The sequence below is a fragment of the Salmo salar genome, chromosome ssa27, assembly GCF_905237065.1.
Source record: "Salmo salar chromosome ssa27, Ssal_v3.1, whole genome shotgun sequence".
Classification (NCBI taxonomy): domain Eukaryota; kingdom Metazoa; phylum Chordata; class Actinopteri; order Salmoniformes; family Salmonidae; genus Salmo; species Salmo salar.
In genome coordinates, this window is record NC_059468.1 from 6,050,981 (window position 1) to 6,111,928 (window position 60,948).

Genomic DNA, 60,948 nt, shown 5'->3' on the forward strand with positions numbered 1-60,948 from the left:
GAGATCAGAATCAAAAAGATAAGCTCAGCTTCAGCAGCCTAGAACATCAGATTGAAAATGGACGGAGAAAAGGCTACCATGAATTAGAAATCATAGAAGCAGTAATCAGAGCTGTGAGCCACAGGGCTTAAGATGATGAGTTATCTGGAGGGAAAAACAGACATGACACTCTACACACTAAGGCAATTCTTGAGGACACATTATGCAGATAAGGATGCTACTGAACTGTATCACAAGTTGACTAAAGCAACACAAGAGTCGGGAGTCTGCCTTGGACTTCCTAGTCCGAGTCTTTGACCTGAGACAGAAAGTGTTATCAGCCTCAGCTCGTGCCCAATCAGGACTGAAATATGGCACAGTTAGTTAAGAGTCAATGCCTGCAGGCCATTGTTACAAGATTAACAAATGATAATGTCAGGGCAGAGATGAGAGTGCATCTCCAGAATATTAACACCAGTGATGAACTGTTGCTTGAGAAAATGCAAATTGCCCAGGGCAATGAAAGCGAATGCATGCAAAAGGCCAGGATTTCCCGTAAGTTCACACTCACACGAGTGAACACAGAATAGAGTGAGGATAACGGGGATAGAGGAGAGAAATGTGAACAGGCAGAGCCCTCACAGACCACAGTCCAAAAACAAAAGAAATACAATCCTCTCCTGAGTAAAACTGATGCGAGCAATGAAGCAAACAAACAACTGACCTGTCAGGTTGCCTCATTAGTACAGTCAGTGCAGGGCCAGGGTGACAGTTCAGTTAGGAATCGCTCCAACAGAAAACCAAGTCCAACCAACAGGGAGAAAAGACAATGCAAAAGTTGTTATGAGACTGGTCAACAGACTTGCCATCATTGCTACAAATGTGGCAGTGATAGCCATTGGGCAGCAGGATGTAGGATCAGGGGCAACGCACATCCATCAGGAAACGCCTGGGGGTCACAACCATGGAACGGGGAGTGACCTCAGATACATCTAGTTCCATCCAGTGTTGTAGTGAAAAGGTAGAGAGAATCTCAGAGTTGAAGTTGTGTTCATTGGAGAAACCTGGAAAAACTGGAGAAACCAATCATTGGGTTTAATGTAATTGAAGAAATAGTTCAAACAAAAAGTAACAAGGAGCCCTCAGAGCTGATGTATACAGTAAAGATGCATAGAAATGCACTTAAGCTAGGACAGGGAAAGGCAAAGACTCTACTCAATCTGCTTCAGCACTCAGAGTACACGGAGGAATGCTTGCTTACAGCAGGCAGACGTGACGTTGTCATTCCAGGTGGACAAACAAAATGGATTCATCCCTGTATTCCAAGAGGGGCTCCCTTCAATGATGAAATTGTGTTATTTGAACCAGACGTGAGAGTGATCTGGGGCCTGGACCTACAAAGTCAGGTTGTGAAAACATATAAACGGCCACCTTGAAAAGTTGACATTGCAGTAGTGAATACTACCAAACATGACATTACCTTACCAAGACAAACAGTGATAGGGACATTACAGAGAGTAGTAGCGTGTCACCTGGTTCCTGTGCCCAGATGAGAAAAGGTTACTGTAGCACAGGTTCAGGACAGATCCCCACCAGAACCTGGCCCTGACAACGGTCAAATAGAGTGGCGGGACCCACCTGTAGAGGTTCAGCACTTGAGCCAAGAACAACAAGAATTTGTCAAACGGATGCTCAGAGAGGAATGAGCTGTTTTCGCCAAAGATGACATGGACATAGGGTGTATTGAAAATCTCAGAATAGAGATAACATTGACTGATAACATACCAGTGGCAAAGAGATACAACGGTGTGCCACGCCCCTTGTATGCTGAGGTGAAGAGCCACCTTCAGGGGCTCCTGAACAAAACTTAATCAGGAAGTCAACTTCATCATACGCATCACCTTTGGTCTGCGTACGGAAAAAGGATGGGAGTTTAAGACTTTGTGTTGATTACAGGGGATTGAACAAGAAGACTGTTCTGGACAGGCATCCTGTTAGTTTTGAGGCCAGTGAAATGTTTGGGACAACATTTCGTTTTTGCAGGGGGGTGTTGTAAGGGGCTTAATACACTTGTATTCCAGCCACTAGGGGGTACTCTGGTGAAGCCCATGGGAAATAAAGAAATATTGTTTAAGTGAATTGGGAAGAGTAAGAATGAAAAACTAAAGAAAGACTAAACGGCTGTTACCTGTGCTGACATGATTAAAAGTGAAGTAAACCGTACTTTTCGCGTTGTAGTTTATATGATAAGCTCATTGGAAGGGTAACGTATACAGGATGTACATAAATGGGCATAAACACGTGACACAGAAAATAAAAATATTGACATTTAGGAATTCAAAATGCATCTAAATAGATTTCCTTCTGTCTAAGGAACAAAAAAAAATTATATATATATATTTATGTGTATAAAATATACTTGTCTGTACAGTAAGTAAATGTAGGAAATCCAAAATGTTTTTCTAATGTCTAAAATAAAGTGTGTATAATATATACTTGTCTGTAACGTAAAGCAATGCAGAAGCAATAAGCATTGTAAATGATGACCAGTCACTGCACATTTACTGCATAATATGGTTCAATCAAGCCAGACGTCAACACAGTTTTTTCCCTTGTCAGCGCATTTTTGCAACAAATTGGACAAAACAATTGCATATTGCTATGCAAAATGTCATAATTGTCGCTGCAAAATCTAGCATATTTATCAGCTAATATCAAAAAAATCCATGTGAAATCCTGGAGAGATTCACCGGAGTATGTAAATGTATACACTCACTACTGTAAGTCGCTCTGGATAAGAGCGTCTGCTAAATGACTAAAATGTAAAAGTAAAATGGAGCTAAACCTGTTGTATGTAGAAAATGCATGAAAGTATTAAAATCAGCTATATACTCACATGAGCCGTACATTTAATCTATCACAACTTATTCTCACGCTATCACAATGGTAATTTCTTTACAAATTAGGTAAGGTTAAGTGAATTTGTAAGTCGCTCTGGATAAGAGCGTCTGCTAAATGACTTAAATGTAAATGTAAGTGACCTCTTCTCTTGGAATAGAAATCCACAGGTGGAGTACACGCTCCACCATCCCATTTCCACAGTGGTGCTACCATGGGGATGATGGGAGGTGGTTGTGGATGATTATTTCCATTCTTCACAGGGACACTGGTTGTGAGGAAGATCTCCTCCCTCTCTGCAGGGACACTAGCCTTTGGGACGATCCACTCCCTGTGCGCAGGGACGCTGGCCTTTGGGAAGATTCCTTTCCTCTGCGCAGTGACACTGGCCATCAGGATGATCAACTCCCTTTGTGCAGGGGTGAGGTGTGATGCTCTGAGGATCTTCTTCTTCCGAGCAGTGATAGAAGCTGCTGGAAGAATCCCCTCCCTCTGTGCAGGGATGAGGCCTGATGCTCGGAGAATCCCCTCCCTCTGTGCAGGGACACTGGCTGTTTGGAGAAACCCCTCCCTCTGTGCAGGGACACTGGCTGATTGGAGAAACTCCTCCCTCTGTGCAGGGACACTGGCTGTTTGGAGAAACTCCTCCCTCTGTGCAGGGACACTGGCTGTTTGGAGAAACCCCTCCCTCTGTGCAGGGACACTGGCTGATTGGAGAATCTCCTCCCTCTGTGCAGGGATGAGGCCTGATGATCGGAGGATCCCCTCCCTCTGCACAGTGATGCTAGCTGCTGAGAGAATCCCCTCCCTCTGTGCAGGGACACTGGCTGTTTGGAGGATTCCCTCCCTCTGTGCAGGGACACTGGCTGTTTGGAGGATACCCATCCCTCTGTGACGGGATGAGGCCTGATGCTTGGACGATCTCCTCCCTCTGCACAGCAACTTCGGCTGCTGTGATGATCTGCAGGTATGATATAGCGCATATAGTCATTCCCTAAAACGCAATAGGAAGGTTTTCTTAATGTTTTGTTCACTCAGTGTAGATCAATCCCTAGCATATACATTCATTTGTATGTGTACTGATGATGTAAATACCCAAATTATATTAATGTTATCTACAATATATTATAATACCGTAAGCCTCCCTGCTGCAAAGGCATTTCCTCCTACAATTTTGAGCTGATTTTCTTCACTTTACCAATATTTTGTATCTTTGTTAATTTTCACATTTATTGTGTTTGGAATGGCACTGTTACTACAGCATTTGATGTAAGTATGTCGGACAATTACCTATAATGCTCACTGACTGAACATTCAAAATTACCATGGCAATTATTGACGCATTCACATGCCATCGGAAACTTGGAACCTCAGAGTTAAAATGAATGTAAGTTATTAGTGTAGAGCTTCCTACTGGTTGATTCTCATACTTCAGAAGTGGGAAACTTGAAATCATCATTCCATAACGACTTAGCGAGTCAGAAATGTCAGAATTTCCTAGTTCCGACTTGAAGGGCCTTCAATGATGTAGGGCAGGTCAGTAATCAAATTATTTTACTGTGCCCAGTCGCACACAGACTTTTATGATCACACAAGTTGCCACCGGTGGATTCAAAATGAGTAGCCTAACAATTATTTACATGGCCCCAGGTACATTCGGAAACAAATTATTTTTCTGTGAGAAATCAATAATAGTTGCACACATAGGGTAACAGTCAGCAATTGACAGTGAGCAATGAGCAAGATAACCATAGACGGGAAGTTGACAATAGCTTATTATTAGTATAAATACATTGTATTTCTATGGTTGCAGTCCTCTACGATTGCATTGAATTGAATAAATCAGATCCAATGATTTACCGCCCGTAGGGTGGGGTACCGCTAGTCATCAATATTATAATCACCATCTCAATCATTATCACCATACCATCATAGACTTATTCTTCTGTATCTGAGACTCATCTGACACTACCTTAGATATGGCAGTCTGCAACTCAATACACTGCCGCTGCATGGTGTTCAGCGTCCCCTGCATGTGGTTAATCGACTGCTTAACATCGTTCAGCAGGATCTGAATCTCAAGCCTGCAAGAAATCAGGTGGTTCAACATACTGAGATGACAAGAGGTTTCAGACCATACCCATTGGACCATCTTTAGTATTCTTTCTCACTTAACACCAATCTTATTAGGAATGTCACTTTGTGCAGAAGATGTTACTATAGTGGTATTTAGAAGAAAAAAAGTATACTTTGTCAGGCGCCAAAAGGATGACGGGATGTCTCCCTGCTCCAGTGAGCTCTGCTGGCAGGTCTTGCTCACTGTTGGAGGAACGGGAGCCAAATTAAAGGAAAAATATCTACGGTTGTTCAGCAATGAAACATTCATGGCATAATGGGGATTGTCTTCCCTGTGAAAAGAATAACAGCTGGGGTTTACTTTCGCACTTTTAGATAATGTAATACAATCTTTAAACCCATCAGAAGTGTAGTGCTTACCGCCATGAAAATATTGGCCCCTGTTATTTTGGGCTGCATTGTCCCAATTTTGACCACTAGTTCCAACTTGTGATGAGAAGGTCTTGATGAAATGATCAGGTCAACATTTTGTTAGACATTTCAGAGATAGCATTAACAATTGTACATGAGACAATGCTTCCAGATATTGAGGTATCTTCCTTTTACATTTACATTTACGTCATTTAGCAGACGCTCTTATCCAGATCGACTTACAAATTGGTGCATTCACCTTATGATATCCAGTGGAACAACCACTTTACAAAGTACATCTATATATTTTTTTTGAGGGGGGGGTTAGAAGGATTACTATACCCTATCCCAGGTATTCCTTAAAGAGGTGGGGATTCAGGTGTCTACGGAAGGTGGTGATTGACTCCGCTGTCGTGAGGGAGCTTGTTCCACCATTGGGGTGCCAGAGCAGCGAACAGTTTTGACTGGGCTGAGCGGGAACTGTGCTTCCACAGAGGTAGGGGGGCCAGCAGGCCAGAGGTGGATGAACGCAGTGCCCTTGTTTGGGTGTAGGGCCTGATCAGAGCCTGATCACCATTGCAAATGCAGTTAAGATCAAGATGAAAATGGATGGAAGAGGGAGAGAAAAATACAAAATATTTCTTTAATTTAGAAAAAAGGGCAGGCGAAAAGACTTCCATATGTAAATGAATGATTAATAATACTCCCAATGAAAATCCAAAATAAATCTCTCAGCATGTTGCCCAGTTTTATCAGAATCTGTATACATCAGCCCAGCCAACTTCCAATATGGATCTTTTCTTAGACAATGTAGCAAACATTTCTAAGAAGATAGATAATGATTTCAGGGATTTTTGTGATGATGAGTTATCTGAAATTGAGATTAAAGACTGTATTAAAAGCCTTAAGGACAATAGGTCCCCTGGAAATGATGGTTTAATAAGCGAGTTTTATAAAGCATTCAATGATAAATTGATTCCTTTCATTCTTGCTATGTTTCAAGAATTAATAGAAAAAGGGGAGTTACCGGCTTCCTTAAAGCAAGGTGTAATTACTTTGATTCCCAAACCTAATAAGGATACTCTTAATATAGACAACTGGAGACCCATTAGCCTGTTGAATAATGATGGGAAATTATTTGCCCTTCTATTTGCTAAGAGGTTGAAACAAGGCTTGCATCATATAATTGATGAAGAACAATCTGGTTTTATGCATGCTCGACACATTAGTAATAACATCAGGTTGATCTTAGATATGATTGACTATAATGACCTCATCCTTGATGATAGTTTTCTTGTGTTTGTTGATTTTTATAAAGCTTTTGACAATGTAGAACATGAGTTTATGTTCAAAGCAATACGTTTTTTGGGGTTTGGTGACTTTTTTGAAAGCAGTCCAAACTTTATATAGTGGTTGTACTAGCTCTGTAAAATTAGCTCGCGGGACATCCCAAAGATTTGATATTGGCCGTGGCATTAGGCAGGGCTGCCCAATTAGTCCATTTGTATTTTTATTGGTTACTCAAATTATGGCCTTTCATATCAAGAAAGGGAATTTAAGGTGTTTCAGCACTTGGCAAGGAATTTAAACTATGTCAACTGGCTGATGATACCACCATATTTTTAAGAGACAGGAATGAGGTTTCTAAAGCAGTTTCCTGTACTGAAGACTTTTCCCTAGTTTCGGGTTTGAAAATTAATATCAATAAGTCAGTCTTATTTCCACTCAAGGATTGTGTTTTACAGGAAGTATATGGTATCCCAATTAAAGATAAGGTTACTTATCTTGAAATTGTTATATCCAGGTATGAAAAACAAAGGAGTGAATTGAACTTTAACCCCATTATTGAGAAAACAAAGAAGAAATTCAACCTCTGGATGATGAAAGATATTTCGTTATACGGTCGGGATTTATTATCCAAAGCTGAAGGGTTATCCAGATCGGTTTATGTCTCGTTATCACTTGACTGTAACGGCGGTCGTCAGGAATGCACCAAGGCGCAGCGGGTTGAGTGCTCATAATTAACTTTAATGAAAACACTACTACAAACAAAACAAAACGATGGACGACGAAGACAGACTTGAAGGCACAAGACAGCAATTCAAGTGACAACCTCCCACAAATACAAATACAAACACACCCTAATATATAGGACTCTCAATCAAAGGCAACTAGACAACACCTGCCTTCAATTGAGAGTCCACACCCCAATTAACTAAACATAGAAACAGACTAACTAGAAAGAACATAGACTAACAGAGCAGTGACCAAAAAACCCCGGAATACATAAATCAACTACCCTCTACATAATACACACACCCCGAACCACATAAACCAAATACCCTCTGCCACGTCCTGACCAGCCTACACTAACAAAATAACCCTCATACTGGTCAGAACGTGACATCCCCCCAAAGGTGCAGACCCCGGATGCACCTCACACACAAAAAAAACAACAACAACAAATAACCCCCAAAACACTAACAAATCCCCAAAAGTACATGGGAGGGAAGGGAGGGTGGCCACCGACGGTGCTCCTGCAACACCCCCCCCCAACCCCAATACTCCCCCCTCAGGAGGTGGCTCAGGAGCCGGATGCAGACCCCACTCCACCCCTGGCTCACTCCCCTCATAAACTGTCTTTACAGTGATGTCCCTCTCGGTCGACCCCGGACTGTAGGGTGACTCTAGGAGCTCTGGACTGTAGGAAGACTCTAGGAGCTCTGGACTGTAGGAAGACTCTAGGAGCTCTGGACTGTAGGAAGACTCTAGGAGCTCTGGACTGTAGGAAGACTCTAGGAGCTCTGGACTGTAGGAAGACTCTAGGAGCTCTGGACTGTAGGAAGACTCTAGGAGCTCTGGACTGTAGGAAGACTCACTCGGCTCTGAACAGTGGGCCGTCTCACCTGGTTCCGAACAGTGGGCCGTCTCTCTCCGGGGCACTGTCGCCGGAAGCTCTGGACGAGGCACTGTTGCCGGAAGTTCTGGACGAGGCACTGTTGCCGGAAGTTCTGGACGAGGCACTGTTGCCGGAAGTTCTGGACGAGGCACTGTTGCCGGAAGTTCTGGACGAGGCACTGTTGCCGGAAGGCCTGGACGAGGCACTGTTGCCGGAAGGCCTGGTGCGTGGGGCTGGCTTAGGACGTGCCAGACTAAGGACACGCACCACATGGCTAGTACGAGGAACATGGACAGGACGTGCTGGACTGGGCTGACGCACTGAAGCCTGGTGCGTGGTGCTGGTAATGGAGGTACCATACTGGAGACACGCACCTTAGGGCTAGTGCGTGGAGCGGGAACAGGACGTACTAGACTGGGCTGACGCACTGGAAGCCTGATGCGTGGTGCTGGTACTGGATATGCCAGACTGGAAACACACACCTTAGGGCTAGTGCGTGGAGCGGGAACAGGACATACTGGACTGGGCTGACGCACTGGAAGCCTGGTGCGTGGTGCTGGACGCACTGGAAGCCTGTTCCTAGCCACCGTGCTTCTTTCACATGCTTTGCTTGCTGTTTGGGGTTTTTAGGCTGGGTTTCTGTACAGCACTTTGAGAATATCAGCTGATGTACGAAGGGCTATATATAAAAAAATATATATAAAAATAAAAATAAAAAAATACATTTGATTAATACTAGGCTGCCCCCAATAAGCACGGGGATTTGGCTTGCGGCTCAATCCTGGCCCTGCCAAACTACCCGTGTGCCCCCCTCAAAAAAAATTATTGGGGCTGCCTCTCCGGTTTAATAGCCAGTCGTGTTCCCCTGTAGCGTTCCCGGTCTTCGCTCCATTTTTTCCATGGGCCCTCTCCGGCCATAATCTTTTCCCATGTCCATTTCTCCCATTGGTCACACTCAAATTCCCTTTTCTCCTCAACGTCCACCTTTTGCTCCTTCCTTCGCTGCTTGGTCCGGATTTGGTGGGAGGTTCTGTAACGGCGGTCGTCAGGAATGGACCAAGGCGCAGCTACAAACAAAACAAAACGATGGACGCCGAAGACAGACTTGACGGCACAAGACAGCAATTCAAGTGACAACCTCCCACAAATACAAATACAAACACACCCTAATATATAGGACTCTCAATCAAAGGCAACTAGACAACACCTGCCTTCAATTGAGAGTCCACACCCCAATTAACTAAACATAGAAACAGACTAACTAGAAAGAACATAGTCTAACAGAGCAGTGACCAAAAAAACCCGGAATACATAAATCAACTACCCTCTACATAATACACACACCCCGAACCACATAAACCAAATACCCTCTGCCACGTCCTGACCAGCCTACACTAACAAAATAACCCTCATACTGGTCAGAACGTGACATTGACTTACCCCCTAAAATTGTAAAGGACTTAGATAAGATTCTTTATAATTTTATTTGGAGGAACAAGCCTCACTATCTACGATAAGATATTTTCACTAATACCCAAGAACAAGGAGTTCTTGAGGTTTTGGATTTCAATACTCTAAATAATACTTTTAAAAGAAATTGGATTCTGAAGTATGTTAAGGACCAGAACTGTCACGGAATTCTAGGACCAGTGGAGATGCGGAATCAGGCGCAGGAGACAGAGGCCCGGAGCAACAGTGTTTTAATGCCACGGTAAACAAAACACAATAGCCGAAAGGCACAGGGCGCTTAAATAGGTCCGCCCGGGAAACACATTCCCAAAAGAAAACACGAAGAAAAGCGCACGGGGCGCATCCCGGCAATAACTCGTACACAGGCCAGCGAAACAGGCCAAACACACAACTGTCCTGAGTGGACAATAAACAATACCGCACGAGAACCCAAACTGAAAATACACACTAAATAACCCCCCACTAATGACAGACAGGTGCGGGATAGACAGACAAAACCAAAAGACACAGAAACATAGATCGGTGGGAGCTAATAGGCCGGGGACGACGACCGCCGAGCGCCGCCCGACCTAGGAGGGGCGCCACCTTCGTTGGATACTGTGACAAGAACAGTATTTAGAATGTCTTCCCTAAGTATTTATTTGACTCGGTTGTTGGTTTAGAATTTTTGCTTTGATGTAATTTTGATATTGATAAAATCCCAGTAAAGTTGGCCAAATTCCATAAGCAGGCAATTTTAGCTTGGATGTTAGCGTATAAACACAATTTTTACCCGCAGATACTTTTTATGGAATAAAGATATACGGTTTAAAAACAAGTCTTTTTCATAATTGGTTTGAGAATACAATTATTTTGGTTGGTCAGTTACTGAATAAGGATGGATATCTACTCTCATATGGGGAATTTCTTGCTAAGTTTAAAATTCCAATAACCCCGAAAGAATATGCAATTGTTTTTGATGCGATTCCAAGGGGGGGGGGGGGGGTTGTCTCTTAAATTCCTCTGTGGTTGATGTAAATAACATAGATTTACATAAATATATTCATTGGCAATATTAACATCAAAGATAAATGATGTAAGAAACAGATCAGGAATATTGTTTGTGATACTACAATTCCCTCAGCAAGATTCTTTTGGGCAGATATCTATGGTAATATACAATGGCGGAAAGCATGGAAAATTGCTAAAAAAATATTGTAAGGCTTGAGATAATTGAGACATGGATTGTGAATGTGTGCCATTCAGAGGGTGAATGGGCAAGACAAAATATTTACATGCCTTTCAACGGGGCATGGTAGTAGGTGCCAGGGGTACCAGTTTGTTTCAAGAACTGCAACGCTGCTGTTTTTTTTACGCTTCAAAGTCTCCCGTGTGTATCAAGAATGGTCCACCACTCAAAAGACAATTTGACACAACTGTGGGACTGTCCTCATATACACATTATGACATAATAAAGAGCTTAATCTTTCACGAAATAAAGACATAGAAGCATACCCAATTATACAGGTTCTACACATTCCATTTCTCCATGGCAATAGAATGTAAACGTTCTATTTTGCACCAAACATCGCCTACAACTCAATTCTAAGTGCAGCATATTGGACGACAACACACTCATTGATCATTTGCAACTTTAAGTCATTCCTGTTATCTCTAGAGCATCCCGTATATCTATAGCGCTGCATTTCTTCCCCATCTTTCCATGGATAGGGTTTGGTGCATTCCGGAGTTCACTTATGGTCCCACAAAGGTAATCTTAGGAGAAATTAATTTTAGCGTAGTGTAAATGCCTGTGCATAATGTGCATAACAAAGCATAATTATTTTCATTATCTTCAAAGGAATTCTGTAGAAGCAGCCTTTATTTTCAGACTCTGCAGGCCTGCTGGGAGGAAACATATTACAATAAACAGGTAAGATTCATCCCACAAAAACATAAACAACAGAAAGAGAGTTGTATTTCAAGACAGTTTATAGAAGTTGGTCATAAGAGTTCTTAATATCACTTGCAAATTATCAGGCATGAGTAGTTGTGAAATGTTGCGAGAGGCCCTTCTGAAAGCACATGATATGGTATTTCGTGGCATGGTCTCACACCTTACCTCATCTTGCAGAAGAAGGTCATGGTCACTTATCTGCTGCTCCAGAGTCAAGGCCAGGTCCCGCCCCATGTCACCACGGAGCACATGAGCAACTGGCTGGTGTCTCAGGGCCAAAAATCCCTTAGGGAGAGGTGAGCACCACGTCAGCACTCACCTTCACTGCTATTCCCTGCCACCAGCAGCACTGCAGGTTTGGGTAAAATAAACTACAGAAAAATCAGAAACCAGGAAAGTTGAATTGCTCTGTGTTTTATTTGAAGGGTGTGGAAGGAAACCCTGGAGGAGGGAAACGACCTCGCTCGGCTGGTAAGAGAATGATAGTTAGAGACATACTACAAGTTAGTGAGCTCTTTACTAGCCTTTCAACAACGAGTTAGCACAGCAGGATAGATCTGTTGTGAAATTACACTAATGGGACTTCCTGTTTCATACTGCAGGCCTGGGAAGTAAACACTTGCCTAAAAATGATGGACATAGAGCACGAGGCTTTCTGCAAGCTCCGCCGCTCCATGCACTCCACCTCGCCAGCTGACATGTGAGTTACATGTACTGCCCTGCATGACTTGATCCATTTATCTACACATCTGGAACTACGCAGAAACAGACTAAGACAGTGTTCTCTATGAGGACATTGCACATCGTTTAGCTTTGTCTTCTCCTTTTTGTTGATTTCAGCGATCCTAAAGTCCACAGCATCGTGGAGAGAGCTGTGAGGAGCATTCTGGGCGTGCAGTCCAATGAGCCCCTGCTCAGCCCATCTCAGGTGGTGGTGGAGGTGGTGCCCAGGCTCCTCCTGGCCCTGTGGCTTCAACCAGAGGAAGGCCATTCAGAGCACCCAATCCTAATAAGCGGGATGGCCGTGGGCATGGTGGCGGCCGTAGTGGAGAAGCTCTCCTGCATGTTAAAGGACCCTTCCCCTCACATCCCTTTCTCTCGGGCTGCTGCTTTTGACTCTGTGCGGTCGATCCTCGGGAGAATCAGTCAGTCCTTCTCCACCGATGACCTCCAGAGCCCTTTTTATATGAGCTCTGTCTGTGCCTTTGTGGCGAACGAGGTTCAGAGCCGCTTCCAGCCCCCTGCATCCACCCTACCAGTCCCCCCTGTCCTCCCGGTGGCTGTCTCCACTACACGACCAGCTGACATCCAAGCAGGTGAGTAGCAATGATAGAGAGCACTCTGACAGATGCCTGTTCTGATGACATCTTGGTGTAGTAGTAGTAGAGCTCATCAGGATTGTTGTTGTCACCCATGACACAGACCCAGCGTCTTCCCACCTGAATGTTGTGGACATCACCACTAACACAGAGGCAGATCCGGCTTCTTTCCACCTGGAGATTGTGAAAGTCACCCCTAACACAGAGGCAGACCCGGCTTGTTCCCACCTGGAGGTTGTGGACATCACCCCAAAAACAGACGCAGACCCGGCTTGTTCCCACCTGGAGGTTGTGGACATCACCCCAAAAACAGACGCAGACCCGGCTTGTTCCCACCGGGAGGTTCAAGACATCACCCCAAAAACAGAGGCAGACCCGGCATCTTCCCACCTGGAGGTTGTGAACATCACCCCTAACACAGAGGAAGACCCGGCTTCTCTCCACCTGAATGTTGTGGACATAACCCTTAATACAGAGGCAGATCCGGCTTCTCTCCACCTGAATGTTGTGGACATAACCCTTAATACAGAGGCAGATCCGGCTTCTTCCCACCTGAATGTTGTGGACATCACCCCTAATACAGAGGCAGATCCGGGTTCTTCCCACCTGGAGGTTCAAGACATCACCCCAAAAACAGAGGCAGGCCCGGCTTCTTTCCACCTGGAGGTTGTGGACATCACCCCTAACACAGAGGCAGATCCGGCTTCTCTCCACCTGAATGTTGTGGACATAACCCTTAATACAGAGGCAGATCCGGCTTCTCTCCACCTGAATGTTGTGGACATAACCCTTAATACAGAGGCAGATCCGGCTTCTTCCCACCTGAATGTTGTGGACATAACCCCTAACACAGAGGCAGAGCCGGCTTCTTTCCACCTGAATAATGTGGACATCACCCCTAACACAGAGGCAGAGCCGGCTTCTTTCCACCTAAATATTGTGGACATCACCCCTAATACAGAGGCAGAGCACAACCTCCCTCTTGGAGGTTGTGGACGTCACACCTGAAGAAAGGACTCTCACGATGGCCGTCTTCACCACTCTGCCAGCTGACATCCAAGCAGGTGAGTAACACTTAGAGAGCACTCTGACAGGTGCTGTTTGTCATGACATCTTAGTAGAACCTTTCAACTGGCCAGTGTTTAGAACCTACGGTTTGCATTTGTTTACATTCTGTTCCTCTTTTTTCCCTTTCCAGAGGATGTTGCTGTGGTCATCCCGGATGTCACCCCACACGTAACCAAGGACGTGACACTGGATGTTCCATGTAGAGCTAGGAAAGGGGCAGTCCGGCGATTATTTTGCAGGCTTTGGAGGGCAGTGTGCTGCTGCGCCTGCTACAAGGAAGAGGAGGAACAATATTAATTATTTATCAGACATTCAGAAGTGGGATTGAACCATAGACCATTAAATTATTCGCATTATAATTGGACTCAATTCTGCTTTTCTTCTGTTTACTACTTAATTTCAGAACTTTTCTATAAACTTTCACTATGCAAGTGTGGAGTAGGTTTTATAAATAAGTGGGAAACATCCCAATTTTAATGCTTTTAATAATTTACTTTGTACATTTAAAAAAAAAATACGTTGAGTTTCGGTGCAACCAAAAATTTGAATCATCATTGAAAAGGAAAAAGCACTACTCTTGCTCACTATAAAAAAATGCATTGTTTTATTCAGGCAAGGTTAAAAGATTAACGTTTCGGCCTAGTCTATGACGATATCGAAGTTGTGTTTGCCCAGTAAAAGGGTTACCCAGACTCACCCTGGTTCTTGAGGTTGAAGACAGTGAAAAATTATCATTAAGTAAATGGGACTTTTTAATTCTTGAATAAAAATCTTTAATGAACATGAATTTAAATACAATTGACTTGAGGTTCAGAGCAGGCAGGCTGACTGGCTAGCCCTGAAGGCCCTCTGCCTCTACCTCTGTGTGGTTCATCTCAACCAAGAGGTTGTGTGGGTTGTCTTTCTCTCTGGGGGTGTGAATCACTATGACCTCTCCATCTGCCTGCCATTTGGCTGATCAGAAGCCTTCTGCTCTTTCTTGCTCACATGAACAGGAGGAATGGCCTCTGGGGTAACCTCCTCCTCTATCTAATGCCTCTTCCACCTCCTCTTTCTGACTGTGTTCAACTGAGGTCACTCGTTCTCTCTCTCTGGGTGTTGGATAGTTCCTCCTCCTCTGTGTCTTTGTGAACGGAACGGCGTCAGACTGATAGAAACTTCACTGTGAAGGAGTGCCAGCCAGTCCTCAGAGAGAGCCCGGCGAGGACAGGGGTAAATATGAAAACAGCTGAGGGCTCAGAGACTCAATCATCTCATGATGAAGTGGACACTGATTCATTGGGGTCACCCATGACCTTGCCCCGCCGTTCACACCGGCAGAGGAGGCCCAGAGACATTCTAACCTATAACACTTTAGGGCTGCCAAGCTCTTATCAGGATACCAACTAGAGATGTTCTGATGTGTATATATTTTCTTGTTTACCTTTACTAATCACAGTGTGATAATGTTTAGTGGGGGTTGCGTTTTCGCCCATAAGGCAGACTGGACATGTCTAGATAGTTATATGGCTGTTAGGCCAGTTTCTCCGTTGTTCTCATGACCAGTACTTACATCTTCTGTTTGTTTTGAGGCCAGTGAAATGTTTGGGACAACATTTCGTTTTTGCAGGGGGGTGTTGTAAGGGGCTTAATACAGTTGTATTCCAGCCACTAGGGGGTACTCTGGTGAAGCCCATGGGAAATAAAGAAATATTGTTTAAGTAAATTGGGAAGAGTAAGAATGATAAACTAAAGAAAGACTGTAAACGGCTGTTACCTGATTAAAAGTGAAGTAAACCGTACTTTTCGTGTTGAAAGTTAATATGATAAGCTCATTGGAAGGCTAACATTAACAGATACATGTCCTGCCTTTCCAACTGATGTAAAGTTCCAACACAAATTTTCATTTGAAAAAGCAATAGACTTTCACATTGTAGGCCTGTTGTTTAAACAATGTAATCATAATATATGCCGTTTAGCAGATCTTTTCATCCAAAGCGACTTACAGTCATTTGCACATACATTCTACGTATGGGTTGCCTCGGGAATCGAACCCACAACCCTGGTGGTGGGATCGGCATGCTCTACACAGGATCATCATTTATAATGTAACATGTGTTAATGAATGACATTGATAATAAAAGTCTATAGCAGTGTAATACGTGTTTATAACAATGTACAGCAGCACATCTACCAACACACCGATGCGTTTCAAGAGCCTAAACTATTTTGTTTCAGAATCCTCAGACCCTGACAGGGAGTGGCATAGGGGATAGTGCCATCTAGTGGAATGGAAATTAAACTATTATTCCAAATATTATTTAGTGAAGAATATTGAAAACCTAAATTACTTTTCAGAGATCAGAGAAACGAAACAGAACGCTTCTTGAAACAGGGAAATACACTACAATTTGTGATGTGTTCAAGTAAACGATGGACTTTTAATTTAAAGCTTTTTGCTCGATTTGGACCCGTTAATGTCACTGATTTCATGGAGTTCTCCTGCGCATCATTTACTTCACAAAATCTCGCAAACGTGAAAGCGCCAGAAATAAACATCGCGAGATTGTAAATATGTATCAGCGTCAGAGATTTGAAAGCAGATGCTTTCATCCAAAACGATGTACAGTAATGCGTACATACATTTTACTTTTGGGTGGCCCAGGGAAATGAGACTTTTTCGAGCTTTTCGAAGCAATTTTTGTGTCTCTTTCCTTGTAATACTGTATGTATTCAATCATTTCGAATTGATCACTTCCCACTGGGCACATACATCAATTCACATACGTTGGAAATTACATGGATGTTATGTCACAGTAAATTTTATAATCTGCCCTCAATTTAATGATGTTTTCATGTGCCATGATTCTGATATTTGACCAGGGGCGGAAATCCCGGGGGGGACGGGGGGGACATGACCCCCCCCCATCCTGGGAAAAATATGATTTGTCCCCCCCCCAATATATCACTGAAACATAACTATGTAATTTAAAAATATTAATAATACGCAATGAAAGCAATTGTGCTGATTATAGACACTTAATAAGCGCGTTTTTAAGTTTCAAAAGATTGCGACCCCCCCGCCCTTTGCCTCACAACGGTTTGATCCACTGCCAGTTCCTTAGCTTGCTACGTAACTGCCGTGAGGTTCATCCAGTCCATCGCGCACACACACTAGCTGAATATGCAGAGCTAGCGCAAATATGAACTATTAAGCTAGCTAGTACCTATTCCATTTATGTGGCGTCGTCAAAGATGGAATCAGCATGCAGATGATGTAAGTTAGTGCTTCAAAGTCCCTGTGATAAGGTTAGCGATAAACTGAAGTCCAAACTGAACAGAACTACACTCTCATCTACCATTGTCTTAAATATATTTAATGGTCTCGTTGCAAAAGCTAAATTGTCGCAAGGGAACTTTTATTTATTTAATTTCACCTTTATTTAACCCGGGTAGCAAAGATTATAGCAAACACCACTGAAACTGAATTGGTGCTCGCTAGCTTTGCAAATTCAGCTATTGTTGGAAGCCAGCCAATATGAAACAAACTATTAAAATTACAGAAAGTTGCAGCATATGTTGTGTAAATGGTGAACTCATACAGCTGTCAACTCTTGTCATTTTAATCCGTTTCACATTTGCTAGCTACCTTTTAGATCGAAGCCCATATAGAATGATTGAAGATGATAGAAGCCCATCTCCTACTGTAAATAACCTACACACTGTGTGTGTAGCCAGCCAGGTAGAAAAATGGCAGAAAAATAAAAGACAGACATCAGAGTATTTTTCAATACACCAAAACGCATAGTAAGAACCCTAGTAGCCTAATATCTCAAAGACTAGTTGATGAAATGTTCATAAGAAAGAAATGAAATTCTAATGGAAATGTTTCACAATGATGTCATTAGGCAGAGCAGGCAACAGATGGCACACAGACAGCAGAGTTGGGGACAGATATGCAGGTACAGACTGGCAGAGACAGGGAGTCTCAGGTAAGTTTGTTGAGTCTTTGTTTGGCAACATTATGAAAGGTTCTCCATTTTTTTGACTTGTAAAATAGGAACATAATTGGAAAATGCCATGGATACCCCCACTCTCAACTTAAACTGGTGACTGAACTAAGATTTGTTAAAGGCAATGGTATTGCTGTTGTGATTAGTTGTGTAGTTTTGGGTACCGGTAGTTAGGAGTACGGCAAACACCTTATTTCTTTGGTTCCTCAATATACATTTACCATATTACAATGTAGGCTGTGTGTTACAGCACTACTTTTGGTGTCCCCCTCAGGAATTGCTCTTGAGAAAATTTCATGTAATTGTCCCCTCCAAAGTGGATATCAGATTTTTGCCCCTGCATTTGACATATGATCCTCATAGGATTAGGCTTCATAATTACAGTGGTGCAGTAAATGTAATCTCAATTCAATACGATGTGCATATACTGTACATATAGCCAATATAGCTATTAAACCCATGTTCAGTGACTATAATCTGTGACGCAAGTGGCCTAATATGTTTGTGACGTTTCATGGAACCCACGGTATTGTTTAAAACTAGATCCTGATTGGCTTGCAGGTCATTCTACAGTGTCAATTATAAATGAAAACGTGCTTTTATATCAGTGTTACAGATTCACATTACCGAGCGTGTCTCAACCCGTACCGCGCTTTTATCTGCCTAAAGGTATCTTCACGCACGACTGGATAGGCCTTTTGGATACGCTTGTCCAAGGTAAGGATATGCGTCAAGCTATAGCCTACTTTTAATGTTTTAGTTCCGAACTCAAGTTACTCCAGTCAAGTGATTAAATCGTAAAAGTTAGTTGTTTTGACTGAGCAGTCCAATGGCCAATGCGGTTTTTGGACTATGAGATCCTCTGATATATACTATGATGAGCCAATAACATGCATAGATTATGCATTAGGCATTGCACAAGTCAGTGTCTAGGTCAGAATATAAAGTTGCTACTTCCGTCAACTCAAGTTACTCAAGTCAAGTGATTAATCGTAAGAGTTAGTTGTTTTGACCGTCAAAACAAATAACTTTGATGGAATATTCCAAATTACAATGGCAATTATGCATCACAAATTCACAATATTACTTGTATTTCAATGATTCATCCAGGCCCAAGACATAAAGCCGCCTGAAAGCTGTGTAGCAATCATTCCATTGCTGACCCATAGGATGGTAATCACATACATGATTGGCTTAATCTAGAATCATGGATACCTTTCATGTGAGTACTCACACACCAGATTTTTTTTTACATACCTCAGAAGGAAGATACCTCAATATCTGGAAGCACTGTCTCATGTACAATTGTTAATGCTATCTCTGAAATGTCTAACAAAATGTTGACCTGATCATTTCAAGACCTTCTCATCACAAGTTGGAACTAGTGGTCAACATTGGGGCAATGCAGCACCAAAATAACAGGGGCCAATATTTTCATTGAGGAAAGCACTGCACTTCTGATGGGTTTAAAGATTGTATTACATTATCTAAAAGTGAGAAAGTAAACCCCAGCTGTTATTCTTTTCACAGGGAAGGACAATCCCCATTATGCCATGAATGTTTCATTGCTGAACAACCATAGATATTTTTCCTCTAATTTGGCTCCCGTTCCTCCAACAGTGAGCAAGACCTGCCAGCAGAGCTCACTGGAGCAGGGAGACATCCCGTCATCATTTTGGCAACTGACAAAGTATACCTTTTTCCTTCTAAATAACACTATAGTAACATCTTCTGCACAAAGTGTCATTCCTAATAAGATTGGTGTTAAGTGAGAAAGAATCCTAAAGATGGTCCAATGGGCATGGTCTGAAGCCTCTCGTCATCTCAGTATGTTGAACCACCTGATTTCTTGCAGGCTTGAGATTCAGATCCTGCTGAACGATGTTAAGCAGTCGATTAACCACATGCAGGGGACGCTGAACACCATGCAGGGGCAGTGTATTGAGTTGCAGACTGCCATATCTAAGGTAGTGTCAGATGAGTCTCAGATACAGAAGAATAAGTCTATGATGGTATGGTGATAATGATTGAGATGGTGATTATAATAATGATGACTAGCGGTACCCCACCCTACGGGTGGTAAATCATTGGATCTGATTCATTAAATTCAATGCAATTCAATCGTAGAGGACTGCAACCATAGAAATACAATGTATTTACACTAATAATAAGCTATTGTCAACTTCCCGTCTATGGTTATCTTGCTCATTGCTCACTGTCAATTGCTGACTGTTACCCTATGTGTGCAACTATTATTGATTTCTCACAGAAAAAAAAATTGTTTGCAAATGTACCTGGGGCCATGTAAATAATTGTTAGGCTACTCATTTTGAATCCACCGGTGGCAACTTGTGTGATCATAAAAGTCTGTGTGCGACTGGGCACAGTAAAATAATTTGGTTACTGACCTGCCCTACATCATTGAAGGCCCTTCAAGTCAGAAATAGGAAATTCTGACAATTCTGACTCACTAACTCATTATGGAATGATGATTTCAAGTTTCCCACATGTGAAGTATGAGAATCAACCAGTTGGAAGCTCTACACTAATAACTTACATTCATTTTAACTCTGAGGTTCCAAGTTTCCGATGGCATGTGAATGCGTCAATAATTGCCATGGTAATTTTGAATGTTCAGTCAGTGAGCATTATAGGTAATTGTCCTACAAACTTACATCAAATGCTGTAGTAACAGTGCCATTCCAAACACAATAAATGTGAAAATTAACAAAGTTACAAAATATTGGTAAAGGGAAGAAAATCAGCTCAAAATTGTAGGAGGAAATGCCCATGCAGCAGGGAGGCTTACGGTATTATAATATATTGTAGATAATGTAAATACACAAATTATATTAATGTTTTCAGTACACACAAATGAATGTATATGCTAGGGATTGATCTACACTGAGTGAACAAAACATTAAGAAAACCTTCCTATTGCGTTTTAGGGAATGACTATATGCTCTATATTATACCTGCAGATCATCACAGCAGCCGAAGTTGCTGTGCAGAGGGAGGAGATCGTCCAAGCATCAGGCCTCATCCCGTCACAGAGGGAGGGAATCCTCCAAACAGCCAGTGTCCCTGCACAGAGGGAGGGAATCCTACAAACAGCCAGTGTCCCTGCACAGAGGGAGGGAATCCTCCAAACAGCCAGTGTCCCTGCACAGAGGGAGGGAATCCTCCAAACAGCCAGTGTCCCTGCACAGAGGGAGGGAATCCTACAAACAGCCAGTGTCCCTGCACAGAGGGAGGGAATCCTCCAAACAGCCAGTGTCCCTGCACAGAGGGAGGGAATCCTACAAACAGCCAGTGTCCCTGCACAGAGGGAGGGTATCCTCCAAACAGCCAGTGTCCCTGCACAGAGGGAGGGAATCCTCCAAACAGCCAGTGTCCCTGCACAGAGGGAGGGAATCCTCCAAACAGCCAGTGTCCCTGCACAGAGGGAGGGGATTCTCTCAGCAGCTAGCATCACTGTGCAGAGGGAGGAGATCCGAGCATCAGGCCTCATCCCTGCACAGAGGGAGGGAATCCTCCAAACAGCCAGTGTCCCTGCACAGAGGGAGGGGATTCTCTCAGCAGCTAGCATCACTGTGCAGAGGGAGGAGATCCGAGCATCAGGCCTCATCCCTGCACAGAGGGAAGGGAATGTCCGAACAGCAAGTGTCCCGGCGCAGAGGGAGGGGATTCTCTCAGCAGCTAGCATCACTGCGCAGAGGGAGAAGATCTTCCGATCATCAGGCCTCATCCCTGCACATAGGGAGGTGATCCTCCAAACAGCCAGTGTCACTGCGCAAAGGGAGGGGATTGTCCCAAAGGCTAGTGTCCCTGCTGAGAGGGAGGAGATCCTCCGAGCATCAGGCCTCATCCCTGCACAGAGGGAGGAGATTCTCCAATCAGCCAGTGTCCCTGCACAGAGGGAGGGGTTTCTCCAAACAGCCAGTGTCCCTGCACAGAGGGAGGGGTTTCTCCAATCAGCCAGTGTCCCTGCACAGAGGGAGGGGTTTCTCCAAACAGCCAGTGTCCCTGCACAGAGGGAGGGGTTTCTCCAAACAGCCAGTGTCCCTGCACAGAGGGAGGGGTTTCTCCAATCAGCCAGTGTCCCTGCACAGAGGGAGGGGTTTCTCCAAACAGCCAGTGTCCCTGCACAGAGGGAGGAGATTCTCCAATCAGCCAGTGTCCCTGCACAGAGGGAGGGGTTTCTCCAAACAGCCAGTGTCCCTGCACAGAGGGAGGGGTTTCTCCAAACAGCCAGTGTCCCTGCACAGAGGGAGGGGATTCTCCGAGCATCAGGCCTCATCCCTGCACAGAGGGAGGGGTTTCTCCAAACAGCCAGTGTCCCTGCACAGAGGGAGGAGATCCTCCGAGCATCAGGCCTCATCCCTGCACAGAGGGAGAGGGTCCTCCGAGCATCAGGCCTCATCCCTGCACAGAGGGAGGGGATTCTTCCGGCAGCTTCTATCACTGCGCGGAAGAAGAAGATCCTCAGAGCATCACACCTCACCCCTGCACAAAGGGAGTTGATCCTCCTGATGGCCAGTGTCACTGCGCAGAGGAAAGGAATCTTCCCAAAGGCCAGCGTCCCTGCGCACAGGGAGTGGATCGTCCCAAAGGCTAGTGTCCCTGCAGAGAGGGAGGAGATCTTCCTCACAACCAGTGTCCCTGTGAAGAATGGAAACAATCATCCACAACCACCTCCCATCATCCCCATGGTGGCACCACTGTGGAAATGGGATGGTGGAGCGTGTACTCCACCTGTGGATTTCTATTCCAAGAGAAGAGGTCACTTAACCTTATCTAATTAGTAAAGAAATTACCATTGTGATAGCGTGAAAATAAGTTGTGATAGATTAAATCTATGGCTCATGTGAGTATATAGCTGTAATATTTTCATGCATTTTCTACATACAACAGGTTTAGCTCCATTTTACTTTTACATTTTAGTCATTTAGCAGACGCTCTTATCCAGAGCGACTTACAGTAGTGAGTGTATACATTTACATACTCTGGTGAATCTCTCCAGGATTTCGCATGGATTTTTTCGATATTAGCTGATAAATATGCTAGATTTTGCAACGACAATTATGACATTTTGCATAGCAATATGCAATTGTTTTGTCCAATTTGTTGCAAAAATGCGCTGACATGGGAAAAAACTGTGTTGACGTCTGGCTTGATTGAACCATATTATGCAGTAAATGTGCGGTGATTGGTTGAAATTGCGAGCCCTCTTTTTGTACTGTGGTAATGGGTCAGTTCTATGCGATAATATTGTGATGACGTGACTATTTTATGCAGAAATAGTTTGATGATTGGTCAAATTTGTAAGCCCTCACATAATATACAGGGAATTGTTGATTTTGCAACCAAAACAATGCGATCGCAGAGTCCTGGAGTAACCTCCTAGTAATCCCTGTGACTGCGTGTAGGTTAAGATTGGGTTGTAACAGTATCAGAGCGAGACGTTTCTATCTGTCAGCTTGTAATTGTTCTGTGTGGTGACATGAGCAGAGTGGCCTGACTTCTCCCACTTATTACAGATGTCCGACTTAGATATGTTGAGCATCCTGCTATGATGTCCATCACCAAGCCGGAACACTCCGATGCCAACCCTCAGAGCCAGACTGGCAGCCGGCTGGTGGCTGAGCCCGAGACCCCTGCTGTTCACAATAACAGTGGAGGCTGGCTCAGCTGGGTCTTTGGGAGTGGAAGAGTTAATAAGAAGGAGGTTCATCTACCTGAGGACAAAGACAGATCTGTAAGGAACTGGTTATTAACACTTTATTCTATGTAGAGACAATTGAGTGGATTAAAAAAAAACAGTGAACAACCATTGTATTTCAACTGTGAAAATATTACTAACAATTTGGAAAATGTGTTGATGTGTTTTACAGAACAAGTGTGTACCACCACCTCCACCGATGGGGACATATGGATATCAGGGGAACACTGGCAGTGTCCCCAAAGGAGTCAATCCTTACTCTATGAAAGCAGGTGAATATTGCTTTAGAATACATGTGGTTTAACCAAGACTGTGTCAGCCAATCATAGATGGCCCTGGTGGTCTCCTGCTAACACCTTTCCCACTACCAGCAGGTCTATGGGGCAGCAGATACCCTACAATGCATTACAATGATGGAACCAACTCAAAGCCTCCAAGCCATGGGCCTGGACTGCTTCCTAGACAGCTCTCTGGCTTGCTCCCTCCTTCACACTTTGACCTCATGGCACGAATGATTGTGCCACCTGACACTCTACCCTACTGAGGTATGACTCTGGAAAATCCTTCCAAATTGTATCCATTCATCATTAACTGAGATTTTACTTTAACATAGCAAATGGCTGAAGTAGCAAGGATGTTAACTATTTTTTATTTTTGTCCAACAGGCCATTTGCCCAGAGTGGATTTGCCATACATAGATTTTTTTCAGCATTAAAAAACTTCAGCATTAAAAATGTATTAAAAGATGATCTTTTAGTTAAATCTCTCGTTTGTGTCCTCATGTTCACATTAATTTGATGTGTTCTATCATCATTTACAATGCTTATTGCTTCTGCATTGCTTTATGTTACAGACAAGTATGTATTATACACATATTTTATTTTAGACATTAGAAAAACATATTTTTGTGCATTTTGGATTTCCTACATTTACTTACTGTACAGACAAGTATATTTTATACACTTAATTTTTTTAAATATATATATATATACATAATTATTCCATTTTTTTTAATGTATTCCATAGACAACGAAATATATTTAGATGCATTTTCAATTCCTAAATGTCAATATTTTTTATTTTCTGTGTCACGTGTTTATGCCCATTTATGTACATCCTGTATATATGTTACCCTTCCAATGAGCTTATCATATAAACTACAACGCGAAAAGTACGGTTTACTTCACTTTTAATCATGTTAGCACAGGTAACAGCCGTTTAGTCTTTCTTTAGTTTTTCATTCTTACCTGGTTCAAACAAGGGTATTACACTTACATGTAGGTTGGTGCTGTGTCCAATGATCCTGTTGGCACACTTTGGAACAATAGGCAGCTTTATGACACAATGAACACAACTTCAACTCTGAGATTCTCTCTACCTTTTCACTACAACACTGGATGGAACTAGATGTATCTGAGGTCACTCCCCGTTCCATGGTTGTGACCCCCAGGCGTTTCCTGATGGATGTGCGTTGCCCCTGATCCTCTACTGCCCAATGGCTATCACTGCCACATTTGTAGCAATGATGGCAAGTCTGTTGACCAGTCTCATAACAACTTTTGCATTGTCTTTTCTCCCTGTTGGTTGGACTTGGTTTTCTGTTGGAGCGATTCCTAACTGAACTGTCACCCTGGCCCTGCACTGACTGTACTAATGAGGCAACCTGACAGGTCAGTTGTTTGATTGCTTCATTGCTCGCATCAGTTTTACTCAGGAGAGGATTGTATTTCTTTTGTTTTTGGACTGTGGTCTGTGAGGGCTCTGCCTGTTCACATTTCTCTCCTCTATCCCCGTTATCCTCATTCTATTCTGTGTGCACTTGTGTGAGTGTGAACTTACAGGAAATCCTGGCCTTTTGCATGCATTCGCATTCATTGCCCTGGGCAATTTGCATTTTCTCAAGCAACAGTTCATCACTGGTGTTAATATTCTGGAGATGCACTCTCATCTCTGCCCTGACATTATCATTTGTTAATCCTGTAACAATGGCCTGCAGGCATTGACTCTTGACTAACTCTGTGCCATATTTCAGTCCTGATTGGGCACGAGCTGAGGCTGATAACACTTTCTGTCTCAGGTCAAAGACTCGGACTAGGAAGTCCAAGGCAGACTCCCGACTCTTGTGTTGCTTTAGTCAACTTGTGATACAGTTCAGTAGCATCCTTATCTGCATAATGTGTCCTCAAGAATTGCCTTAGTGTGTAGAGTGTCATGTCTGTTTTTCCCTCCAGATAACTCATCATCTTAAGCCCTGTGGCTCACAGCTCTGATTACTGCTTCTATGATTTCTATTTCATGGTAGCCTTTTCTCCGTCCATTTTCAATCTGATGTTCTAGGCTGCTGAAGCTGAGCTTATCTTTTTGATTCTGATCTCCGATCTGTCCATGAACTTTAAAGTCTTTATAACTGGACATACTCACTCCATTCTCTCTCTGTGGTGGGTGCCTTTCTGGAGCTGAGACCACTTCTCTGCTGGGCTGAGGAGACCCTCCCTCTTCTTTTCGTTCTGCCTCAGCTCCCGTCTCTCCGCTGGGTTCACTGTATGGAACGCCGTTTGGGTCTTTGAGTGTCAAAAAGATACACGTTAAATAACAATATGTAAACTATATGCAAATGTTGGCCAATCACTATATGAAAAACTTCTCATTCATCATCACCAACAAACGACTAAGTCATGTCAGACCTTGAAAACATGAGAGACCGCTTTTTAAGTTTTGCCAGCCAAGTGCAACCACCTTTACAACCCCCCAGGAGGATCGGGTGGTTCAAAGGTAGGATTCATTCTGGTAGGTTAGGTATACCTGGCAAAAGCCAACATTAACCGGCACAACTACCTAGTAACGTTAGCTTGCTAATGATTGCAACAGCTACCGTGGGGTGCGCGAGTATGGGAGGCGTAGATTATGCTGAGTGTCATTATTGTAACTTATAACGTTTGCACATTTCAGATTTCAATTGTTCAGGAGACAGAATAATGCTGGAGTCCAAAGGCGGCAAACCGGGAGAAGCAGGTTGATAACTATGAGGGTTTGCCTGATCGCTGACCCTACCATCCGGCAGCTGAACAGGATAGGTACATTTTCCCTATATCCATGTAGTACATGAGGACACAGTGCTTGCTTTGTAAGTAAGCTAGGTGTGAATCTTGTGATTAAACAGACTTATTGTAGGTTCTTTTACTGATTTAAAGATCATGGACTATTTCCCTGTTTTATATTAGGATACGTTTTATTACACTTATTTTAAATATACATACAGTCTTTAAACCATAACAGGTTCAAATATGGTCTCAACTCTCTTGGGCTGCTTGAAGCATTGGGGAACCATAGGGCAGCTTCCGAGCACTTTTTGTGGACTCCATAAAGCCTTCCACTGCCAGGGACCTGTTTAAAGTAACCTATTCCATACCTGGATGCAACCGGTGGTGTTTGGAGAACGACACCATCTGCCACTGGTTCAACTGGCTGGCTGAGGTGCAAGGTAAAATAGTCAATTGTTCCAGTTTATCGGTAACTGCATATTATTCCATTTTGTGATTTAAATATGTACTTTAATGGTTTTACTGTGTACTCCTCAGATGGAGAATGTCCTCCTCTAACAGCGGCGCTGGTGTTGGAGGTTGCTACTGGGGCAACGGTGGTGCCACCCCTTGGGTTTGAGGACACCCCGACCATCGAATTCCCCCACACAGCACGAGGGCGTCTCGCTGGGCAGCAGAAGAAAAAGTACCCAGAGGCAAACACGTGTGCTGTGACACTAAGGCTCCCTCTTCATAGCACCTACAATGCCTTTAGGGAATTCATGACCTCCGGTATTGTGAATTCTCCAGATTTCGGTGTTGCATAAAAACGCTCTTATCCACAGCGACTTACAGTAGTGAATGCATACATTTCTTTCCCTGTACTGGTCCCCCGTGGGAATCGAACCCACAACCCTGGCGTTGCAAACACCATGCTCTACCAACTGAGCCACACGGGACCAGTACAGTGCATTCGGAACGTATTCAGACCCCTTGACTTTTTCCACATTTTATTACCTTACAGCCTTCTTCAAAAATGGATACAATCATTTTTTCACCTCATCAATCTACACTCCCCATAATGACAAAGCAAAAACAGGTTGACTCTACATTATTTATTTAATACCTTTTAGAATAAGGCTCTAATGTAACAAAATGTGGGAAAAGTCAAGGGGTCTGAATACTTTCCAAATGCACTGTATTTCCATATTGGAAGTTATTAACTTAATGCTCATTAATATTAAATTAAACAGTCCATATTGGCTGTTAATGTTATCTTATGATCATTAATATTAAATTAAGAGATTGGCCCTCTGCATTGCCAGGGAACCCGAGACGAACAACTGCAGAGGTGACTGCCGTTGTTCAGTCCTCAGCCCATGGTGGTTCCACTGACTGGCAAACACAGCAAGATCTCTGTTCACCCGTGGCAGGAACACAAAGTGCAGTGTCCACAGGTGCACCTCATTGTTGATGTCGATGATCTGCTCCGTCCAAGAAGGTGAACAGGTCATGGTAAACGTTGGAGACTCCATGCCAGACGTCCCCCACAGCCACTCTATCCTCTGGTTGTGAGTGCTCCTTCCTCTGAGGGCACTTCCCCTCTCACCACCCCTGAACTGCTCCATGAAGGCACAGATGCGGTTGTTTTCACCACCCGGTCACATCTCACCCGGGATGGTACTCCGTAGCTGGTGATGGCTGCTTCGAATGACTCCATGACTGTGGCAGTCCTGTTGTCAGAGGCCTTCAGAAACACAAGTCTGCTGTAACCATCCACAGCACCATGGATAACAATCATCCACCTAAAAAACAAGATGCATTTGTTTTACAAAACCATTTTTTTCTCTTATAGTGACACCATTCTGTTTTTATTGATATCAGCTCTTCGATCCTCTCATCCAGCTGAGCATCTCACAACAGTGAGTAGGACCTGAAAAGCTGAAAATGACTAAATACAAAAATAAAACACAAAAAGATACATCAATCAGGAATGTGATCAAATCAAAAGTGGATGTAGAGATCTCCCTCTTGTGTTACAATTGCTTTATTCAATTACGATAACTTACCTCATGCGCCGCTAGACCACAGAGTGCTACACATTGAGAACATCTGCCATTTGTCTGATGGTCATATGTAACGGTTGCCTTTAGAGAGAGCGGACCAAAACGCAGCGGAGTTAGTGTTCGTCATATTTAATTGAGAAAACGGACACTATACAATACAAAACAATAAACAGACAACCAAAACAGTCCTGTCACGTTAAACACAGTAACACGAACAGAAACAATTACCCACAAAACCCCAACGGAAAAACATGCACTTATGTGTGACTCCCAATCAACAGCAACGAACTTCAGCTGTGCCTGATTTGGGAGCCACACACAGCCCAAAACAAAGAAATACAAACACATAGAAACAGAACATAGAACGCCCACCCAATGTAACACCCTGGCCTAACCAAAATAAAGAACAAAAAACCCCTCTCTATGGCCAGGGCGTTACATCATATGACAATCTATGAGGAACTCAAGCTGCTCCTTGGTGATGTGATACCGCCTTCCCTCCAAAGGCGCTTGATAGGATACTGAAATAAAAAATACAATAGATAATAACAAAATACACTCCTAAAAACTTTAGGTTAAAAGACTATAAGATCACCATATAGAATTTAAAAACAGCATTATAGGCCAACCAAATGTTTTTTTCATTGATTGACTTGACACAGGAGACTTAACACAGGACATGTAAAATGATACAATCTCCGCCTTTGCCACACATGCTGTACAAAAGAAATGATACAATATAATATAATATAACAACTTGCCATTTTCGTAAGGTTCCCGTTGTTGGATGTCATTTGCCTCTTGTAGGAACTCCTCTGCAACAGCAATTAGATTGCTGGTCATCTCTTCATCAATCAAATGACCGCTTGTCCACCGAAGGCTCCACAACATGGTCTCTAGCCTGAAAAATAGACCGCAGACCCGATGGGTCCAGTGACATTTTATCTGTATGTAGTTAACAACCCCTAAAGTGTTCTCTTGTCTAAACTGTACCAACTCTGAGCCTCCGACCTATGAAGACAACCGTGCATTGACAGGCGATGCAGTTTTAACTAACGTACTTTAGCTACAAACTAGCTTAAAAAAAGTAGCTTCATTCAACATCGCTAGCTAGCTAACGTTACTGTACAGCAGTAACTAGTTAACGTTTTATAGATGCCATAATTAACGTTAGATTATGAACAATTAACTTTAGCTAGCTATCTTGAGTTGAGTTAAATATCAATGGCAGGCAGATCTAACGTTAGCTAGCTAACGCCGTTGGTAGTTAGGTAACGTTAGTGTTATATTATGTAGTTCCTTTTTTAGCAGCCGTTACACCACTCACTCTCAACACCGACGTTAGATAGCTAGCTAACATTAAGTTAACGTTACCTGGCTATTGATGGTTGAAGTCCATCTCTTCTGTCCGTGAGCAGCAGTCTGGTGCAATCAGAGATGGTACATTTACAATTTTAGAGACATTGGGCTGCCCTTGTTAACTTGCTAGCTCATTTTACCTCGGAACAACAGAAGTTTTTATTCTATTTATTTATTTATTAAAAAACATTTATACATTTTTATTATGAACACAACAAATACAAAAAACTGAAATATACAAACAAGAGTAAATGAACCTAACAGACAGGGGTATTACATATCAAGATTCATTTTCAATTTGTTAAATACTTTTATGGTGCGTATTGCTTTTTTGGTTTTAAATTTACTGATAATTTGAAAATAATATTTCAATTCTATCTTAAATAATGTGAAAAGGGGTTTGTTCTCTGCCCACTTCATTTTATGGATAAAGAATCTTCCATGAAAGATAAACAAATGAACAATAAAAGTTAAATCAGGGGCCATATAATTTGGTTAAAAAAAAACATAATATCAGAGTCTTTCAAATTAACATTAATAGTTGTTTCTTTTAAAATAAAATATTCTAACTCACACCAAAATCTTCTGACATAAGAGCAGTCCCAAAATAAATCGTCAAGAGTATCTTCAATCACAAAATACACATTTGTTATCAATAGCTATTTTGAATCTATGTATAATAAAGGTCTTTACAGGGTAGATTCTATGAATGAGTTTGTATGATACTTCTTTCACCTTATTAGATATACAATATTTACCAGATAACAACAAAACTTTGTTCCAGTTCACTTATCCTAGGGCTGCAGTCCAGTACATTTTAGCAGAGGGAATAGTAACATATTGACATAGTTTCCTTATATACATGTTATTACATTATTAGTTTAAAATGCCAATTCCTTCTAATTGTATTGAGGCTACAAAATCCTCAACAGTTGCACTTGGAGTATTGTTATATTCTCCTAAAATAAGAATAGCACCTTTAGGGACAGCTCTAACAACAATTTGATACTCCTCAGGAGTGAATGTAACATTGTGTGTTCTAATAAATTCTGGATAACCATATAGTTGTCCATCATTGTTCAGTAATTGTTTAACCCAAATATTGTTGTTGTCAAACCAGTTCTGGAAAAACAAAGACTATTCCAGATTGTATACCTATGAGGGGAGAAATTGTGTTTGTACATGAGGTTCCAAGTTAGAAGTACTTGTTTATGAAAGTTTGCAAGGTTAATAGGGTTTTTACCAACATCAAAGTTGCATTTGAGTAAGAATTCTAGACCACCAATTTGTTGGAATATTAAATCTCACTCAGTTCGACACAATTGCCAAAACAAGACCTTTCCTAACGTGATAATACCTTGACAAAGTTGTTAAATAGCATGTTTTTACATATTGTGTATATATTTGAACGCTTGGAAGTTCTGTTACATACCTGTAAAAAGAACAGACCCAGTTTAGCTCAGTAAAGTTCTGATCCTTATTCTGCAGAATGGTGAGCGCTTGGCCAGAACTTGCTATTTCTCCTGCTACAACAGTGCAACAGCGCCATCTATTGGCCTGATGGACTGCTAACGCTAAAGTATGTAGAAAACACAATTTAGATTAATTAAGACAAATACATAAACAAATTGGGGGGTGGTGGGGGGGTATAATAAATGTGTGTCTGTTTTTAGTGACTTTGTTTTCAACCCATTACACATGCACAATCGTACATGTGCATTTTAAAGCATTATTAAGAACATTGAGTGTGGAACTGCAGGGCGTTTGGTAGCCTGCTTGTCAGGGACATACAGTTCCTGTTGGCTGGTCAGCTTCGCTCTGTCCTCTGCTGAATCACCCATCCTATCCAGTCAGATACGCAAAACACACATACATTTCACATGTGAACACGGGAAGTGTTCCAAAAACATGTTTTCATGTAATCTTATGTGAAGATAATGTGATAACATGTAGAGCAACATGTGATTACATTAAACTACACATGTGAAAATGTGATCACGTTGTGTTCCAAAACATGTTTTCACATGATTTCACATAAAATGTAAGTTGAAATCATGTGGTTTTTCTGTAAGGGCAGGAATATAAGATGCATTTTGATGTTATGTTTGATGTTACATGATCTTGAAAATGCAATGTTCTTTGAGGTTCTTCCATGTTCCTTTCCATGTATTTTCCATTTTACTTTCCCTCAGTCCTTTTCACTTTCCTTGGCAAAACAAGCTCTGTCTCCGTCAAGACTTATTCAGAGCCACCATGAATTGAAAGCAGCTTCTGACGGATTTTAAACCATTCAACAAATAGTTTTATAATGAAGAGTAGACCCTACTAAACACCCTTGATACTTTACACACACATTGAAAGCCAAAAATCTCAAATTTGGACTCATCAGACCAAAGGACAGATTTCCACCAGTCTAAGGTCCATTGCTCGTGTTTCTTGGCCCAAGCAAGTCTCTTCTTATTATTGGTGTCCGTCCATAAGTAGTGGTTTCAATGGAGCAATTCGACCATGAAGAACTTCATGGCTACTTCGAAGAATCTCAAATATAAAATATATTTTGATTTGTTTAATACTTTTTTGCTTATTACATGATTCCAATTGTGCTATTTCATAGTTTTGATGTCTTCACTATTATTCTAAAATGTATACAATTGTAAAAATAAAGAAAAACCCTTAAATGAGTAGGTGTGTCCAGACGTTTGACTGGTACTGTATGTATATATTGTGATATTGCAAATATGGTACAATCCAGGGGTGCAAAGCTCTTGGAGACTTACCCAGAAAGACTCACAGCTTTAATCGCTGCCAAAGGTGATTCTAACATGTATTGTGAAAACTTATGTAAATGAGATATTTATGTTTTTCATTTTCTTTACATTTGAAAAAAATGTTAAAAATGTTTTCACCTTGTCATTATGGGGTACTGTCTGTAGCTGGGTGAGATGATAAAAAAAACTATAATTTAATCCATTTGGAATTCAGGCTGTAAGAAAACAAAATGAGGAATAAGTTAAGGGGTATGAACACTTTCTGAAGGCACCATATATCTGCAAGAAAGTGATAAATGAGAGACTCTTTGAAAGGGGGTCATATAAACATTGCCTTATTAAAAAAAAAAAAGTGCATCAACCATGATGTTGACCTTGTTTATGAAAACAGTTTATTTCTGTATTTTGGAACTTGCTGAAAAGTGTCCACAGTGTTCCTATCATCTACTTTAAACAGCACTGCAAAACTTTTACTTACAGAGTGCATCAAACATGATTTGGACCTTGTTTATGAAAACTGTTTATTTCTGTAGGTTGGAACTTGCTGAAAAGTGTCCACAGTGTTCCTGTCATCTAGTTTAAACAGTACTGCATCAAAAAATACTTACTAAGTGCATCAAACATGATTTAGACCTTGTTTATGAAAACTGTTTATTTCTGTAGATTGGAACTTGCTGAAAAGTGTCCACAGTATTCCTATCATCTAGTTTAAACAACTGCAAACATGTTACTTACAGAGTGCATCAAACATGATGTTGGCCTTGTTTATGAAAACTGTTTATTTCTGTAGGTTGGAACTTGCTGAAAAGTGTCCACAGTGTTCCTATCATCTAGTTTAAACAGTACTGCAAAAAATGTTACTTACAGAGTGCATCAAACATGATTTAGACCTTGTTTATGAAAACTGTTCTTTTCTCTAGGTTGGAAATTGCTGAAAAGTATCCACAGTGTTCCTATTATCTAGTTTAAACAGTCCTGCAAAAAATGTTACTTACTAAGTGCATCAAACATGATTTAGACCTTTTTAATGAAAACTGTTTATTTCTGTAGGTTGGAACTTGCTGAAAAGTATCCAAAGTGTTCCTATCATCTAGTTTGAACAGTACTGCAAAGATTTTACTTACAGAGTGCATCTAACATGATTTAGGCCTTGTTTATGAAAACTGTTCATTTCTATAGGTTGGAACTCGGTGAAAAGTGTCCACAGTATTCCTATCATCTAACTTAAACAGTACTGAAAAAAATGTACTTACAGAGTGCATCAAACATGATTTAGGCCTTGTTTATGAAAACTGTTTATTTCTGTAGGTTGGAACTTGCTGAAAAGTATCCACAGTGTTCCTATCATCAAGTTTATACACTGCAAAAATGTTACAGAGTGCATCAAACATGATTTAGGCCTTGTTTATGAAAACTGTTTATTTCTATAGGTTGGAACTTGCTGAAAAGTGTCCACAGTGTTCCTATCATCTAGTTTAAACAGTACTGCAACAGATTTTACTTACAGAGATCATTAAACATGATTTAGACCTTGTTTATGAAAGCTGTTTATTTCTGTAGGTTGGAACTTGCTGAAGAGTGTCAACAGTATTCCAATCATCTAGTTTAAACAGTACTGCAACACATTTTACTTACTAACTGCATCAAACATGATTTAGACCTTGTTTATGTAAGGGAACTTCTAGGGATGTGTGTACAAGAATGCACCTTACTTTATCTAATAGCCTTTACAGTACCTGATCCTGTTGTGACATGCTGTGACTTCTTGGGTGGGAGGGGGACGTCTTCGACATCATCCTGAAATATATTGGAGAGGGGGGAGGGGTTTAAGTCTTTAAACATTGGTTTAAGACTATACCACTCATCATGTGAGAGGGGGGGTTTAAGTCTTTAAACATTGGTTTATAACTATACCACTCATCATATGACACCTCCTACCTGTAGTGCGTTTTGTTTTTGCTACCTTTTTCAATCTTTCAACCTCTCTTCTTCAGACCTTAGTGAGTGAATGACATACATTCAATATGAAAATATATTCAGGTCAGTCTCGCTACAGTGAAACAGGTGATTTTAAGGATGCAAATTAAACGTTTTTATAATGTTCAAGACTTATGGCATGGGAAAATTATGCAAGAGAACTAGGCACCACCATCGCCTAATTTCCTGCATGTTTTCCTTTGAAAAAGAAAATCACACAATCAGATGGGTATTCCAAAAAACATTATATCCACTAGTGATGAGAATTTCATACATACCTCAGTGAAATCACACTGTGCTTCCATTGCAATGTACAGAGCTTACTGTAAGTTAAGTTTGATAGTTATGATAACAACAATAATGATAATAGTAAATAATAATAACACCATCTCCCCCAGGAATATATTTCAGGATGTGGAAGACATCCAACCCAAGAAGTCACAGCATGTCACATCAGCATCCAGCTCTGCTGGAGTTTGATGTATGAATTGTGTATGTAGTGTAAAGCCTGTAGGAAATATGTCCCAAAAAGTGTCAAGAATAATAAACAAGAAAAAGTATGAGCAATAACAATAGTGTGCTTTGCATGCTGCAAGCACAGAAATAATAATCCTGGAAAGATATTGACCTCATTCTGTCAGTAGAGGATGCCTGGTTATTCTTTAAAAGTGCTTTCCTCATCATCTTAAATACACATGCTCCATTCAAAAAATGTAGAACCAGGAACAGATATAGCTCTTGGTTCACTCCAGACCTGACTGCCCTTGACCAGCACAAAAACATCCTGAGGCATACTGCATTACCATCGAATAGCCCCCACGATATGCAACTTTTCAGGGAAGTTAGGAACCAATATACACAGGCAGTTACGAAAGCAAAGGCTAGCTTTTCAAACAGAAATTTGCATCCTGTAGCACAAACTCCAAAACATTCTGGGACACTGTAAAGTTCATGGAGAATAAGAGCACCTCCTCCCAGCTGGCCACTGCAATGAGGCTAGGAAACACTTTCACCACCAATAAATCTACGATAGGTGAGAATTTCAATAAGCAGTTTTATACGGCTGGCCATGCTTTCCACGTGGCTACCCCTACCCCGATCAACAGCTCTGTACCCCCCCACAGCAACTTGCCCAAGCCACCCCCATTTCTCCTTCACCCAAATCCAGATAGCTGATGTTCTGAAAGAGTGGCAAAATCTGGACCCTTACAAATCAGCTGGGCTAGACAATCTGGACCCTCTCTTTCTAAAAGGATCCGCCGCAATTGTTGCAACCCCTATTACTAGCCTGTTCAACCTCTCTTTTGTATCGTCTGAGATCCCCAAAGATTGGAAAGCTGCCGCGGTCATCCCCCTCTTCAAAGGGGGAGACACTCTAGACCCAAACTGTTACAGACCTATCCTGCCTTTCTAAGGTATTCGAAAGCTAAGTTAACAAACAGATCACCGACCATTTTGAACCCCACCGTACCTTCTCCGCTACGCAATGCTCAAGGTCCTAAATGATATCATAACCGCCATGGACAAAAGACAATACTGTGCAGCCGTATTCATCGACGTGGCCAAGGCTTTCGACTCTGTCAATCACTGCATTCTTATCAGCAGACTCAACAGCCTTGGTTTCTCAAATGACTGCCTCGCCTGGTTCACCAACTACTTCTCAGACAGAGTTCAGTGTGTCAAATCGGAGGGCCTGTTGTCCGGACCTCTGGTAGTCTCTATGGGGGTGCCTCAGGGTTCAATTCTCAGGTCGACTCTTTTCTCTGTATACATCAATGATGTAACTCTTGCTGCTGGTGATTCTCTGATCCACCTCTATGCAGACGACACCATTCTGTATACTTCTGGCCCTTTTTTGGACACTGTGTAAACTAACCTCCAGACGAGCTTCAATGCATACAACTCTCCTTCCGTGGCATCCAACTGCTCTTAAATGCAAGTAAAACTAAATTCATGCTCTTCAACCAATCGCTGCCCGCAGCTGCCCGCCTGACTAGCGTCACTACTCTGGACGGTTCTGACTTAGAATATGTGGATAACTACAAGTACCTAGGTGTCTGGTTAGACTGTAAACACTCCTTCCAGACTCATATTAAGCATCTCCAATCCAAAATTAAATCTAAAATCTGCCTCCTATTTTGCAACTGTCACGTCTTTCGTAGGTGGACGACTCTCTTGGTTCCGGACTGTAGGACGACTCTCTTGGTTCCGGACTGTAGGACGACTCTCTTGGTTCCGGACTGTATGACGACTCTCTTGGTTCCGGACAGTGGGCCGTCTCTCCTGGTTCCGGACAGTGGGCCGTCTCTCCAGGTTCCGGACAGTGGGCCGTCTCTCCTGGTTCCGGACACTCTGGACGAGGCACTGTCGCCGGACACTCTGGACGAGGCACTGTCGCCGGACACTCTGGACGAGGCACTGTCGCCGGACACTCTGGACGAGGCACTGTCGCCGGACACTCTGGACGAGGCACTGACGCCGGAAGTTCTGGACGAGGCACTGTCGCCGGAGTTCTGGACGAGGCACTGTCGCCGGAAGTTCTGGACGAGGCACTGTCGTCGGAAGTTCTGGACGAGGCACTGTCGCCGGACGTTCTGGACGAGGCACTGTCGTCGGAAGCTCGGGACTGGGCTGACGCACTGGAATACTGATGCGTGGGGCTGGTAGTGGAGGTACCAGACTGGGGACACGCACCTCAGGGCTAGTGCGGGGAGCAGGAACAGGACGTACTGGACTGGGCTGATGCACTGGAAGCCTAGTGCGTGGGGCTGGTACTGGAGGTATCAGACTAGGGACACGCACCCCAAGGCTAGTGCGAGGAGCGGGAACAGGACGGACTGGGCTGACGCACTGGAAGCCTAGTGCGTGGTGCTGGTACTGGAGGTATCAGACTGGAGACACGCACTTCAAGGCTAGTGCGAGGAGCAGGAACAGGACATACTGGATTGGGCTGATGCACTGGAAGCCTGGTGCGTGGTGCTGGCTTGGGATGTGCCAGACTGGAGACACGCACCTCACGGCTAGTGCGAGGAGCGGGAACAGGATACACTGGACCGTGAAGACGCACTGGCGGTCTCGAGCGTAGCACTGGCTCCACCCTTACTGGCTGGATGCCCGCTTCCCCCTGGCAAATGCGGGGCGCTGGCACCGCGCACACCGGCCTGAAAATACTTGGCCTCGCAACAGTACGCATTACCCCGAAGCACGGGACCTGTCCAATCATAGGTTGCCTCAAAAAAAGCACAGGGATTTGGCTTGGGGCTTAATCCTCGCCCAGCCAAACTACCCGTGTGCCCCCCCAAATTTTTGTATTGGGGCTGCCTCTCAGGTTTGAACGCCAACCGTGTATCCCTGTAACATTCCCGGTCCTCTTTCACCTTCCTCCATGGGCCCACTCCGGCTTTAATCTCCTCCCAGGTCCACGACTCCCGATAGTCCACCTGTTGCTCCTTCCTCCGCTGCTTGGTCCGTGGTTGGTGGGAGATTCTGTCACGTCTTTCGTAGGTGTTGGACCAAGGCGCAGCGGGTTGAGTGCTCATATTTAGTTTTATTGAACACTACACAAAACAAGAAAAAAAACGAACGACAGCTAGACAGTTTGCAGGCAAACCACAGCAGTGCAAAAACAATCTCCCACAAACCCCAAAACAAACATACTCCTAATTATAGGACCTTCAATCAGAGGCAACGATAGACAGCTGCCTCCAACTGAAGGCCCCAACACCAATTAGCAAAACATAGAAATACAAACGACTAGACAGAACATAGAAATAAACTAACATAGAACAATAACCAAAAACCCCGGAATACATAAATCTAACACCCCTCCACATATACAACCACCCCGAACCATATAAAACAAATACCCCCTGCCACGTCCTGACCAAACACAAATAACCCCTTTACTGGTCAGGACGTGACAGCAACAAAGCATCCTTCACTCATGCTGCCAAACATATCCTCGTAAAACTGACTATCCTACCGATCCTTGACTTCGGCGATGTCCTTTACAAAATAGCCTCCAACACTCTACTCAGCGAATTGGATGCAGTCTATCACAGTGCCATCAAAGCCCCATATACTACCCCCCACTGCAACCTGTATGCTCTCATTGGCTGGCCCTCGCTTCATATTCGTCGTCAAACCCACTGTCTCCAGGTCATCTACAAGTCTTTGCTAGGTAAAGCACTGCCTTATCTCAGCTCACTGGTCACCATAGCAGCACCCACCCGTAGCATGCGCTCCAGCAGGTATATTTCACTGGTCACTCCCACAGCCAACCCCTACTTTGACCGCCTTTCCTTACAGTTTTCTGCTGCCAATGACTGGAACGAACTGCAAAAAAATCACTGAAGCTGGAGACTCATATCTCCCTCACTAACTTTAAGCATCAGTTATCAAAGCAGCTTACATATCATTGCACCTGTACATAGCCCATCTGTAAATTGCCCATCCAACTACCTCATCCCCATATTGCTATTTATTTATATATATTTTTTGCTCCTTTGCACCCCAGTATCTCTACTTCCACATTCATCTTCTGCACATCTATCACTCCTGCGTTTATTTGCTAAATTGTAATTATTTCGCCACTACGGCCTATTAATTGCCTTAACTCCCTAATCTTACTTAATTTGCACACACTGTATATAGACTTTTCTATTGTGTTTTTCACTGTGCGTTTGCTTATTCCATGTATAACTCTGTGTTGTTGTTTGTGTCGCACTGCTTTGCTTTATTTACATTTACATTTAAGTCATTTAGCAGACGCTCTTATCCAGAGCGACTTACAAAATGGTGCATTCACCTTATGATATCCATCTTGGCCAGGTCGCAGTTGTAAATGAGAACTTGTTCTCAACTGGCTTACCTGGTTAAATAAAGGTTAAATAAAAAAAATTGACTAATATAATATACTGAATAGCTAGCATCTTACCATCAAAACAAACACCTCAAAGTTGTTTGAGGTTTTGCTTTGGTAGGCCCTGTGGTGTTAATAAGGTAAATTCTTCAATAAAGGAATGACAATCAAATGGTACAGTTCAGTGGAATAATTTAAAGGAATATCTAACCTGAACATCATCCACACCAAAAGTCCTCCAGGTCCAGGGGACAAGATCCGAGCAATGTTTCTGTGAAGAGTGTATGTGAAAGTAAAGAAAAAGTAAAATTCAACAGCTTTTTATACTCCAGCATGCATAACAGTTTTGAACACAGTTGGAACTGAATTAGCCCAAGTATTTTTCACAAAATGTATGGGTATCGCTGGACCAGAAAATGTATTTTTGACTGCAAACACACAATTTTTCACATCAATGCACTCACATGCCAAAACTCTTTCCTTCGACACTGTTTCAAAGCAATGTGTATGCTTTCTTTGTAAATGTGTTTTGAAGTTTTTCTTATTTAACTTCAGTTTACAGCGTGGACAAGTTACAATTACTTTTCTTGACTTGCCATGTATGTTGGGACCAGGTGATTTCATTATTGTATATACTATGTGTAGGCTGTGTAGACTCTCTGTGTGTAACTAAGGAAATGGCATCAACGATACACATTTAGAGCCAGCCAAACACAAGGCATACATTGAAGAAACACAGAAAATCAACGATCAAATCGATTACATACTTGTACATGTAAACCTAGGGTAGTAGGCAAATTTGTCCAAATAAGATTCCCTCATTGTGAGCAATTAGCTAGCTCACGTGCAAATGGGTGCTAATTGACGCTATGCTAACATCGGTTCGGTAGTTGGTCATATAAAAATATACCACTGTACTGGTATAACATGAATATTATAAACCATGGAAGTAAGTGAGACTGTCATTATGCATAATATACTTTGGCTTGTATTTTTATTCATGTAGGTTAGGTTAATTAAGATTCGCTTTCGCTGACATTGAGACCTTCGACGTTTACCTCAACTTGAAGGAGATGGGAAGGGTTCAGGTTAAATGCGTTTGACTCCGCCCACATTGAACCTGGCCCGACGTTTGACTCCGCCCACATTGAGCCCGGCCCTGAACTGCACACTGCAGTCAGGGGCTTCTCGCCGAACCTGCTGCTGGCAAACGCCCTTCACTCATCAACCCTGGACTTGTCTCATCATCATTATACACACCTGGTTCCAATCCCCACTCTATCACTGTATATATACTCCCTCTGTCATTTGTCTTTGTCGGTCATTGCTTGTTTTCCTGAAAGTAATCTCTCCTACTATTTCCTGAGTGCTTTATTATGTTGCACTTCGGGTTTAGTCCCGCTGTTCCTGTATTTGTATTTACATAAATTGTATTATTTGTTTCCATTGTTTTATGGGTATCCAATACTTGCACTAATCGTTTCCCCCACATTTTTCCTAAGTGCAGATGGACTTCATGAGACCAATCTCATTATGATGGTGGCACACTGAATGCTGTGGAGATCATCTTTGGAACCAGAAATGCAGCATTTCACGTTTGTCCTCTTGCTTTTAGCAGGTACATTTATGCTACCAGATTTGATCCTGTTTAATTTCAAACACTGTGTTTTAATTGAAAAGTTGAGAAAGGTTCAAATGAACATCACAATAACCGGATTAAAAGAGCATGTAGTACATGAAGTAGTAGTGCGAGTGGTGAGGCTGGCATAATTGGTCATGTAAATGTTATGGAAAATGTTAACAATCAAATAAAATATCCTACTTTACACCAGACCAAATTGTATAATATTAAGTATAATAATTATACATGTTGCTATAATTATTATTAATGTTACAATATGAATTTATATGAATTAACATGAATTAGTAATTACAGTATATTATTATGACATACAAAATGAGTTACCCTCTGTGTCCTCTCTCTGTAGCTCATCTCTCACCAATACTCTGTCACATTGCTGTTGCGGTCTTTGACAGCAACAACAGAACGTGGTCTTCAGCTCAGCATTACTGCAGGAAGAAATACACTGACTTAGCCTTCACTGAGAATCCTTCGGATATTGATGCGTCTCTTATGGGGAACTCCAGTTTCTCTGGTCCTGTCTGGTTTGGGTTGAGGCGTAACGTTAGCTGTGGTGAAAACTGGCAATGGTCAAATGGGGAGAAGTTCCATTTGAAAAGTGTCCAGTTCTTGTCCAGTTTGAAAAGTGGACATAAGGGGAGTTCGAGAACATAGATAAGCAGGGATACTGGACAAGGGCTTCCTGCTCAGAAAAAATGTGTTTATCTGACAAAGTTAGTAACTTTATCCACTCTTACATTGTCCACTCCCTTACATTGTTTCATGCTTCTTTAAACGTCAGTTATAACACAAATCATGTTGTAAAATTGCTATACAGGAAGTCAAAAGTTATGCATTTAATAAAAGGGTAATATCAGACAATATACACATATTCGTGAGATGTAAAGGTGTGTATTCAGTGTTGGAGGAGATAATGTTTGCCTGAACCCTTGTCTATGTGTAAACTTTTATGTCACAGGTAGCTTTGATTTACCCAATCGGTCATTGGGGGATACTTTGTCTACTTGGTCTGAAGCCCAAAGTCATTGTAGGGCTAAATATTCCAATCTGGTGGAGATTGAAAGCTTTGCAGAACTCAAATCACTAAAATGTACAAGGAAAGGGCGATCTGTTTGGATTGAACACTTCCGTGACACCTGGGAATGGGCTGATGGGAAACCTTGGGATTCCGGTATTGGAATGATCTGGAGCTGAAGTTTATCTGAATAGATCGCATTACCCTGAAAAGAGATGGAATGACAGAAGCTGCATGTCACCAACTTATTTCATTTGTGTTGCTGGTAAATAACTTTTGAAAGTGATCTTTTAAAATGATTACCTACCTTTCATTTCAGGTCATATTTTACAAATATAATGCTTCAGACGCCTCAATTGATAATAGACAGTACCAAAAAGTTGTGCATTTATATAATATACATAATATACAGACAAGTCCAAAATGATTGGTACCCTTTATAAAGATAATAAATAATATTATATATTGTATACAATTTAGCTCAGTATTTTTATTTAATATTTTACATATTTTATTTTGCTCATCTTTATTGAGGGTGTCAATCATTTTGGACCTGACAGTAACCATGTGTTACGTGAATACTACAGTATCATAGACCACTGCCCCAAAAAATCTTATTTCTGTTTTTCAGCAGATGGCTGTTACAATCTCAGTAGTATTACAAAGACATGGAACGAAGCCAAAGACTTATGCACTTTAGTCACTATAAACAACAGATCTCACATGGATGACATTTACAACAAGGTAAAAGGCTCTAGTAAGGAATCAGCTTGGATTGGCTTGAGGAATGGGACTCAGGGTAAGAGTGAAGCGCGCTCAAGGAAATGGACAGGTGGGCCTGTGTGTGTCAGCATGGACCGCAATGGAACATGGGAAGAGAGAGACTGTGGGGACAATCGAATCTTCATATGTTATAACAAAGGTAACAAACGCTGAGATAATTCCATTTGTACTGTATGTGTTTGTAATTTGGTGAAACATTTAAGTGAATCCTCCTGAGAGAGGGGGAGGGGGGACAAAAAGGAATGGAAAAGTTTATATTTTTGTAACAGTGTTGCTTCCATCCAGTGCAGTCTATAGATTTTAACCTTCAAATATAAACAACAGCCATTGCAGATCTCCACAACCTTTCATTGGTTGAAGCGAAGAAGAACTGGACAGAGGCTTTGAAGCACTGTTATCTCAGCCACAAAGACCTAGCCAGCGTGATGAGTGATGCATACAATGACAAGATACTGGAGAAGCTGAGTCCCGCTGTATTCACCAGTGAAGTTGCAGTGTGGATCGGCCTTCACCATCAACCATGGAGACGGTCAAATCTCCAGCCACTGTTCTCCAACCTGACTCGAGAGCTACTGACCACTGAAAGTGAGTTACTGAACAAAATGGGGCAGTCGATTCAACAAGGGTGTCATTCCGGTTCACCCTTGATTGTTTTATTCAATGCCTCAATAATGAACTAATATGATTCATGTGATGTGAATTATATTTTTCTTTCCTTTTTTAAATGTATAGCAAAGGAGGACTGTGTTGAAGCTGAATTGAGTAATGGTCAACTGCTGCTGCCCTTGAAATGGACCCCAGTTGACTGAAAAGTCAAGAAACCATTCCACTGCTATTTTGGTATGTAAACAACTTCCCTATTCATGGAAATTATACCAAAACCCCCTCCACCATTGCTCGAACCTTGCTAGCTAACTTGCTAGATGAAAACCATCAGTTGTTAACAATGTTCCTGGCTTTTTCTGTAGTTTCTTCTCATCTCTGCTTTCTCAATTCTCTCATCACCCCTTCTCCCATGCTCCCTTGTCCCCTACTTCTCCTCTCCAGTCACTCGGAAACTGACTCTGGTTCTGAAGCAGATGACATGGACTAATGCACTAAAGCACTGTGTCACTATTGGGCATCCACACTCTCACCTGGCCTCCTTTCACTCTGACGCTGAGGCCTTCTATGCCATGGAGAAAGTCCAGAACAGCTCCTCGGACTGGGTGTGGGTCGGGCTGAGGCAGAGCCAGCTGTGGGGGTTCTGGCTGTGAGGAAATGAAGAGGCACTGGACTACCAGAACTGGAGAAAAAGTGAGTGGAGGAGAGAGGTTGAGAGAGAGAGATGAAAGTAGAAAGTAATACAGGTGACGTGTATTCATTTGTGCTTGTTAGGTAAACACACTAGTATTGCAAAAAATCTGTGGTGGAAAAAGTACCCATTTGTCATACTTGAGTAAAAGTAAAGATACCTTAATAGAAAATGACTCAAGTAAAAGTCACCCAGTAAAATACTAAGTCTAAAAGTATTTGGTTTTAAATATACTTAAGTATCAAAAGTACATTTTAATTGCTAAAATATACTTAAGTATCAAAAGTACAAGTAAAAGTATAATCATTTCAAATTCCTTATATTAAGCAAACCAGATGACATCATTTAATTTTTTATTTTATTTATGGGTGCCAGGGAAACACTCCAACACTCATTGCAAATGAAGCATGTGTGTTTAGTGAGTCTGCCAGATCAGAGGCAGTAGGGATGACCAGGGATGTTCTAATAAGTGCGTGAATTGGACCATTTCCCTGTCCTGCTAAGTATTCAAAATGTAAGGAGTACTTTTGGGTGTCAGGGAAAATGTATGGATGTTGTGAAGTAAAAGTTGTAAAAAAAAAGAAATAGTAAAGATACCCCCCAAAAAACTACTTAAGTAGTACTTTCAAGTATTTTTACTTAAGTACTTTACACCACTGCAAAAAATAGCTCTGTAATTCACCACATTCTTAAGTCTGAGATTGCCATTATTGAAGTCGTTTATGGTGACAAGGGGCATAAGTGGCGTTGTACAAAACAAAGTCAGCAGTGATTGGATTGTCTCTAACAAATCAGTGTCAAAGCCAATGACACATTTTCTAACTGCCGCTTTACCCAAGTGTGTTCTGGCTCTGGCCCAACCCATTATTTTCTGGACCAATCAGACAGCCCCGAATGGGTTCGCATTCGGTGAAGGGTCGGGGAGGTACTCAGAGCCAGACTCATTGGGGAGAAGAAACTAACATAAGTGGGCGTAGCGTTTGGCCGTAGCAAGGAGCCTGGGTAGCCAGGCAAGGTCTATGCACTATATATGAATGTAGTTTGATGTGGGTTACTTTAGGCCAGTGTGATATGACAGACATTAGACACACAACTAAGTACTACTACAACTCTATCTTTGTGTACAGGTTCAGCTCCCGAGCCTCCTCTATCTCACATCTGTGAAGCCATGAACAAGAGAACAGGGAAATGGGCCGACAATAACTGTGCGGAAAAACTAAACTTCCTCTGCTATACAGGTACTGTACGGTGACCTACTGTGTTCCAATAATCCCTCAGGCAAAATGTTTTGCATGTATGCTAAATTAATTTTCTTCCCATTTCATTAGACTCCCACACTTAACCATCATCTTCTACTAAGGCTATATGAATGCATGTGTAATTTACAGTGTGTTTTACTGTTTCTTTAAGGTCTGATTTGTGGTAAATGATTGATGCAATCATGGTAGTGTCAGGGTCAGGTAGTGCCGCCCAGGACTACATACTGGAGGGAGCGGTTCACATCCCCATTCTTCCACCCACTTTCTGTGCTATATCCTTCTCATCTCCCCATCTGTCGATTCAACGTCAGAAAATACAATGCAATCAAGGTGACAATAATTTCCCGTTCAGTGTGGTTAATTTTCAAAGAACTTGTTTCATGTCTATGAATGCATTTGAAGCACTGCCAATTTTATTTAGCATCTTCAATAATTTGAATTTTGTTCCTTCCCCATTATAATTTGGCTTTAATGCCGAACACATAATACAATTTAGAAGACACACTTTGTGATTGTACTATAAGATTCTGGCAACATTGTCATAAAGAAAAATATTTGTTAGATTACTTCTATGAGTGTGACAAACAAAATAGCTGTTACAAGGATATTTGCATTATTCTCTTTTCTAACGTTCTCTTACAGCTACATCTGACATTTTGTCTTACAGTGTACAGATTTCTTTGTTCCAAAAGCTCCATTTGAAGCTAGTGTTCACCCACACAGCATTAAACAGGTCTTGGCTAACCACAAAAAATATTTCACATTTATACTTTTCAGGGAAGTACAGAATACTTTACATTATATACAGACCCAGGGGATATCACAAAACATTACAAGAGGCTTGGAACGATTTTAACAGTACGCTTCCACACACACTGTGGTTCAATTGCTGTTTTTAAAGAAGCTAAGTTCTGATCTTTTCCCACTAATTGTACAGTATCTAAAAGTACATGCATAATATTATATTAGTACTCAGACACACATCACACTCACACCTCCTTAACACTACCAGAAAAACATACCTGAAACATTAAAACCACATCAACATAGGAAGCCCTTCTATTAAATGTACACACTTTCAGGAAAGGGAGGATAATAAAAGGTTGTTAGATAATTAGCAGAATATATGCTTAATCTAATACAAAATCAAGTGCACTCACATTGACCATAACATTGGCAATTCAACTAGACACGTGTTCACATGCAGCCGGATTCCTCAATACAAGGCAACGGTTTCTAATCAAAATAATTTTCAAATAAATGACCAATCAAACCCTTATGTGCAATTAACCAGATGCAGTGTCTTACCACTAAACAAGGAATCTATTTCATATCAGTATGTCAGCTTCACAGATAGGTTCGGCATGGTGAGCTGAGGGAAACAACTACATCTGCTGTGGAGTGCGCTAGCTAGATGAGACTGATCAAATCTGCTACAGAAACACTGAGTCGAAGAATTTGTGACACAATCACAGTTGATAATTAAACTTTCAACTGATAGCACAAAATGGGTGAATGAAATTACAGATCCCTGGCGCCATGCCTCGTAAAAACATCAAGTTGATGGTATTCAAACTATGCGTATCCTATTCATCTGAGATATTGTAGTGGACACAAGTCAATCATTTTACAGTCCATTCACTCACATTAAACAGTCTCATCATACAAACATCTCTCACGTCAAAAGTTGGCAAGAACCCCACCCTTCAAAAAAGGAAAACTTAAACATGCCTTGACATTCTGAAAGTGCAACCATTCTGTTATGGACTGGGAGGCAGAGGGCTGGGAGCTACATTTACTAGGCATTAAAATGTCTCTCTAAATCTGTATTTTTACCTTTTTTTTGCCATATGGAAACATCACAGTTGCAATTCTTTCCCAATATTTTTATGGCTTGGTGACACAACCCTCTAAATATTTTCCTTCCACCCATCTCTTTTATTTTGTGATGTGGGGGGGGGTCTCAGCTATAGGAGCCTCAACAGAAAGGAAGCGTAGCTACACCAACATCCCACCAATCATTACAGACTATCATAGCTTCAGTAAAGGACAGGACACCTGTGCTTGGGCCATACTAATAACATGTATATTAGGCACCAAATGGAGGAAAACAGACTAAAACAGGGAGGGACAAGCTGAACTTTCCATTTCCTGTCGCAGAATGTTTTGCTACATTTTGCTGCGGTGTGCTCTAATGAATACAACCCTGATGTATTTAAAAGCCCCCCTTAGGATAAAGTGGCATACAACTGTCATTATTGGTACAATAAAACAGGAGTAGTTTGTATGTCTCCCTCCACCTATCAAAACAAAGTGGTGCTGCAAAGTCCCATGAATCCTCCGTCCTGAGAGTATCTTCAGCATCCTCTTCCCTTTCCCTCCCCAGCTGGAGGTAGAACCTGCTCCTAACCACAGATCTTGGATAAAAATCCCCACTTTTAAAGAGGATAAAAATATCTGGGCCTGTATTCAAAATGTGTCTGAGTAAAAGTGCTGATTTAGGATCAGGTCCCCATCTATATAATCTAATTCATTATGATCTAAAAAGGCAAAACTGATGCAGTTCAGCACTCTGAGACACTTTGAGAACACGGATCCTGACCCTGGACCAGTGGTTAGAGGCAGACTCTACCTAGTCGTCACCCCCCCCCCCCAGCCTTATTCTACTACCATCCACCGTAGAGGTGGATCTTGGCGAAGGAGATGGTCTCATCGTAGTCTTTGTGGCCTTTCTCGTAGATGACAAAGATGAACTTCCTGTCCTCAGCGTTGCTGCTCGGAAGTGACGTCATGCAGGAGTAGCCGCTTGGGCCCGCCCAGATCTGGACAGCGTTCTTCTCCCACGACGTGCCATTGGTTAGAGACCAGCGCAGGGTTAGATTGATCCCTGGCAGAAGGAGAGAAAGAAAGCGAGAGGGACAGAAAGGTTGAGGGTAGAAGTTAAGATAAAAAAAAAGGTTTTAAGAATTATATATTTTTTTAAATAGCTCACCACTAACCCCCTGTCCAACCCACTCTGTCCACCAGAGGGCCCCATCCCCACCCCTTTCCCATAGTCCTTACTGTGGGTACTGTCAGCTGGGTTGGTGAAGTACATCACGCCCTCCTTCTGCAGCGCCCCTGCTGCTACCGTTGGGTCTATCAGGATGGAGTCAAACACCAGCTGCTCCACAGGTAGAGTCTCGCACCCGTCCAGGCTGCGCACCACCATGCGGCAGTGGCAGTGGTAGTTGTTCTGGTTGCGCACGTTGATGACGATGCTACCGTCCTCCATCTCTACAGGCTACAGAGGGGAGAAAGAGGCAGAGAGGAGTTTGATTGAGGAACTGAGGTCAGCCTGATTATTGGCTTTTAACAGATAAAGCCAATAGGTGTTTCTCAAGCACTTCTCATCAAGGGATACTAATAGTTGTTAGTCAAATGAATCAATTTAAGTGGTCCTACAAGGATTAGCTACTGTATCTTTCCAATCTCTGATACAAAAAAAAGTAGAGGAACTGCATTGTAATCAGTATACATCACTATTGAACAAAACCAGAACAAAAGCGTCGGACTATAAAACTATTACCAGACTAGTAAAACTACAGACTAGTAAAACTCAAGGGTTGCCTAATAACTATATGGGTATTGTACTGTGTGGCATCGTTTCCAGTCCTTCCTACCTATTCTCTCCCTGGATAGCTTTACCTGGCACTCGTCTGGGTTGAAGTCCAGGGCTTGTTTGGGCTGGTTATAGGGGATGCTCTTCAGCGCGGCGCCATTCTTCCAGCTTCGCCCGTGGTCGTCACTCAGAATGCAGAAGACCCCGTCACCCTCCAGTGTGCCATGTCCACACACCACCAGACGCCCCTTGGCAGGAGGGTAGTGCTTCTGCGAGGGGACATGGAGAGACAGTCAAAAATAGTGTACTCTATCAAAGCACAACAGTTCAATCGAAACAACTGACCTCAGTGCATTGACCCTAAGATTTATTACTAAGGTTTATTACACACAATATAAGGGTTAGGGATGATAGAAATTGGGCTCATAAAAGGAACGAACATTTAGAATGACTAGCTAAATACTGCTGTGTCCAAATACACAGGCAGGTTAACAACACTAAGAACTGCAGAGGTATTGAAAAAGAGAGCAGCTCATCATGGGAGACATGACTCAAACTTACTGACAACACAAAAGTAGGCTACGTCAGCAATGGTATCACGAGGAAGGAAATATAAGGAGCTCTCTTCTCATATAAGGGTAGAGATGACAAACAAAGCGGGGGGAATTATATGAATTAAATAGTGGAGGTACGCCATTCCGGTAAAACATGAGCTTATCACAATAGTTAAAACATAGATTTTAAGAAAACTGTAGGTTATTTCACCATTTATCATTACCGCATTTCAGTCGCATGAAAAATGAGAAAAGAGACTTAAACTTGTGGAATACAAGTTTTTTTGTTCTGTTTTAAGTTAGTCACATGCACAGTGAAATTAATTTCTTGCAAGCTCTAACCACAACAATCCAGTAATCAATAACAATGTAATACTAAAAATAAAGTACAACGGAAAAAACCCCACAATAAATAAAAGAACATGATAAAGTAACTAAGCATACGATATACAGGTTCAGTACCATATTTACAATGTGCAGGGATACTGTATCAATAGAGGTAGATATGTATAGGGGTAAGGTGACTAGGCATCAGGATATGATGATTGTATGTGGGTGTAGAGTCAGTATAAATGTGCATATTATGTGTGTCTGAGCAAAAATGTATGTTATTGTTGAACCACACTGCATTTTGGAGCATATTGTTTAAATCTTTAAAGACTAAAACCACCCAAGGTGTTCTCTCACCCAAGGGGTCCGTGAAAAGAACATCAAATTGCTCAGTTGTGCACCGGGGCCTCCCACTTTCTATTCTGGTTAGAGACAGTTTGCACTGTCCTGTGAAGGGAGTAGTACACAGCGTTGTACGAGATCTTCAGTTTCTTGGCAATTTCTCACATGGAACAGCCTTCATTTCTCAGAACAAGAATAGTCTACACTGTATTTCTGCACAATTTGCTGTTTTTTAAAAAAATGGACAAATGTGCTTTCCTTTCAAAAACAAGGACATTTCTAATTAACCCGAAACTTTTGAACGGTAGTGTACGTGTGTTGGAGTATCAATGTGCGTAGTGTGTAGGGCCCTGTGAGTGTGCATAGAGACAGTGTAAAGATAAGAATAAAATACAAAGGTCAACTCAGATACTCTGTTTTGCCATTTTGCTAATTCTTTAGTTAGCTATTCAGCAGTCTTATGGCATGGGGATAGAAGCTGTTCTGGAGCCTGTTGGTGTCAGACTTGATGTACCGGTACCGCTTGCCATGCAGAAGCAGAGAAAACAGCTTGGGTGGTTGGAGTCTAAAGATTTAACCAATACGCTCCAAAATGCAGTGTGGTTCAACAATAAACATTTTTCGAAGGCAGAGATTAGTGGCCGAGATCGAGACTTGTGCAGGCCTAATGAATGACATATCACTTACAGAACACCAAAAAGTGTTGTCTCTTTGCCTTATCAAATGGCACTGTATGGATGCCAGAATTATTCAAATTGTTATCGGAGTAGCCTAATGGTTGGAATAGTAACTGAAGTCTGGAAACGGTCTGTAAGCCTATTATAAATTGTTAACTCCTGCACTATTTAGGTGTTCCTCACATTAAAATGATGGTCCAAAATATAATAAACATTTGGTCTAGGGAACAGGAGTGGAAAAATATGCTTAATTGTTTCAGCATCTTGAGAGAATGGGATTGCGCGCTTATGGACCTGTTGTGTAGCCTAAACGTGCAATTTCTTTCAGCGACATAAAAGCTGACAGTATTTCATTTTCAACCACAAAATATGCATCCAAGATGAACTGAAATACTATCAAAATCATGTTGGCTCTTTTTCACAGCTTTTAAATTTCCTTTAAACCGGTTTGATGTCATTTGGAAATCTCCTTGGTCCCTAAATGTCCTCGCTCTGTGAGAGAAGCCGAAACGAAAGAGAAAACTTTACCAATGTCAACTGATGATGCACTGATCTTTCTATCAATTTATGACATTCTGGTGAGCAAGGCTTTATTTAGCATTCTATACGAGCATCAAGTAATGACAAGAGATGCTGCATTTTGAGGCTTAAAAAAAAATATGTTTCCAGCACCCCATCATTTAGCCGTCCTTGAGTAACGTGCGGAGGTAATCTTCATGAGCCTTTGAAGTAATTGTTTGACAATCAGATGAAAACAACCAGTTGTCACGTAAAAAAAAAAAAAAAAAAAATTTTTTTTAAAAAGTAGGCACATACATTTTAAAAGTGAAACGACAAATCTTTACTATTAGGCCCATAGAGATCCTATTAAATGAATAGGGATTCTATATGTCATTCGATGATTAGGCCCATAAAAAAAGATTTTAAAAAGCACATGCACACACAGGAGGTCCCCGTACTGGCATGAAATTGAATCTACTTTCACCCGATTAGATACATTGAGAGAGGGAGATGAAGAGAAGTATCAAAGCCATGGACGGTGGTGACCCACCTGAACGCCAAAGCCAGGCCCGGGGGCGAAGTTCTTAACCCCTAGCTGGACCGAGAGGTTCCTTGGTGGGCTCCAGCTGAGACCATCATCCATGCTCTCCACCAACATAATACTGGCAGGGTCACACTGGTACTGGTGGAAGCACATAGAGTAGATCAGCAGCACAGAGCCAGTCTCCTCATCTACCACCACGGAACCCAGGTTCAGCCCGTCAGCCAAGTAGCCATCGTCCAATATGAAGGAGGTGGGAGACCACGTGGCACCTAGTGTGGAGGGGAAGTAGAGGATAGAGATCGGAGAGGGGAGGAGGAAACTATCCGTCGTAAGTAAAGTGTTGTAAAATACAGTGCATTCGGAAAGTATTCAGACCACTTCACTTTTTCCACATTTTGTTACGTTACAGGCGTATTCTAAAATGGATGAAATAGTTTGTTTCTCTCATCAAGCCTTGAGTCTTCTTGGGTATGACACAACAAGCTTGACACACCTGTATTTGGGGAGTTTCTCCCATTCTTCTCTGCAGATCCTCTAAAGCTCTGTCAGGTTGGATGGGGAGCGTCGCTGCACATCTATTTTCAGGTCTCTCCAAAGATGTTCGATCGGTTTCAAGTCCGGTCTCTGGCTGGGCCACTCAAGGACTTTCAGAGACTTGTACTGAAGCCACTCCTGCGTTGTCTTGGCTGTGTGCGCTTAGTGTCATTGTCATGTTGGAAGACGAACCTTCACCCCAGCCTGAGAACCTGCTCAGGACTTCATCAAGGAACTCTGTACTTTGCGCCATTCATCTTTCCTGACTAGTCTCCCAGTCCCTGCCGCTGAAAAATATCCCCACAGCGTGATGCTTCACTGTAGGGATGGTGCCAGGTTTCCTCCAGACGTGTCGCTTGGCATTCAGGCCAAAAAGTTCAATCTTGGTTTCATCAGACAAGAGAATCTTGTTTCTCGTGGTCTGAGAGTCCTTTAGATGCCCTTTGGCAATCTCCAAGCGGGCTGTCATGTGCCTTTTACTGGGGAGTGGCTTCCGTCTGGCCACTACGGGAAAGGCCTGATTGGTGGATAGCTGCAGAGAAGGTTGTCCTTCTGGATGGTTCTCCCATCTCCACAGAGGAACTCGGGAGCTCTGTCAGAGTAACCGTCGGGTTCTTGGTCACCTCCCTGACCAAGGCCCTTCTCCCACAATTGCTCAGTTTGGCCAGGCAGCCAGCTCTAAGAAGAGTCTTGGTGGCTCCAAACTTATTCCATTTAAGAATGATGGAAGGCACTGTGTTCTTGGGGACCTTCAATGCTGCAGACATGTTTTGGTACCCTTTACCAGATATGTGCCTCGACAATCCTGTCTCGGAGCTCTATGGACAATTCCTTAGACCTCATGGCTTGGTTTTTGCTCTGACAAGCACTGCCAACTGTGGCACCTTGATTCTGTATCAACTGGCAAAGGGACTGCATTTTGTTTGGACTTCCTACAAGCCTCTCAGACTGGTGTTGAAGCCCCAGTGGAGTAAAAAAATACGTGAATTTCCTGTGTTATACATAATATATTTAAACAATACGAGGTAGGAATAATACTGTGAAATTACGAAAATGATAAGCCCTTTTCATGTAAGAGCTGTTAAAACAAAAAATGTAATAAACCCCCCAAAATGTCAGCCTTTTTTGGTGGGATTGAATTTTAACCTGCCAGGAGTTCCCACATTTGCTGAGCACTTGTTGGCTGCTTTTCCGTCACTCTGTGGTCCAACTCATCCCAAACCATCTCAACTGGGTTGAAGTCAGGTGATTGTGGAGGCCAAGGTCATCTGATGCAGCACTGCATCACTCTCCTTCTTGGTCTGACAAGGTAAAAATCTGTTATTCTGCTCCTGAACAAGGAAGTTAACCCACTGTTACTAGGCAGTCATTGTAAATAAGAATTTGTTCTTAACTGACTTGACTAGTTAAATAAAGGTTTAAAAAAATATATAGAAACACAAGCAATGGACATTTGCCTGGTGGAAATCTGTCCTTTGGGCTGATGAGTGCAAATTTGAGATTTTTGGTTCCAACCGCCGTGTCTGAGACACAGAGTATGTGAACGGATGATCTCCGCATGTGTTGGTTCCCACCATGAATCATGGAGGAGGTGTGATGGTGCTTGGCTGGTGACACTGTCAGTGATTTATTTTGAATCCAAGGCACACTTAACCAGCAGAATCCTGCAGCGATACGCCATCCCATCTGGTTGGCGCTTATTGGGACTATAATTTGTTTTCAACAGGACAATGACCCAACACACCTCCAGGCTGTGTAAGGGCTATTTGACCAAGGAAAGTGATGGAGTGCTGCATCAGATGACCTGGCCTCCACAATCACCTGACCTCAACCCAGTTGAGATGGTTTGGGATGAGTTGGACTGCAGAGTGAAGGAAAAGCAACCAACAAGTGCTCAGCATATGTGGGAACTCCTTCAAGGCTGTTGGAAAAGCATTCCAGGTGAAGCTGGTTGAGAGAACGCCAAGAGTGTGCAAAGCTGTCAAGGCAAAGGGTGGTTACTTTGAATCTAAAATAAAAAATATATTTTGATTTGATTAACACTTTTTTGGTTACTACATGATTCCATATGTGTTATTTCATATAGTAATGACATTAAAACTTATTCTACAATGTAGAAAATAGTAAAAAGAAAGAAAAACCCTTGAATGAGTAGGTGTGTCCAAACGTTTGACTGATATATATATATATACACACACGGTACCAGTCAACAGTTTGGACACACCTACTCATTCAAGGGTTTTTCTATATTTTTACATTGTAGAATAAAATGTAATAAATTTGCCAACTTTGATTAATTATTTCTCAATTTTGCTTTTAGATACAAATGTCAAATATATGTCAACAATCCTTCCTCCAAAGGACTATTCAATGGAATACATTTTGTGAAAACCCGAGTATTTTTTTGTCTGGGTTTCGTGAGGAATCACTTATTACACCAGGGATGGGCAACAGACAGCCTGATCAATTCCTTACTTACTGTTGAGAGTTAGTAGAATACACAAGGTACAATTTCAAAATGCAGTTGTGCATCAGCAGTTTCTCTTGTTATGTGAGTCACTCAATTAACGCATGTCAGCTAAAATGTTTTAAGATTGGTAAATTAGTCTAGCGGCCAGCTATCAAATCATGGCCGAACTACCGACCAAGGGGGACCACCATTGATCATCAGATATCATATTAAAAACTGCAAACATTTGTCCATCTGTCTGCGCACCCTGACAGCCTGCCTACCTCTGTCTGTGGAGCGTCGCATGGCAAGGAACTTGGCCCCCCCATCATTGGCAGACTTCTTGCGGGCCTCAGCGAAGGCCAGCAGACTGCCCTTGGGGGTGAAGGAGAGCAGTGGGACCCGGTAGGTGTTCACCTCCCCCGCCCCGCCACTCACCCACAGCAACTGCTCATCATAAACCAGGGGTTTAATCTGGGAGAAAGAAAGAGAGAACGTCAATTTGGCTCATTGCTTGGTATAAGCAGCCACTTGCCAGGTCAGGCCAGGTAAAACTGAGTGTGCAGAAAGAAAACCTCCGAGTTCCCTCTTGGAAGAAGCTTGGATTTTAGCCAACAAGAACGGCTGAAAGTGACAATTATAAAAAGATAGCATTTGACAGTAACGACATTTAGATGCACACAGTATTCTGGATAGTAGCTCATATCCCACTTAAGGTCTTATTAGGGATAAACTGTTTACATGCACCTTTGATATCCTGTTCACGAATATCCCTGTGTTCATGAATAAACAGAATATTCCTAATTTAAATTAATATGGATTAAATGTAATAGTAACTGAAATATGGACACTGTCTGTAGGTCTTTAACTTCTCACATGCAGTATTGTATAATATTAACAGAATTATGCATTTCTTGCAGTAAAATTATATAACAAATGTTAATTGTCTCAGGAATAGAAGTGGATTAATATAATTTCCTTCTTTCAGCATCTCTTGAGAAAATGAGAATGCCTGTGTTATCTTTGACACTTATGCAAGCAGACAGTTATTTCAACCACATAAAATATGCACCCAAGACGAACTGAAGTATTATCAGAAATGTGTTTCATCGATTTCTCAGCTTTTCATTTGGGGCGGCAGGTAGCCTAGGGCCAGTAACCTAAAGATTGTTGGATTGACTCCCCGAGCTGACAAGGTAAAAAGCTGTCGTTCTGCCCCTGAACAAGGCAGTCACCCCACTGTTCCCCGGTAGGGCATCATTGTAAATAAGAATTTGTTCTTAACGGACTTGCCTAGTGAAATTAAAAAATTGATGATGTGGGCATTTTGATCAGGACCAATGTTGACTATTTTAGAGTTATTGCATTCTCTCCGGTCCCTAAACGAATCAGACAACTTTACAGGTGTTAACTAGATAATTAATGCGTTCATTCTATCGATGGAAGACATTATTCTGGTAAGTACTACTTTATTTAGTCTTCTCTGGCAACAAGTTAAGACAAAAAAGACATTGCATGTATCTAACTATAGTTAATATACAAAATGGCCTATACAACGTCAGAAATGAATTATAAGTTGAATGAGTTGTCTAAATTAGTTGTTAAAGTAGCCAGTGGGCTATACGGTCCAGTAGTTTAGCTAAATCAATTATGGAATTATGGTGGATCGAACTAGCCATCTTTTTAAAGTGATTTTTTGACAATCATAATCACACAACACCCATGATAACACGTGCTATTCTTGTTCACATATGCCACCTATTCAGCAAGTGAACGTATCTGCTATTATATTATACTCTCGGTCCCGTGTGGATCAGTTGGTAGAGCATGGTGTTTACAACGCCAGGGTTGTGGGTTCGATTCCCACGGGGCCCAGTACGGAAGAAAAAAGGAAAAAAAAGAAATGTATGCATTCACTGAAGACAGGACGGATGACTACATTTTGAGGTGCAGGAGGTTAAGGTCTGCTTTGGTCGCTTAGCTTTGCAACGGCCTGTGAGTGCAAACTTACAGCAAGTCTATTGTACTGTTGGTCACAGAGAACAGCTATTGGGGCATAACTTTATTGTACCCAAAATCATTATACTGCTATGCTTTCTTGCAGTGAACAATCTACAACATATGTACATCTTGCAAAACTGTGCAGAATTCTGCAAACTGTAAAATACATTCATAGATAGTGAATCAGTAAGTCAAACCATGACCGAAAAACCGGTCAAGTTTCCTACCTGGCCAAAAGAGGTACATAGACACGGAGATAGCACAACCGAGAAAAGCACTGCGAGTCGGCTTTGTATCCCCATCAAACCAGCCGTTGCAACCATGCTGGTAGGTCTGTTCGGTATTCTCTCGGCTATTTGACAAAGAAATTTGTGATACTGTGGAATCAAGGCAAAAAAACAATTGCTTCACTGTAGAGGCACAGAGTTTCTAAAACCAGAGGCGATGCTTCCGGGAACCTAGATTCTAACCATCATAAGTAGTCGAACATTTTATTGCTCCAACCTCGTGAACAACAACCTTACTCACCTCCTCCTCCTTAACGAAACCCTAAACACCGCGGTCATATGACTGAGGTGGGCGGTCACATGATGAACCCGTCATACACTGAAAATAAATAACAAAACTGGGAAGGCAAAAGTTGCCACCGCCACAAAGTCAAAATTGTGCATATCGTAAAAATTCATGAAAACAAACAATATATGTTTTACCTTAATTTAAGGTTAGCAGTGTGGTTAGGGTTTGGTTTAAAATCTCATTTGAATAGATACATTTTCGAAATAGGCGGGGTTTATGACTTTGTGGGCCTTGCTATGCAGGGTACTTGGGACTGTCTATCCGGGATTCTACCCCATTGACGTTGACATTTTAAATAGGTTAGGTAAGGGTTATTTTAACCACTTGTATAATTTATTTGCATACACTTCGAATAGACATATTGTAGTAGAGTTAAAATGGTTATTCCAGCAAACTTCAGATTATTGGAATAGTACACAACGCAGAGCAGAACAATCAGGTTGAGGGTCAGTGGCCAAAGCCCGCGAACAGGAATGTTCCAAGTTCAGACAGAAGGGGGGAGTCAGATCGCTATGATCGCCAGGAACTTTACTTTTGGTTTCTAATTTTAATTGTTGCGCTTCTGGTGATGCCTGTTGATGTTAGGTGTATTTTGGTACTGTCAACACTGAAAGCACCTAGCAATGTATTGGGGATGTGAGACAGGAAATGTGTTTTACCTTTCTTCATGCTCCTGTGTAGAACAGCTTGTCAGGTGGTGCATTGGAGACTGATGTGTACCTGTCCTGTCTTTTCACAATACTATTGCAGGTATGGTTCTATTGTCTAAGAATTAAGATTATACATTCTTTGTATTAAGGACTGGTTATTATTTTATACTATACATTATGGCTTTATGTATGAGTGTGATTGTGAGAGTCTGAGAAAACACTGAGAGAGAAAGAACAGCTTGTCAGGTGGTGCATTGGAGACTGATGTGTTCCTGTCCTGTCTTTTCACAATACTATTGCAGATCAACATAAAAGCCTAAAAGACAGCCGTGGTGTCGCTCTTCATTTCTTGGTTCTCCTGTGGTGCATAGTAAAGCCGCTACAGATTGGTGCCGTGACCCGGATCAACAGATCAGCTGCAGCAGATCGCCGGGGGACTCCTACACAGAACTGGATCGACATCACACGTTTAGAACATTTGAGGGCAAGGTGAACTTTGGACAATATGTTGCGTACACCTCAGTTGTATGAGATTACAGAACAGGAGAGAGAAGACATCAGGTGTTGGTGATAACAATGTACATGTTACTCCAGTTGGTGTTACTGTGAGAGGTCCACAAGGTATTGCCAGTGGGGTGGGGCGGGGGGCTCAGTTGGCCAGTATGGTGGAACATGGTGCTAGAGCCAGTCCTCTTAGATACCCAGCAGTCGACACTAGAGTGCCAAGTGTTAGTAGTAGCCAACCAGAGCATGTTAGCAGTAGCCAACCAGGCAACGATAACAGTGAAGAGTCCCAGAAGGCCATAGGGGGTGAAAATGAAAACCGAACACAATTGCAAGTCCTAGCAGAGTTAGTCAAACAACTGGGCAGTGAAATAGGAAATCAAGTTGCCGCTAGTCTAGCAGGGGCTGGACCAAGCACTGCCCCTCCCCAACCAATAGTAGAAATACCTGATTGGTCAAAGGTCAACCTAATTCTGAAGTCAGAAGTCAGAGAACCACCCCACTTCCGGGGTGATAGCACAGACCGGTGCACAGTGACTGAATGGCAAGAATTTATGCAAGCTTACTTGAAAAAGAAGGGATGCAGTATATCAGAACAGGGGCAAGAGATACAGGACAGACTGATGGGGCGGGCTAAAGACATAGTCAGAATTGGGCTCCGTGGAAACCCTCTTGTTAACATAAGCAGAGATCCTGAAGCCATATACAATATCTTGAGGCAGCACTTTGGAGAGGCAATCTCATCCACAATTCCATTGGGATACTTCTATGAAACCTTACCAAGACAGTCAGAGAGCTCCTTGGATTATTGGGTTAGACTGAACAAAGCAATTGACCTTGCCAATGAGTGCTTGCAAAGACAGGGAAAAAGAGTGGATGATCCAGGTCACGAGGTGACCATGATGTTTGTTAAGCACTGCCCTGATCCAGCACTATATGCCGCTCTTAGGTGCAGGCCTATTGAAAATTTGACCGTTGGAGATTTGCAGGCAATGATTGACAGCCATCACGAGACAAACAATCAGCCAGACACAGGGCGCAAAGTACTGCCAAGGTAGAAGTTGTGATGACCCCCGACGCTTGGTGTATGACTCAACAACAAGCAGTCGGTCATAATAATTCAGCCACACCCACTAACAGTGATCAGGCTCCATTGAACAAAGTGATTTCTCTCCTGGAAAAGCTCCTGTCAACCCAGGAACAAAATCAAAGGAGAACTTCAGCCAGAACGCCACAAACTAATACTGCTGCTGGTCCCTGTAGAATTTGTAAGGCCTCAGTCCATTCAACTCAGTCGCACTGCTTTAAGGAGGGTTTATGCTTCAAGTGTCACAGGACAGGCCACAGAGGCTTTGAATATCCAGCAAGAAAACAAGTTGGAGAGGCAACTGCCGAGGCTCCCCCTGGCCCCGCTTTAAACTAACATGCTCAGGCCAAGAGGGGGGCAGTGTGGGCAAACATGTTACACCCCCACAGAACACCACAGATATAAGGACTAGAAACACAATGAAAACCGAGGTGATTTATCCGAAAATAGAGAGTAATGACAGTCTTTTCTATGTTCCAGTAATGGTGCAAGAAATTGTAGAACTTCAAGCTCTGATAGATAGTGGGTCTATGACCTGCACGTTAAGTGAGTCAGCTGAAGACACACTTCTGAGATGTAATGTGATAAAACCAGAGTCTAGAAAGCCAACTCAAGTAGTTATTGTAGGCTGTGGGGGCAACCAGGCACAGCCTAAGTATGAATATGACTTGAACATTGATCTTTTAGATTGCAAGATGGCAGTGTCTGTTTTAGTTGTACCTGGACAGACAGATGACATGATAGTTGGATCGAACGCCATAAACACATAGTGCAACAGGTTAAG

At 42.3% G+C, this 60,948-nt stretch overlaps 2 protein-coding genes and 3 long non-coding RNA genes across 5 annotated transcripts; 2 read left to right on the forward strand and 3 right to left on the reverse strand.

Annotated features, from left to right (window-relative positions):
* The first annotated feature begins 11,114 nt into the window (after positions 1 to 11,114).
* Positions 11,115 to 15,242, forward strand: LOC106588294 (uncharacterized). Its single transcript, XM_014177128.2, has 8 exons — positions 11,115 to 11,483; positions 11,574 to 11,645; positions 11,847 to 11,965; positions 12,095 to 12,140; positions 12,272 to 12,369; positions 12,510 to 12,985; positions 13,092 to 14,052; positions 14,187 to 15,242. The coding sequence occupies exons 1-7, from the start codon at positions 11,436 to 11,438 to the stop codon at positions 13,994 to 13,996; spliced, it is 1,764 nt and encodes a 587-aa protein (XP_014032603.1). The 5' UTR covers positions 11,115 to 11,435; the 3' UTR covers positions 13,997 to 14,052; positions 14,187 to 15,242.
* A 10,411-nt stretch (positions 15,243 to 25,653) lies between these two features.
* Positions 25,654 to 29,376, reverse strand: LOC123730970 (uncharacterized). The gene is made up of 3 exons (XR_006762465.1): positions 28,860 to 29,376; positions 28,254 to 28,595; positions 25,654 to 26,331 (listed from the first exon to the last, which is right to left on the reverse strand). It is a non-coding gene; the product is annotated as an uncharacterized lncRNA (long non-coding RNA).
* Positions 29,377 to 29,614: 238 nt separating this feature from the next.
* LOC123730969 (uncharacterized) lies at positions 29,615 to 31,720 on the reverse strand. The gene is made up of 3 exons (XR_006762463.1): positions 31,648 to 31,720; positions 30,231 to 30,278; positions 29,615 to 29,757 (listed from the first exon to the last, which is right to left on the reverse strand). It is a non-coding gene; the product is annotated as an uncharacterized lncRNA (long non-coding RNA).
* Positions 31,721 to 41,145: 9,425 nt separating this feature from the next.
* LOC123730991 (uncharacterized) lies at positions 41,146 to 42,824 on the forward strand. Its single transcript, XR_006762500.1, has 3 exons — positions 41,146 to 41,163; positions 41,329 to 41,439; positions 41,810 to 42,824. It is a non-coding gene; the product is annotated as an uncharacterized lncRNA (long non-coding RNA).
* A 3,381-nt stretch (positions 42,825 to 46,205) lies between these two features.
* LOC106588520 (sialidase-1) lies at positions 46,206 to 57,884 on the reverse strand. The gene is made up of 6 exons (XM_045709235.1): positions 57,575 to 57,884; positions 55,631 to 55,820; positions 52,370 to 52,632; positions 49,502 to 49,684; positions 48,878 to 49,097; positions 46,206 to 48,701 (listed from the first exon to the last, which is right to left on the reverse strand). The coding sequence occupies exons 1-6, from the start codon at positions 57,668 to 57,670 to the stop codon at positions 48,481 to 48,483; spliced, it is 1,173 nt and encodes a 390-aa protein (XP_045565191.1). The 5' UTR covers positions 57,671 to 57,884; the 3' UTR covers positions 46,206 to 48,480.
* Between the last annotated feature and the right edge of the window lie 3,064 nt (positions 57,885 to 60,948).

Coding starts and splice junctions, on each gene's coding strand:
- LOC106588294 (XM_014177128.2), top strand. CDS start 11,436: ATGGATAGGGTTTGGTGCATTCCGGAGTTCACTTATGGTCCCACAAAG. Junction 11,646..11,846: donor AAACATATTACAATAAACAG/GTAAGATTCATC, acceptor CTCATCTTGCAG/AAGAAGGTCATGGTCACTTA. Junction 11,966..12,094: donor CAAAAATCCCTTAGGGAGAG/GTGAGCACCACG, acceptor TTTTATTTGAAG/GGTGTGGAAGGAAACCCTGG.
- LOC106588520 (XM_045709235.1), bottom strand. CDS start 57,670: ATGGTTGCAACGGCTGGTTTGATGGGGATACAAAGCCGACTCGCAGTG. Junction 55,821..57,574: donor TATGTACCTCTTTTGGCCAG/GTAGGAAACTTG, acceptor TCTTTCTCCCAG/ATTAAACCCCTGGTTTATGA. Junction 49,098..49,501: donor TCAACCCAGACGAGTGCCAG/GTAAAGCTATCC, acceptor TCCCCTCTGTAG/CCTGTAGAGATGGAGGACGG.